Here is a 72,089-nt window from a genome sequence, read left to right as displayed (position 1 = left end):
GTGGCAGGAGGAACAAGACTTCTGGTCACGTGAACATAGCGTGATGGTTGTCGTTGTGGTCTTCAGTCCTGAGATTGGTTTGATGCAGCTCTCCCTGCTACTCTATCCTGTGCAAGCTTCTTCATCTCCCAGTACCTACTTCAACCTACATCCTTCTGAATCTGCTTAGTGTATTCATCTCTTGGTCTCCCTCTACGATTTTTACCCACCCCGCTGCCCTCCAATACTAAATTGGTGATCCCTCGATGTCTCAGGACATGTCCTACCAACCGATCCCTTCTTCTAGTCAAGTTGTCCCACAAGCTCCTGTTCTCCCCAATTCTATTCAATACCTCCTCATTAGTTATGTGATCTACCCATCTAATCTTCAGCATTCTTCTGTAGCACCACATTTCGAAGGCTTCTATTCTCTTCTTGTCTAAACTATTTATCGTCCACGTTTCACTTCCATACATGGCTACACTCCATACAAATACTTTCAGAAACGTCCTCCTGACATTTAAATGTATACTCGATGTTAACAAATTTCTTTTCTTCAGAAACTCTTTCCTTGCCATTGCCAGTCTACATTTTATATCCTCTCTACTTCGACCTTCATCAGTTATTTTGCTCCCCAAATAGCAAAACTCATTTACTGCTTTAAGTGTCTCATTTCCTAATCTAATTCCCTCAGCATCACCCGACTTAATTCGACTACATTCCATTATCCTCGTTTTGCTTTTGTTGATGTTCATCTTATACCCTCTATTCAAGACACTGTCCATTCCATTCAACTGCTCTTCCAAGTCCTTTGCTGTCTCTGACGGAATTACAATGTCATCGGCGAACCTCAAAGTTTTTACTTTTTCTCCATGGATTTTAATACCTACTCCGAACTTTTGTTTCCTTTATTGGTTGCTCAATATACAGACTGAATAACATCGGGGATAGGCTACAACCCTGTCTCACTCCCTTCCCAACCACTGCTTCCCATTCATACCCCTCGACTCATAACTGCCATCTGCTTTCTGTACAAATTGTAAATAGCCTTTCGCTCCCTGTATTTTACCCCTGCCACCTTCAGAATTTGAAAGAGTATTCCAATTAACATTGTCAAAAGCTTTCTCTAAGTCTACAAAAGCTAGAAACGTAGGTTTGTCTTTCCTTAATCTTTCTTCTAAGATAAGTCGTAGGGTCAGTATTCCCTCACGTGTTCCAACATTTCTACGGAATCCAAATTGATCTTCCCCGAGGTTGGCTTCTATCAGTTTTTCCATTCGTCGGTAAAGAATTCACGTTAGTATTTTGCAGCTGTGGCTTATTAAACTGATAGTTCGGTAATTTTCACATCTGTCGACACCTGCTTTCTTTGGGATTGGAAATATATTCTTCTTGTAGTCTGAGGGTATTTCGCCTGTCTCGTACATCTTGCTCACCAGTTGGTAGAGTTTTGTCAGGACTGGCTCTCCCAAGGCTGTCAGTAGTTCTATGGAATGTTGTCTACTCCGGGGGCCTTGTTTCGACTCAGGTCTTTCAGTGCTCTGTCAAACTCTTCACGCAGTATCATATCTCCCATTTCATCTTCATCTACATCCTCTTCCATTTACACGATATTGTCCTTAAGTACATCGCCCTTGTATAGACCCTCTATATACTCCTTCCACCTTTCTGCTTTCCCTTCTTTGCTTAGAACTGGGTTTCCATCAAAGCTCTTGATATTCATGCAAGTGGTTCTCCTTTCTCCAAAGGTCTCTTATTTTCCGGTAGGCAGTATCTGTCTTACCCCTAGTGAGATAAGCCTCTACATCCTTACATTTGTCCTCTAGCCATCCCTGCTTAGCCATTTTGCACTTCCTGTCGATCTTATTTTTGAGACGTTTGTATTCCTTTTTGCCTGCTTTATTTACTGCGTTTTTGTAATTTCTCCTTTCATCAATTAAATTCAATATTTATTCCGTTACCCAAGGATTTCTACTAGCCCTCGTCTTTTTACCTACTTGATCCTCTGCTGCCTTCACTACTTCATCCCTCAGAGCTACCCATTCTTCTTATACTGTATTTCTTTCCCCCACTCCTATCAATTGTTCCCTTATGCTCTCCGTGAAACTCTGTACAACATCTGGTTCTTTCAGTTTATCCAAGTCCCACCTCCTTAAATTCCCACCTTTTTGTGGTTTCTTCAGTTTTAATCTACAGTTCATAACCAATACATTGTGGTCAGAGTCCACATCTGCCCCTGGAAATGTCTTACAATTTAAAACCTGGTTCCTAAATCTCTGTCTTACCATTATATAATCTATCTGATACCTATTAGTAACTCCAGGGTTCTTCCATGTATACCACCTTCTTTCATGATTCTTGAACCAAGTGTTAGCTATGATTGAGTTATGCTCTGCACAAAATTCTACCAGGCGGCTTCCTCTTTCATTTCTCTCCCCCAACCCATATTGACCCATGTTTCCTCCTCTCCCTTTTCCTACTCTCTAATTCCAGTCACCCATGACCATTAAATTTTCGTCTCCTTTCACTACCTGAATAATTTCTTTTATCTCATCATACATTTCATCAATTTCTTCATCATCCGCAGAGCTAGTTGGCATATAAACGTGTACTACTGTAGTAGGCGTGGGCTTCGTGTCTGTCTTTGCCACAATAATGCGTTCACTATGCTGTTTGTAGTTGCTTACCCGTACGCCTATTTTTTTTATTCATTATTAAACCTACTCCTGCATTACCCCTATTTGATTTTGTATTTATAACCCTGTGTTCACCTTACCAAAAGTCTTGTTCCTCCTGCCACCGAACTTCACTAATTCCCACTATATCTAACTTTAACCAATCCATTTCCCGTTTTAGATTTTCTTACCTACCTGACCGATTAAGGGATCTGACATTCCACGCTCCGATCCGTGGAACACCAGTTTTCTTTCTCCTGATAACGACGTCCTCCTGAGTAGTCCCCGCCCGGAGATCCGAATGGGGGACTATTTGATCTCCGAAATATTTTACCCAAGAGGATGCCATCATTTAATCATACAGTAAAGCTGCATGCCCTCGGGAAAAATTACGGTTGTAGTTTCCCCTAGCGTCCAGCCGTTCGCAGTACCAGAACAGCAAGGCCATTTTGGTTAGTGTTACAAGGCCAGATCAGTCAATCATCCAGACTGTTGCCCCTGCAACTACTGAAAAGGCTGCTGCCCCTCTTCAGGAACCACACGTTTGTCTGGTCTCTCAACAGATACCCCTCCGCTGTGGTTGCACCTACGGTACGGCTATCTGTATCGTTGAGGCACGCAAGCCTCCCCACCAACGACAAGGTCCATGGTTTATGGGGGGAGGAATACAGGGTTATAAATACAAAATCAAATCTGGGTATTGCAGTAGGTTTAATAATGAATAAAAACAATAGGAACGCGGATAAGCTACTACGAAGAGCAGAGTGAACCTATTATTGTAGCCGAGATGAACATGAAGCCCACACCTACCACAGTACAAGTTTATATGCCAACTACCACTGCAGATGATTAAGAGCCTGAAGAAATGTCTAATGCGATAAAACCAATTATTCAACTAATCAAGGGGACGAAAATTTAATAGTCATTTGGGAAAGGAATTCGTTAGTAGGAAATGGAAGGAAAAGCAGTCGGTGAATGTGGATTGGGGGTCACGAATGAAAGGGGAAGCCGCCTGGCAGAATCTTGCACAAAGCATAACTTGATCATAGGTAACACTTGGTTCAAGAATCATGAAAGAAGCTGGTATACACGGAAGAGGCCTGGAGACACTGGAAGATTTCATATAGATTATAAAATCGTACGACAGTGATTCTGGAACCAAATTTTAAATTTTAAGACAATTCCAGGGGCAGATGTGGTCTATGACCACAATATATTGGTTTTGAACTGTAGATAAAAATTGAAGAAACTGCAAAAAGGTAGGAATTTACGGAGATGGAACCAGCATAAACTGAACGAGACAGAGGTTATAGAGTGTTTCAGAGAGAGTATTAGTGAGCGATTGACAAGAACAGGGAAAAGAAATACAGTGGAAGAAGAATGAGTAGCTTTAAAAGAAGGAATAGTGAAGGCACCAGGTGATTAAGTAGGTAAAAAGGCGAGGGCTAGTAGAAATTCTTGGATAACAAAAGATATTGAATTTAATTGACGATAGGATAAAATACAAAAATGCAGTAAATGAAGCAGGCCAAAAGGAATACAAACGTCTCAAAAGTGAGATCGACAGGAAGTGCAAAATGGCTAAGCAAGGATGGCTAGACGACAAATGTAAGAAGCATGTAGAAGCATGCATCACTATGAGTAAGATAGATACTGCCAACTGGAAAATTAAGGAGACTTTTTAGGAAAGAGAACCACCTGTAGGATTATCATGATTCCTGAGATGGAAAACCCATCCTAAGCAAAGAAGGGAGAACATAAACGAGGAAGGAGTATATAGAGGGTCTTCAAAGGGGCGGTGTACTTGACGGTATTATGGAAACAAAAGATGACGTAGATGAAGATGAAATGAGAGATATGATACTGCGTGAAGAATTTGACAGAGCACTAAAAGACCTAAATCGAAACAAGGCCCCTACTGATAGCCTTGGGGAGGACCAGCCATGATAAAAACTTATCAACAAGGGTTGGAACTTTAATAGTGGCAACTATTTATTTACAGCTCGTAGAAAATATATACGTATTTCAAAGTTTTACTGACCTTCAAAGTAGCCACCAGCATTGTGTATAACCCGTTGCCAGCGATGTGGAAATCTTAGGATACTCTTAGCAGTGCCAGTTGTGTTGACAGAGCGGAGCGGTCTATTGCTGGACGAATTTGTAGCAGTTCTGAAGCGAATGCCATGAAGTGTTTCCTTCAATTTAGAAATCGAATTGAACTCACAAGGGCTTAAATTAGGGGTGTGCAGTAGGTGGTATAGCACTTAGCAGCCCCATCAGTCAAACGAATCAGTAACATCTTGCACTGTACATGCGTGAGCATTGTCCTGCAGGCAGGAAGTGTCATCGCTTCTGTCACTATGCTGTTCAATTTGGAACACAACTTACAACCAGCTTAGAGACAGAAGCGATGACACTTTCTGCCTGCAGGACAATGCTCAAGCATGTACAGTGCAAGATGTTACTGATTTGTTTGACTGATGGGGCTGCTAAATGCTATACCACCTACTGCACTCCCCTGATTTAAGCCCTTGTGAGTTCAACTCGATTTCTAAATTCAAGGAAACACTTCACGGCATTCGCTTCAGAACTGCTACAAATTCGTTCAGCAACAGACCGCGCCGCTCGAACTGTCAACACAACTGGCATTGCTAAGAGTATCCTAAGACTTCCACATCGCTGGCAACGGGTTATACACAATCCTGGTGACTACTATCAAGGTCAGTTAAACTTTGAAACACGTATCTATTTTGTACGAACTATAAATAACTAGTTGCCACTATTAAAGTTGAGTGTGTGCTTTAGTTTTCTTAGGTCTGTCCACATTCGTTCCTTTTAATGTGTGTCAGGGCACTGATGACCTCGATGTTGAGCGCCCATAAGCCCCAACACACCACCACACCACCACTATTAAAGTTCCAACCCTCGTATTTGGTGAGCAAGATGTAAGAGACAGGCGAAATACCCTCAGACTCCAAGAAGAATGTAATAATTTCAATCACAAAGAAAGCAGGTTTTGACAGGTGTGAAAATTACCAATCTATCAGTTTAATAAGCCACAGTTGCAAAATACTAACACGAATTCTTCACAGACGAATGGAAAAACTGGTAGAGGCCGACCTCGGTGTGCATCAGTTTGGATTCTGTAGTAATGTTAGAACACGTGGGGCAATACTGACCCTACGACTTCTCTTAGAACAAAGATTAAGGAAAGGGAAACCTACGTTTCTAGCATTTGTAGACTTAGAGAAAGCTTTTGACAATATTGACTGGAACACTCTTTCAAATTTTGAAGGTGGCACCGGTTAACAACTTTTTACTCGAGTACCATTGCAGGAATCGTTGTTGCTCATTACCGAGAAGCTGGATGGGGAACTTTCAGACTTATTCCAACATGTGCTCACCTTGACTTACTTTTTATTTAATGGACAATACTTTGAACATACTGACGGCGTCGCAATGGGTAGTCCCCTGTCACCCATTGTGGCTAATCTTTTCATGGAAGACTTCGAGGAGAGAGCCCTCCAGACGTCGGATTTGAAACCTACGTGTTTTTGGCGATATGTGGACGACACCTTTGTTACCTGGCCTCACGGCATTGTATCGTTGAACGTTTTTCTTGAGCATCATAACTCTTCATCCCGCATCAAGTTCACGATGGAGATGGAGAAAAACGGCGAACTTCCATTCCTGGACGTGTTGGTACGGAGAAAAGAAGATGGCACATTAGGTCACGCAGTGTACCGTAAACCAACGCACACGGACTTATACTTACAGGCCACCAGCTGTCACCATCCTTCGCAACGAAGTGGCGTACCGAGGACGTTGGTCCACAGAGCACGAGCCTTATCAGACTCGGACAGCTTATCCAATGAGCTACTCCATCTGCGTACCATTTTCCAACAAAATGGATACTCCGAACGGGAGATTCGCCGTGCCTTACAACCGAAGCGGGTTACCCAACGTGAAGAAGTGGAACAAGGCGAAGAACAAAGGGGAATGGTCATCTTGCCATACATCGGCGGTCTCTCTTCAAAAATAGGAAGATTATTGAAGAGGCATAACGTTAAATGTGTCTTTCGTCCGCCGGCAAAACTCAGAGCTCTCTTGCGCTCATCTAAGGACAGCCTTGGCCTAAGACGACCCGGTGTTTACGAGATTCCTTGTAGATGCGGCATGCCGTACATCGGACAAACTTGTCGCACTGTAGAAGATAGATGTAAACACCGACGCTACATTCGTCTGGAGCAACCAGGAAAGTCTGCAGTGGCCGATCATTGTCTCAGTACAGGCCATTCTATGAATTATCAACATACAAAAATTCTCGCATCGACGAGTTCGTACTGGGACAGTGTTATTAAGGAAGCAGTGGAAATACGTAGCTCGACGAATCTTGTAAACAGAAACACGGGCTTTGAGCTTAGTACAACTTGGGATCCATCACTGGCCATATTGAAGTCTCTTCGAGCAGAGAGGAGTACCATTGGTCATAAGACGAATGACGATTCGCCACCAACATAAATTTTTCTGTTCACAACGGGAGGATAATCAAGGCGCCTACGTGGACGCGCATTTTTGCCTGCGGCTTCCGACAGAGGTCGCTGGGGCGGCCGATGGCAGCGCAGAGCAGCGGCGGCAGCCTCCGCGCGTGCGCCGAAGTCTTTGGTTCTTCATCCTGTAGGTGGCGTTGCTGTCCTTCCAGCTATTGGCCATCGAATTTGGCGCCTCCACGTCTGCGCACTTACTGCCCAAGACTGGCATAAACAGGGAGCTCTGGTCCTGCCTCAGAAGTGTGCTCGTCGCACCTGAAGATGTCGGCCAGTTGCGCTGACGAAATATTGTGGAGTTTTCACTATGACATCCGACGTCTCGCCTGAGAACCATATATACAACATGTCCGTCGGGAAAGTCTGAAGCAACACAGGGTATATCTATCACCGATGTTATTGAATCTGTATATTCAGCAAGCGTAAAGGAAACAAAAGATAAATTTGAAGTAAGAATTAAAACCCATAGAGAAGAAACAAAAACTCAGATTTGCCAACGACATTGTAATTCTGTCAGGGACAGCAAAGGACTTGGAAGAGCAGCTGAACGGAATGGACAGTGCCTTGAAAAAGAGGATATAAGATGAACTTCAACAGAAGTAAAAAGAGGATACTGGAATGCAGTCTAATTAAATCACGTGATGCTGAGAGAATTAGATTAGGAAATGAGACAAAGCAGTAGATGAGTTTTGCTATTTGAGAGGCAAAATAACTGATGATGGTCGAAGTAGAGAGGATGAAAATTTAGACTGGCTTTGGCAAGGAAAGCGTTTCTGAAGAAGGGACATTTGTTAACATCGGGTATAGATTTAAGTGTCAGGAAGTCGTTTCCGAAAGTATCAGTATAGAGTGTAGCCATGTATGCAAGTGAAACATGGACGATAAACAGTTTAGACAAGAAGAGAATAGAACCTTTCGAAATGTGATGCTACAGAAGAATGCTGAAGATTAGATGGGTAGATCACATAACTAATGAGGTATTAAATAGAATTAGGGAGAATAGAAATTTGTGGCACACCTTGACCAGAGTAAGGGATTGGTCGGTAGGACATGTTCTGAGTCATCAAGGTATCACCAGTTTAGTAATGGAGGGAAGCGTGGAGCAAAAACTCGTAGAGGGAGACCAAGAGATGAATACGCTTAAGAGACTCAGAGGGATGTAGGTTGAAGTTATTCGGAGATGATGAGGCTTGCACATGATAGAGAAGCATGGAGAGCTGCATCAAAACAGTCTCTGAACTGAAGACCACAACGGCAGCAACCACAGTAACACTCATACAGGATTCAGAAGTTGCAGCAGCTGAAACCTCACGATCCACAGCAACGTTCTGAATTTGTTCTTGGGTTTCTGGCACAGATCGAAGTTGATATGACATGTGGCCAGACAATATTCAGTGGAATGACGAAGCACATTTTACTTTACAGGGAGCAATGAATAAACAGAACTGCTGAATTTGGGGCAATGTTAAAACGTGTGTTGTGTACGTAGAGCCGCAGCACTCGTCGTATGTGACTGGATGGTGTGGTTTCTTGACCCGTCCTTCTTTTCAAGAGAGTAAACCAAGAGGGCCTTTTCCGGTGTACTATGGCGTCTGCACGTTATCGAAACCTGCTGGTAGACAGAGCGTGTCATTCGTGCTGTGGAAGAGCGCACCTTGTGTGGAAACCACTGTTTTCATGCAAGATGGAATAATCTCATGTCGCTCGCCCAGTGAAAGATCTGCTTAATGCAACATTCCAATAACGTGTTATTTTCACAGGTTTTCCAGATAAATGGCCTGCAAGATCACCTGATCTGAATCCGTATGACTTTCTGCTCTGGGGGTTACCCAAAAGAACGCCCTTACGAGTTGGAAATAGGGTTTCTACATAATAAGGAGGCCATTACACAGGAACACATGGCTTAGATTCCACCAGGACTGCTGCGAGCACCTGATGTTCAAGTTATATTATGGATGTCGCCTCTCTTCGTCCTCTCCAGTGGTCATATTGAACAAATTGTGTAAGCAGCAGTTAAGAAGATCAACATTATGGCTTCCTCACTTGTTTGACCTCGTCTGCCCACATTCCGTTCCTAATCCATTACACTTCTATTCGTATTTCTTGCAGATTTGCACCTATGGGTAAAACTGGAATTAATGCCTTTCCGTTGTAAACCGGCTCCGCATTAACGCATTGGAATATCTATCAAATTCCACCGCCATATGACAATTACAGCCCACACTGGACGTCTGTGAGCAGCTGCACTTTAATTATACCCAAACAGTACCTGACAAGTTTGGTGCATTGATCTCAACAGTTCCTTATGTCCAATCCTTATCTGTCAAGAAAGTGGAGTACCGCGTCAGCCAGCTCCTCGCCACCATGTCGTGAATCGGGTATCAACTGAGCAATACGCTCTACTGCTAACCTTAGTTATTTGATATAGCATCACAGCTTAACTAATCATTGTGCGCAATATGAAGACTGGGGTCAACAATAACAATGTAATATTTAGCTGCAAAAATTACTGTCACTATTTGTTCAGCTACTCTTCCTCTTATGTAGTGAAAGTCAAGTATGGCGTTTTTTTCCTTCCCAGAATCTTTTGTGACAGATGCCTGGCAAGAAATAATCCAAATTCAGCAATACGTTCCACGCCCATTAAGAAGCTGCCCTTCTGAACACTTTCACGTTCATCATCATCACGACGGAAAGGCAGAATTCGAGTACAAAGTTTGTTAACAACAGTAGTAACTCCTTGTAACATACGTTTTTATTTTAACGAATCATTCTCTTTATTTTGTTTTATCTCGTTCATAGCAATGTAGTTCCATATTTTTCAGATTTAAAAAAAAAAAACAAAAAACAAACAAAAAGAAGGAAAAGTATCAGCACCGTGAAACGTTCCTCGACAATGCTGGGCGGTCCATTTTCCAATTACGTATGGTGAAAATGTAGTGTTCATCTTTAGTGTGTTTCCCCCTGGTCTTCTACAATTTCACTTGGAGAGTGCGTTTATTGTCTACCTGAATTCTTTCAGGATTTTATAAAAACGTCGAGAAAATATCTTCAATGCTTACTTTCTTTTCCTTTTGCTGGAGATCAATACTGAGCCCCACTTACTCGTTTCTTCAGTGATTACCAAAATATTGTAAAGCAGCACCCATTAACCCTGCCACCCTGGGCAGTTGCCCAGTTTGCACCACCCACCTCATCCCCTAAACACGACCGTGACCATGTGCATTCGCAGGTTGACGGTTGCCAGGTGCATTAGAAGAAAGGAAGAGAGTGGTAACCTGAAAATGCGACATCATTCTGGAGCAGCAGCTCACGACCGGTGGATATTTTCTTTCAGTGATTAGCCCTCCATTCTTCAACGCACGACATATTCAGCAAGTTTTAAGCTTCACTGTTATCAGCAGGACAGTCATTCGTCTTCTAAGGAAAGCAGAACTGAGAGCAAGAAACACTGTTCTCAAAGAGACATTGTCTACTTGCTACAGAGAAGCCTGCCCAGCTTTTGCTCCTGTTAATAGCGACACAACCCTCCACTTTTGGAGACGAGTGGTTTTCACTGGCGAAAACTTTCCTTTATGGCATCGACGGGAAAAGTACTTCTTTACCAGCCAAAAGGTGCTAATTATGATCCAAAATATATACTATAAGACAGAAAAAGACGCATCACGAAGTGGTTATCGGAATAGGACAGAAATCGGCAGATGTGTCGTACAAGTACAGACAAACAAATGAGTACCGTTTCAGAAAACTTGGATAATATAATCAAGAGAAAGAGCTTCACGAACTGAGAAAGTCAGTAATGCGTTGGTCTACGTCTGGCCCTTATGCAAGCAGTTATTCGGCTTGCCACTGATTGACAGACTTTCTAGATGTCATCCTGAAGCACATGGTGTCAAATTCTGTCACACTGACACGGTAGATCGTCAAAATCCCGAGCTGGTTGGAGGGCCCTGCGTGTAATGCTGTGAACGTTCTCAGCTGACGAGACATCTGACGACCTTGCTGGCCAATGTACGGTTCGGAAGGCGCGAAGACAGGCCGTAGAAACTCTCCCCCTATGAGGGCGGGCATTATCTTGCTGAAATGTAAACCCAGAGTGGCATGCCAGGAAGGGGAACAAAACAGAGCACGCAGTGTGGTCGGCGCACCGCTGTGCCGTAAGGGTGTCACGGTTGACAACCGAAGGGGTTCTGTTGTGAAGTGAAGTGAAGTGCCACCCAGACCACCACTTCTGGTTGGTAGGCCGTGTGGCGGGCGGCAGTCAAGCTGGTATCCCATCACTGTCCAGGGCGTCGCCAGACACGTCTTCGCTGTTCATTCGGGCCTGGAACCTCATTGACCGGAGTAGAATTGTCTTCAGTGAGGAGTCCCACTTCGAACTAAGTCCCGATGGCCAGTGAGTACACATCTTGAGACACCCTGGAGTGTAGTCGTATATCGACCTGTCTTCCACACTCCGTACAGTCTGACACAGTGATAGCCTGGGATGACGTTTAATTTCGTAGCAGGAGCCCTTTCGTTGTCACCTGTGACACCCTTACAGCACAATGGCACGTCGACTATATTCTATGCCCCTTTCTTCTGACCTTCGTGGCAAGCTATTCTGTACTTTCATTTCAGCAAAATGACCTGCATGCAGGTAGAGTCTCTGTTACTTGTATCGTGCTTGCCAAACCCTACCTGGGCCAGCAAGGTCGCCAGATCTCTCCCCAGTGGAGAAAGTTTGGAGTATTATGGGCAGCGCCTTCCTAGCAGCTCGGTATTTTGACGATCTAACGCATAATTGGAAAGAATTTGGCTCGATATTCCTCAGGAGGACTCTATCGTTCCATGCCACGCTGAATAACTGTTCGCATAACGGCCAGAGGTGTACTAACGCGTTACTGACTTGCTCAGTTTGCGAAACTCTTTCTCTCCAATAAATTACGGAATTTTTCTGAATTTGTAATTATTAGTTTGTCTGTAGACGGCGTAACTCTATAGTCATCACGTGACAAAAATGGCAGGGACCCTCTCTCAGCCAATGGGAGCCCCAATCGACCAATGTGGATCAAGCACCTTTCCCCATTATCATCTGTCATAACTATCTCAACTGCCCATATCCCTTTTCATTCGAGGTCTGAGCATCACGTGATAGAGGTGCAGGTTTGTTGTAAGCAATATCAGATTATCAATAGTAATTCTTTCTCTATAGGTACAGCTGAACTGCATGAGCCCAGTCAGTTGTACTCTGTAGTGAAAGGGTTTCTAATTCATAACATTCTTCCGCAATTTTTCTTAATTTCCCATATTTTTGGTATCTTCCCCAATTTCACGGATTTTTCGCCCATTTTCGTAATTTTTTCGGGCTTCCCTAAATTATAGTTATTGTGTCGAATCACACAAGATACACCCCACTGTTCCGACGTCGGGTTAATGTCTTGATGCCCTCAGGCAATCACAACGAAGCATAGGTCTTATTTATTTATCATTGCTAAGTCACCACTCCATCACTAGTGTGTGTGTGCGCGCGCGCGCGCGCGCGTATGTGCGTGCTTGTGTGTGCGCGCGCGTGTGTGTGTGTGCGCGTGTGCGCGCGCTATTGGGACGTCATGGTGTATGTCAATTTCTATAACCGCTACAGATGTCTAACCAAATATGTAACATAAGAAATACCACACTCCAATAGACAAACCCCTGCCAAACCACCACTACATTAGTATATTGTGTGACGACACAATAAAATACCGATGCCTCCAATGGAAGATACTGTTTCAGACGCTGTACAGCGCTATCAAATACGTACCTAGAGATACAACCGTCCAATAACTGAAACCACCTCAGCGAACATCAGTTCGCTGACGGTAGCCTTCCCCTTCGACTGCAGACTGTGGATGGATAGCCGCGGAAACTGCTGCTTGGAATATGACCGCGGACATGCGGAGCAACTGCTGAGAACGTTGGGGTGTAGTCATCTACAGCCTGGTGGCTCACACTGCTGCCGTATCAGTTTTGGCCGAAAAGTCTCCTGCCCGCTGTAATATAAAAGCAAACAGATCCCAACATGTCGTCGTAAATTCAAAGAACGCTACAAATACACACCTGGATGACGAGGATCTCCTCCCCTGTGTTCACTGGATAATGCCAGCAGAGTACCAAACTCCCTGTGTGGTCGCGGCCACAGAGTCGCGAATGGGAGAGCACTGCATGTCTGCCTAACACTACACCAGACCGTCTCCCCAGGTGTGGTGGAGAAATTTGCGTTAGTTAAACAATACGTATACGTGCACACGCAAGAGACCTAGTGGTTGCCACAAATAGCACTCAGTCATTGGGGGAGAGGACAGTCCGCCACAGCAAACCCGTCGTATTGCACCGACGCCCTACCAGATAAATGATGCTAACAAATTTAGCGCCGAGTACTCCCATTCCCAACCCCTTTTCTCTAGACCAATCAGAAACAGGCTTGCTCTGCTACCGCCTACCATCATTCTTTTAAAACCTCTGTGGGCTACTGCAATTGTTGTGTCCATTTTCCATTTTATATGGCTTTATGACAGATGGATTACATATACAGGTTCTTTTACACAATCTGGTGATGCTACAAAAGGGTGAAATGCATCGTCGATGTTAAATAATTTCGCAATCCAGTTTGTTGTTATGCTGACATTGCATGGGTGACTCAATTTTCAGCAAGGTGGACTCCCATGTTGAGTGAAGATATGTGATTACGGTGTCTAAACAAAGTAAACCCTGCAATATTGTTTGTATATGCGGCGGAAAACCAGAGTTTGATCATTGCTACTAACATTATTTGACTGATCCATAGAAATACAAAGACACACGCTGGACAGCTAGTACATTGTAGTATTTAAACATTTCTACAAAAATTTATCTGTGCATGAATAAAATGAGTTGTATTCTCCAACAGTTTATTGAACGTAACTTCTTCTACAATACAATAGCTGGCTGTACAATAGATGTACATCGATCTAGTCAGATGTGGTTACTCTCAGTCGACTGGTACTTCGATCGGCGGTGCAGCACAGCGGCTTCGGTGATACCTTCTCGGTGACTCTGCTATAGCGGTTGCCATTAGCAGCGGACGAAGACTGGTCTTCCTTCGACTGGCCGGGCCTATATAGTGAGCTGGAGCCAATAGAAACCCAGTGTAGGAATCCGTGGCTGGCTATCTCGCGGTGACCTCTGCAAGGAAAGGTTCCTATTAATCGACTGGAATCTTTGGCGTGTTTACCTGATGTCTTCGGCTGTTGGTTTGTTTCCCTCATAGCGTGACTGTTATGCGGTCCTGCCTCCCATTTAGGGGAACCCGATGACAGACAGTACTCACCTCCCTCCCTACGGGGTGGGTGGGGGGAGAGGAGGGGGGAGAGGAGGGCGACGTCGTCCTGCGGCCTCGTGGAGGAGGCGGTGAAAACTCGCCCCTGCAGAGTAGGGCGCGGCGTTTTTTTTTTTTTTTTGGTTTTGGTTTTAGGGCGCAAAACTGCTATGGTCATTAGCGCCCGGTCCGTGACTGAGGAAATAATAAAAACTGAAAATGGAAAACAGCAAAAATGGGAACGAAACTCAAAAAAGTGGAGAAACTAAAAGCAGAAAGAAGGCTTAAAATTCCACTAGAGAGGGGTTGGTGGTCCCCGAAAAAACTTCAAATGACTGACGTCATTTCACTGTCACAAATAAACTGGAGAACGCGGTCGGCTGAGCGCGTGTCATCTGCTAAAATCGACGATAGATCAGGCGATAGCTGGAGACGGGAGCGTAACGGATTAAAATAGGGGCATTCAATTAAAAGGTGTCATACCGTCCACAGCTGAGAGCAGTGGGGACAGAGTGGGGGAGGATCGCCGCTTAAAAGATGTCGATGGCTAAAAAGACAGTGCCCTATCCGGAGTCTAGCTAAAATTACCTCGTCCCGACGACGCGTTCGGGAGGAAGAGGTCCAAGCGCAAGGAAGGGCTTTCACTTCCCGCAATTTATTACGGGCAAGTGTTGACCAATGTGCATGCCATAAATGAGCAACTTTGCGACATAAACCGCTCCGTAGATCGGTGAAGGGAAGCGACTGAATAGCTGGCCGAGGAAGAGAGACTGCAGCCTTGGCCGCTATATCGGCCGCCTCATTCCCAGAGATACCAGCGTGTCCCGGGAGCCACAGGAACGCCACCGAGACGACCCCCAGGTGGAGCAAGCGCAGACAGTCCTGAATCCGGTGGACCAGAGGGTGCACAGGGTAAAGAGCTTGGAGACTGAGGAGAGAGCTGAGAGAATCTGAGCAGATTACGTACTGTATCCGCTGATGGCGGCGGATGTAGTGGACAGCCTGGAGAACAGCGTAAAGCTCCGCAGTATAAACCGAACACTGGTCGGGAAGCCGAAAGTGATTTGGGGTGTCGCCAACAATATAGGCACTCCCTACACCTAACGATGTTTTCGAGCCGTCGGTGTAAATAAATGTGGCGTCCGTCATTTGTGCACATAGAGCAGCAAATGCCCGACGATAAACAAGTGAAGGGGTACCATCCTTGTGAAATCGACAAAGGTCACGGAGCAGGCAAATCCGGGGACGGAGCCAAGGCGGTACTGTACCCCAAGTTGTCAAGAAGGTTTTAGGAAAGCGGAAGGAAAGAGAATGGAGCAGTTGACGGAAGCGGACTCCCGGGGGTAGTAGGGAGGAGGAGCGGCCTGCATACCCTACAAAAAGGGCATGGGCTGGATTAGCAGGCATGGAAGACAGATGGCTAGCGTAACGACTCAGAAGGAGTGCTCGCCGATTGGACAGCGGAGGTTCAGCAGTCTCAGCATAAAGGCTTTCCACAGGGCTAGTGTAAAAAGCTCCAGACACTAAACGTAATCCACTGTGGTGGATAGAGTCGTGACGCCGAAGAATAGACGGCCGAGCAGAGGAGTAGACTATGCTTCCATAATCCAATTTCTAGCGCACTAAGGCGCGATAGAGGCGGAGAAGGACCACTCGGTCCGCTCCCCAGGAGATACCATTCAGGACACGGAGGGTGTTGAGCGATCGCAGACAGCGTGCCGAAAGATAGGAAACGTGGGAGGACCAGCACAGTTTTCTGTCAAACATAAGACCCAAGAATTTAGTGACGTCTGAAAACGGAAGGTTGACAGGACCTAGATGTAAGGAGGGCGGAAGAAACTCCTTACGTCGCCAAAAATTAATACAAACGGTCTTACTGGGAGAAAAACGGAAGCCGGTTTCGATGCTCCAAGAGTGGGGGCGATCGAGACATCCTTGAAGACGTTCAAGAAGGCTGGTCCGTTGAGAGCTGTAGTAGATCGCAAAATCGTCCACAAAGAGGGAGCCCGAGACATCAGGAAGGAGACAATCCATAATTGGATTTATAGCGATGGCAAACAGTACAACACTCAGCACGGAGCCCTGGGGTACCCCGTTTTCTTGGGAAAAAGTACGGGAGAGAGTAGTGTTCACCCGCACCCTAAATGTGCGCTCTGCCATAAATTCGCGAAGAAAAAGGGGCAGCCGGCCTCGAAAGCGCCAAGAGAACAGTGTGCGGAGGATGCCTGTCCTCCAACAGGTATCGTATGCTCTCTCCAGATCAAAAAATATTGCTACCGTTTGGCGTTTCCGGAGAAAATTGTTCATGATATAAGTGGAGAGAGCAACAAGATGGTCAACTGCAGAACGATGCTTTCGGAATCCGCATTGGGCAGGTGTTAAAAGACTGCGTGATTCCAGCCACCAAGCTAAACGGTAATTCACCATACGCTCCAAAATCTTACAGACACTAATCGTGAGAGAAATGGGGCGATAGCTAGAGGGGAGATGTTTGTCCTTTCCAGGTTTCGGAATGGGAACGACGATAGCTTCCCGCCATCGTCTGGGAAAAGTACTGTCGGTCCAAATTCGATTATAAAGGCGACGGAGGTAACGCAGACTATGGGTTGATAAATGCAGCAACATTTGGACATGGATACCATCCGGTCCTGGGGCGCAGGAGCAAGAAGAAGAGAGGGCACGTTGGAGTTCCCGCATGGAAACAACAGTATTGTAGGTTTCGTGATTTTGAGAGGAGAAAGCAAGATGTCGCACTTCCGCTGCATGTTTCTTCGGGAGAAACGCTGGCGGGTAATTTGAAGAGCTCGAAATCTCAGCAAAGTGCTGACCCAACGAGTTAGAAATTGCGACGGGGTCCACTAAGGTACCATGCGCGACAGTGAGCCCAGAGACCGGGGAGAAACTAGGCGCGCCTGAGAACCGTCGAAGCCGACTCCAAACTTCCGAGGAGGGAGTGAAGGTGTTAAATGAGCTAATAAAGAATTTCCACCTTGCCTTCTTGCTATCGCGGATGACGCGACGGCATCGCGCACGGAGCTGCTTATTGCGGATACAGTTGGCCAAAGTAGGATGGTGACGGAAAATGCGAAGAGCACGTCGCCGCTCACGTATTGCGTCAGGGCATGCCTCGTTCCACCAAGGACCTGGGGAGGCCGGGGCAATTCGGAGGTGCGTGGTATTGAACGTTCCGCAGCTGTAAGAATAACGTCGGTAATATGTGTGACCTCATCGTCGACGCTGGAAATGCGACGGTCATCGAATGTCGCTAGAGACGAAAAGTGTCCAGTCGGCTTGGGCAAACTTCCAGCGTCGCGGGCGCATATATGGCAGTTGAAGCTGCAGCCTATGGACACATGGAAAGTGGTCACTCGAGTGTGTATCATCAAGGACGAACGATTCGAAGCGCCGAGCTATCGGAACAGTACCGATCGCAAGGTCCAAATGAGATAAATCTGTCGTGGAGGCAGACAAAAATGTGGGGACCCCAGTGTTGAGGCAAACTAGATCCGCGTGGTGGAAGACGTCTAGCAATAGGGAGCCACGTGGACAAGGATGTGGAGATCCCCAAAGCGGATGGTGGGCATTGAAGTCCCCAACCAGCAAATAGGGGGGTGGAAGCTGACCAAGAAGATGAAGGAGATCAGCTCGTGCCATTGGTGTGGACGATGGAATGTATACAGTACAAAGAGAGAACGTGTATCCAGAAAGGGAAAGACGGACGGCGACAGCTTGGAAGGAACTGTTTAAGGGGATTGGATGATAATGGAGAGTATCATGGAAAAGGATCATGAGTCCTCTATGGGCTGGAGTGCTTTCCACAGAGGGGAGGTCATATCGGACAGACTGAAAATGAGGGAGAACAATGCGGTCATTAGGACGCAGCATTGTTTCCTGAAGACAGAAGATGACCGGCCAGTAGGATCGTAAGAGGATCAACAATTCATCCCGATTGGCTCGAATGCCGCGGATATTCCAGTGGATAATGGACATAGGGTGAACAGAAAATGGAGGATTGTGACCAAGGGTGCTGTCAACTCAACGACTGCTCAGAGCTTGCGAATGACAGCATGGAATGGCATTCAGCCAAAGGCGGGCGCATATATCCTGATCCATAGGTTGGTCAGGAGCAGCTCCTGCCACCAGCGATCGGCCGGTTGACCGGCCATCAGCAGTGCGCCTCGGCGACACAGAAGACGGCCGAGGGCGATTTCCGCCAGGTGGCGCTGTGGATGGGACACGCCTTGGCGGAGAAGGAGAGGAACTGGGTTTCTTTGTAGCCTTCTTGGAAGTATGATGTTTAGATGAAGGAGGAACCGATGGTTGTGAAGTTGCGGTACGTAAAAACTCTTCACGAGTATCCTCTTTTTTCGAAGACTTGGTGTCTGACTTTTGGGCTCGAGATTCAGCAGAACCCGACGAAGGGTAAGCCATAGAGTGGGCAGGCGAAAGTGGTGAGGTTGAACGGGCGATCTTTGCGCTGGCCGATCTGACGACCGTGGCACTAAAGGTGAGGTCGCAAGTCTGCGTGGCCGGCTCCTTTGTTGGCCGAGGAGAAGCAAGGACAGTGCTGTATTTTTCTGTCTGAGGCACGGTGGGCTGTCGACTGGCGAATAATTTTCGAGCAGCAAAGGTCGACACCTTTTCCTTCACTCTTATTTCCTGGATGAGCTTTTCGTCCTTAAAAACGGGGTAATCTCGAGAGGAAGCAGCCTGGTCACCCATACAGTTGATGCAGCGAGGGGATGGAGGTGGACAAGCACCCTCATGGGCATCCTTGCCACACGTAACATTTGGCAAGTTTGGAACAGGACTGGCTGGTGTGAGTGAACCGCTGGCACCCATAGCAACGCGTAGGGTTTGGGATGTAAGGGTGAACTGAAATTATCTAATAGCCTGCTTTGACTTTCGATGGGAGTTGAACTTTGTCAAATGTCAAGAAGACAGTGCGGGTTGGAATGATGTTTGTGTCAACCCTTTTCGTAACTCTATGAACAGCCGTTACGCCCTGGTCAGACAGGTAGTGCTGAATTTCTTCGTCAGACAATCCATCGAGGGAGCGTGTATAAACGACTCCACGCAAGGAATTTAAGGTACGGTGCGGTTCCACCCAGACAGGGAAGGTGTGGAGCAGAGAAGCACGCAGCAATTTTTGTGCCTGGAGGGCACTGTTTCTTTTTAACAACAGGGTGCCATTCCGTAATCTGGAACAAGACTTTACAGGACCTGCAATTGCGTCGACACCTTTCTGAATAATGAAAGGGTTGACCGTGGAGAAGTCGTGACCGTCAGACCGAGAAACAACAAGGAACTGTGGCAACGATGGAAGAACTGTCTGTGGCTGAGACTCAGTGAACTTACGTTTGTGAGCAGACATAGTAGAAGGTGAGGAAACCATTGAGGAAGAATCCCCCATGATTACCGGCGTCTCCGATGGCGCGCTCCTCCCTTGTGGGGTCCCTCACTGAGGGCACTCCCGCCTTAGGTGATTGTTCACACCTCAGGTCACCCCTCCCGACAAACGAACGGAGGGACCAATCGGCACTTTCGGAAGGTATCAGCTCGGGTAATCACCCCTCCCTGGGCCTGGCCGTTACCAGGGGTACGTACGCGTCCTACCTGTCTACCCAGGGCGGGGAATTACGCGTTACCCCGTCACCGGCTACGCATGGGAGTGCGTGGGTCGGCCTTCAGACGCGCACAGGGAGGAAAAAAAGGGAAAGGAAAGAAGAGGGGTCTCAAACGCCGCAGCGGAGAAAAGGGCAAAGAGAAGAGGGAAGGAAAAGAAAAGGACAGAGGAAGGACAGAGGAAGGATGAAGGCTTGCAAGTGTAGAAAACAAGGAATTTTTAACAGTTTCGAGCGTCCGTCTCCGGACGTAGGCACAAACCATACTCCCAGAGGGGGAGAAAGGGAAGGAAAGAGCCAGAGGTGGGGGGGGGGGGCGAAGATGGGGAACGGGGAAGGATGCGGAAAGGGAAGGTATGCAGCCCGGAAAGGAAGGAGGGCCACATTAGCTCGGGGTCCCGTGCTCGCTACGCACGTGTCCACAAAAGAGTTGTGGACCGCCTGGGGGGAGGGAGCGGCGTGGCGGGCCAAACGGGTGGAGCTGCGTTCCGGAAGAGACGGGGAAGCCTGCCGTGATGGTGCCACGGGCATAGGTTCGTCGACGTCCGCGGGATGCTTCCCGGAAAGTGGATTGCGCTGGCGTCGCTGGCTAGGCTGCGACACCGGCGGCGGCGGTGCCAAGGGCACGGGGGCATCGTCAACGATGGTGGATGGCGCAGCCGGTCGGGCCGGCGGAGGGGCCGGTGGAGCCAGCAGCCGCTGTGGAGACGACGGCTGTTGCTGCTGGACGGATTCTGGCACCCCTGCACGCCGACCACGGGTGGAAGGGAGCGCATCTGGGCGGCTGGAAGAAGGCGGCGGAGCTGTCTGCTGGGAAGAAGAGGCGGTCGGAAAACACTGATACCAGCGCCTGAGTGGGTTGCGGTGCCAGCGGATCACTTTGTCGGCGATGCAGACGTCAAAGAGCTGATGGCCTTGCGGCCGGACGATCACCCCCTGAATCCATCCAGCTCTCAGGCCGGAACCTCGCGCCCAGATAAGGGATCCAGGAACAAAGGGAGCCTGTGCAGTCGGAACCTATTGTTTGGGTCCAGGCCGGAGGAGGTGCAAAAGGGTATGAGGTTGCCGGCCGTGCAAAAGTTCCACTGGACTACGGGAGCCGATGGGCGTCGACTGATAGAAACTGAGGAACAACGTGCGCGACTCGTCCAAAGTATGGGCGGAGGCATAATTTGTCATTTGGGTCTTAAATATCCGGACGAGGCGTTCGGCCTCGCCGTTCGATTGCGGGTGAAAGGGCGGAGTGAGGACGTGTTGGATGCCATTGGCTGAACGTCGCGAATTCCTGGCTCCGGAATTTAGGGCTGTTATCGGTAACAATTGTTAGCGACAACCCTTCCGAGGAAAAAACTTTCTGGAGAGCAGCGAGGGTCACGTCCGAAGTGGTGCTGGTACAACGGATAACGAACGGAAAATGTGAAAAAGCCTTAGTGACGAGAAGCCATTGGTAGCGGGGAAAGGGTCCGGCGAAGTCCAAATAAATGCGATCCCAGGGACCCGCCGGCTTAGGTCAAGAGAGGAAGGTTTGAGGGGGCTGGGACGGCTGTTGGGCGCAAGTGGAGCAATTCTGAACCGTTTGAGTGACGTCCCTGGTAAACCCGAACCAAAAGACGTGACGGTGGGCCAACGCCTTGGTGCGAGGGATTCCCCAATGGCCTCGATGTAAGAGACGCAAGACTTCGGTCCGTAGATGCTGGGGAACGACCACACGCGGCGTGGACGTAGGGACTACCCACAATAGGACACCATCCACCGCCGACAGCTGATGGTGGATAGAAAAAAAGAAGTGAAGGTGCTGCTGGTTGCGGGTGGGGGCACTGCTGGGCCACCCGCGCTGAACATAGGAGCAGACACGGCGCAACAATGGGTCACGCATGGTCGCAATTGGCACCATGGAGGCCGTGATGGGAAACCCGCAAAGGTTGTCGTGGATCGCTTCATCAACTTCGGACACGAGGACGTCTGAAGAGTCAAACGCAGGGTCGGGACCAAGAGGAAGGCGTGGAAGAGCATCCACATTGGCGTGCTGGGAGGTGGACTTAAAATGCAAGGTGTAACGGAATTGCGAGAGGAACAGGGCCCATCGTTGAAGCCTCTGAGACGTCTTCGTAGGAAGCCAGGCCTCCGGGGAAAACAGGGAGAGGAGGGGCTTGTGGTCAGTGACAATATGAAAGGCCTGTCCATATAAGAAAGGCATGAGTTTGGAACAGGCGAATACGATAGCCAATGCCTCCTTTTCGATCTGAGAGTACTTCAGCTGGGTGGCAGTTAGGGCCTCGGATAGAAAAGCCACTGGACGTTGTCCCATCCGGAAGCTTGTGGGAGAGGACAGCCCTGAGCCCATAATCAGACGCGTCCGTGGCCAGGAGCAACGGCAGCGACAGATCATATGGCATCAGGCGGGAGGCTGATTGCAACTGGCGTTTGAGGGTGGAAAAGGCCGTCTCAGAGGCAGGGGACGAACTGAAGGGGACATTTTTGCGGCATACGTGATACAAGGGGGCCGCCACCTGAGCGGCCAATGGAAGGAACTACCGGTAATACGATATTCTTCCAAGGAAGGATTTCAGCTGATGGATGTCCCATGGGGGACGCAGGCGACGTATGGTGTCCTCATAGGAAAATGATGGAGAGATGCCTTTAAGTGAAATAACATGTCCTAAATAGGAAATAGAAGGTTGAAAGAAGGAACACGTCACCTTATTGCATTTTAGCCCAGCCTGGCAGAGGCAAAGAAACAGCTGACGGAAATCGGTAAAATGGGCTGCAGCAGTAGGGCCCGTAACGACAATGTTGTCAAGGTAATTAATGCAGCTGGGAATGTCCTGCAGAAGTTGTTCCAAGAAGCATTGGAAAATGGCTGGGGCGCTAGCCAGGCCAAACGTGAGGCTGGCGGGCATATTCAGAACGGTGAGGGCTTGAGAAGCTTTATCCAAAGGAACCTGGAGGTACGCCTCAGCAAGTCAATTTTGGTAAAGTAACGACCACCAGCCAATCTATGGAGGAGATCATCAGACCAAGGGAGCGGAAAGTCGTCCACCTGGAGCTGGGGGTTGAGGGTCGCGAAAAGTCCCCACAGAGACACAGACACCTGACTGGCTTCTGGACGATGACGAGAGGTGTGGCCCAGGGGCTGAACTGAACAGGCTGTAGCACCCTTTCCTTTTGCAGACGGTCCTATTCGTCGTGCAGTGGCTGCTGGAGAGCGACGGGGATCTGCCTAACCTGGAAGTATAGAGGTCAGGCTGACGGCCTGAGGTGGAGGGTCGCTGCAAACCCCTTGGCGCACCCAATGCCGGGGGAGAAGCGATCCTGGAATTCGGTGCAGAGGGACTCAACTTCGGGAAACGGCACCTGTGGAGAAACCAGATGTCCATGATCATCGATTGTGAACCCGTACATTTGGAAAGCATCCAACCCAAACAGATCGGTAGCATTGGAATTGTTGACTACCAGAAAAGAAATCGTATGACTGACAGATTTGTAAGAAACCACCGTCGTGAACTGCCCCAACAAGGCGATTTCCTGCCTGTTGTATGTAAGGAGGCGTCGAGGGGCCGGATGAAGGCTTGGCGCTCCTAAAACGGTCTAGGTAGTGTAATTGAGCAGGGATACCACAGCCCCTGTATCGACCTGCAGTCTAACTGGCTTACCCAATATGGTGACAATATACAGTTTGGGGGACGCTGAAGACAACTTGGTTGATGTCCATGGACGCCTCGGTGTCGTAGCGCCTGGAGATTGGCGCCGTGGCAGAGCGACAGACAGATGCATGGTGCTCGTCCCGACTGCAACGGCGATACGTCGCCCAGCAGTAAGGACAATCCTCCCGTTCATGCTGGGAGTAGCATCCTGGACAAGATGGAAGGCACAGGGGTTCCCTGCGGCGGCGTTGCTGGCCCCGTGAGAGCTGCTGGTTGTCTTCCTGAAGCGACAGTCTTTTTTTCTTTTCCGTACGCCGAGAAGATGCCAGGCTGTTGTAGTGGGGAGTGAGGCGTGAAGGTGCGTATATGGCCGCGACGTCCTCCTGGAAGTCGGAAGTCTCTTCTCGGATGTTTGCGACGTCGGCCCACGTTTCCAATCTGCGGTCAGCTGCAGTGTAAACTTCAAACTTGAATGCAAGGTCTATGGTTTGATCTAGCGACGGGTCCTCCAACTTTAAGGCGTCGTGGCAGAAAGCCGCATCTGGGGCTGCTTGGATCAGGTTATCCCAGACCATGTCATCTGCGTAAGATTCCCGGGATATGCGGGTGACAAAGTTGCACTTCCGAGCGAGAGCTTTGAGTTCAGCAGCCCATTGTCGGTACGTCTGGTCGGGTTTCTTTCGACTCTGGTGAAATTCCACTCTTGCTGCCATGACGTGATATCTGCGGCGATAGTAGGAGGTGAGACACTCACATATGGCGGTGAAGGTAAGACTGTCAGGATCATGTGGCTTGAGTTTCGTCAGGAGCTCGTACATACGGGAGACATTCCAAGAAAGAAAATAGGCTCTCTGATCGATTTCCTGGGATACCTGATGAATCCGGAAATGTTGACGAATCCTCTTTTCATATGTTTCCCAATCTTCAGCGTCTTCATCGAATGCCGGTAACGCTGGAGGTGTCGGTGGACGGTGAAGACTTTGAATTTCGGCAATCAGTTGCTGCTGCAGTATTGCGAACTGTCGAAAAAGTTGATTCAGTACCTGCTGCACTGATAGATTCTGCTGTTGCAGTTGTGGTTGTGCTTGTTGTTGTTGTTGTGGTTCCATCTTTTTTGGGTTGTCGAATCCTTACTCGTCGCCACTGTTGTATTCTCCAACAGTTTATTGAACGTAACTTCTTCTACAATACAGTAGCTGGCTGTACAATAGATGTAGACTTCCGTCGATCTAGCCGGAGATGTGGTTCCTCTCGGTCGACTGGTACTTCGATCGGCGGTACAGTACAGCGGCTTCGGTGATACCTTCTCGGAGACTCTGCTACAGCGGTTGCCATTAGCAGCGGACGAAGACTGGTCTGCCTTTGACCGGTCGGGCCTATATAGTGAGCTGGAGCCAATAGAAACGCGGCGTAGGAATCCGTGGCCGGATATGTCGCGGTGACCTCTGCAAGGAAAGGTTCCTATTAATCAACTGGAATCTTCGGCGTGTTTACCTGATGTCTTCGGCTGTTGGTTTGTTTCCCTCATAGCGTGGCTGTTATGCGGTGCTGCCTGCCATTTAGGGGAACCCAATGGCAGCACATGAGTGTCCTTCAGTTGTGAGCAGGATCAGTGCAGCTGACGTATTACCCCACTACACGTAAACCATACCGGGTATATCGGGAGAAAATTAAGCGACAAAATATAGTCCTGGAATGACGTTGACGGTGGGCTGTATCTTCCCGTGTTCCCAGAAAGAATGTAAAAACATGTAACTCTCACAATATTACATCGCTATGTCGCAGTAAGACTCATGAACAGATGCGGAACTACTCCGAAGTAAACACGTCCTCACCACACACAAACGAAACTGAGTAAAGACCACAGTGTAGGAAAAAGAAACTATTTACGTACGCGAAGTCATATACTTACAGAGTCACGGTACAATAAATTGCGAGCTTAGAGAGTTGCAGAGATTGAGGACCGTTTGTCGATAACACTGTTCTCCAAAGACTGTGTGGATTCAAACAGCGCACAACACACGCACAATGAGCTCTGTAGAAACAGGCTGCACATACCCGATAACACTGCAATCAGCACCATATTTGTGATGAAATGCTGTTCCTATCTGCAGGCGCTACTGATGCAGCAGTGAACCATGAGGTTTCACGTCGCCATTGCGAGCCTGTGGTCAGCCGTGGGAATACTGAAGGCGGCAGCCATTCGTCACATCTCCGTATATGTTGCCGCTAGTTCTAAGCTGGCTGAGAGAAAGTGTTGGAAGCGGCCTACGCAAAGCCGGAAAATTGGGGGGACTCCGCGACCTGTGTGCGTCATTAGGAGTAACGGACAAGAAATTTCATCTCCACCTGTGTCAGAAGACTATGGCTCCAAGGCGGTCGTTAAGGAGCCATTTCTGAACACCACCCACACACACTAGCGACGAGCTCCAATCGCAGGAGGATGTTCCGATAAGGCTGCCAGCGTGGCACCTGCCAAAAGTACAGAGAATTCTTTATCAATAAAAACGCACTGAAATTAATGATGCACTAAAACTACACCCTTTTACAACATTACACATCCATCTCAAAGTATCAGATGTATTCCAGTTTTACGAATCATAACAATAAAACGACGTCACAGTCAACAACATCTAATCGAGTATTACTGCCCCAGTAGACAAAGTGCAAGACGATCTTTGGGCTACGTGTCTTTATATGAAAGCTTTAATGGGTAATGGCCTAAGTCTCCTCGACCAACAATTCCAACGTAACCTATCAGGAAGGTATAATTTGGTCTATATCGTAACCAGTAATGCAGCCACGAATTATCGTTGCGTTATCAGAATTATTTTCTAAATTCTTTTTCCATATTCATCTACATCTACAGGATTACTCTGCTATTCATAATAACGGGCCTGGCAGAGGGTCCAATGAACCTCCTTCAAGCTGTCTTTACCGGTCCACTCTCGAACGGCGAGCGGGAAAAACGAGTACAATTTTTTTTTGTGCGAGCCCTGATTTCTCTTATTATATCGTGATGACCATGTCTCCCTATGTAGGTGGGTGCCAACCGAATCTTTTCACAATTGGAGGAGAAAACTGTGGTGTCACCGCCAGACACCACACTTGCTAGGTGGTAGCCTTTAAATCGGCCGCGGTCCGTTAGTATACGTCGGACCCGCGTGTCGCCACTATCAGTGATTGCAGACCGAGCGCCGCCACACGGCAGGTCTAGAGAGACTTCCTAGCACTCGCCCCAGTTGTACATCCGACTTTGCTAGCGATGGTTCACTGACAAAATACGCTCTCATTTGCCGAGACGATAGTTAGCATAGCCTTCAGCCACGTCATTTGCTACGACCTAGCAAGACGCCATTACCAGTTACTATTGATACTGAATCATGTACAGTCAAGAGCGACGCTCCTCATTAATGGATTAAAGTTAAGTATTCCACCAGCAACGTCCGTTTTTCTAAAGTCTAATTTCATTGTCCTGTTCCAGACCTCACGCCAGCCTGCGTGAGCTAAAACGCGTGCCTTTCGGCTTCCACTAATAACACGGTGTTGGCTCTCCTGCCAACCCACAACAAAAACTTGTGATTAAAATTTCATGAGAAGATCCCGCGCAACGAAAAACGCCTATGTTTTAATGATTGCCACTCCAATGTATGTGGTACTATCTTCTCTATTTCGCGATAATACAAAATGAACTGCCCTTCTTTGAACTTTTTCGATGTCAACGGTCTGTCCCACCTGATGCGGATACCACACCGCATAGCAGTACTCCAGGATAGGGCGGAGAAGTGTGGTGTAAGCAGTCACTTTAATAGACCTGCTACACCTTGTAAGTGTTCTGCCAATAAATCGCAGCCGGCCGGAGTGGCCGAGCGGTTCTTGGCGCTACAGTCTGGAACCGTGCGACCGCTACGGTCGCTGGTTCGAATCCTGCCTCGGGCATGGATGTGTGTGATGTCCTTCGGTTAGTTACGTTCAATTAGTTCTAAGTACTAGGGGACTGATGGCCTCAGAAGTTAAGCCCCACAGTGCTCAGAACCATTTGAGCCAATAAATCGCAGTCTTTGATTTCCTCTATCCACAACATTTTCTATGTGATCGTTCCAATGTAGGTTATTTGAAATTGCAATCTCGAAGTATTTAGTTGAAGTTACAGCCTTCAGATTTGTGCGACTTTTGGCGCAATCGAAATTCAGCGGATTTTGAGAGCTCGTTTCTCAGGATGGGGCAGGATAAGGTTACGATTGTGGATGGGGCCGTAATCAGTCACTCTCGGTTGCGCAACAAATACGTAAACTTTATTTAAACAAATTATAATTTTAAAACAATCTCTCAAAGTCACAATTGACTATGATAGCACAGAAAAAAATTCCACAATTTTAGCGCCGAAGGCCACCAACAATAACCTCATACAACAAACGGCTGAAGGCCTGAATTAAAAGTCTGAAGAACAATTCTAAATAGCACTTTTAAAATAAATAGCTTGCTTTTAAAACAGATTTGCTTAAAAAACTTACTGTAACAGGGCTGAAGGCCTTATCACCAAAGAAGTGAAATTATTGCTCGGCTGAAGGTCATATCAATAATAAGAGAATTACAAATATCTTTAAAACAAACATCACAATCTAAGGAATCAAGACAAGCGGTTCTCAGCAAGTGTTCCAAGGGCCTGGGAAGGTAAATCAAACGTAAGGTAGGGAGAGACAGGCAGCCAAGAGTTGTACTCACGTAACAGGATGACAACTAAAACTACTGAAACTAGGGGCAGATACGCGCCGACCGACCGACTAACCAGTCTGCCCAACGTCCAATCACCGGTACAACGATGGAATATTTTTAGGCAAGGGCGAAGAGACAGACAGCAGTACGTCTTCAGAAAACACCCAAGGCCGAAGGAAACACCAGCAGGACCGACGTAGTAGACCTCCGCCCCCCCCCCCCCCACACACACACACACACACACACACACAAATATGCACAGTACAATACAAGAGGTTGTCAAACTACACGCCGTGTCGGACAGCATCAACACGACGAGGAAAGGCACACCACCTCCAGGGCAGGTAACTGGGGCGTTAGCGGCCACAAGGCAGAAAATACCACTGGTTGTACTTCACTAACAAGAATAATACTAAATTCAGTGATGAATAACAAATAGAGAAGGACGGCTGCAATATTTCACCGCCTCTAAACACTTCACTTGTTGGCGCCAGGGTCAGCGGCCCTGGAAGCAACAACCCGCCTGCAAAAGTCGAGATCTCAGAATAGTCAAGGTTGCATTAGCAGTTAACTCTTCACTCAAACGTCCAGGGTTCGGTGTGCAACGAAGTCGTCGCTCTCACACCTACCCCTCCTCGATCCGGCAGTGGCAGCACGCCGCCAGCAACCCCGGCTTGCCCCTCGCGCTGCACGGACCTGCTCGCTGCTGCGCCCCCAAACGACCTCATGTCCGTTCACCCTCCCACTCACACCAAATCCAGTACGCAGACAGCATTAAAATAACTGCTCATTCAAAACAACAAGACACACATGGAGCCCGGGAAACAATTACGACAACAACTCACAATACTAAAACGAGTCACTATGAAACAATTACAAGTCGGCACAAACACAGAGAAGCCAGAAGCGGTCGGAAGAAAAAATGTACGTCGTCCGCTGCGACGACCGACCGAACGACCAACCAACGGTCGTCTCCACTCAAGTCAGGCACAGGAAAGATCCCAGTATAAATCATCGACTGACAACTTATTTCCATGAGATCACTTCGACGGCCACACACACACACACACACACACACACACACACACACACACACACACACACACGTTGCATTACTCAAATATCACGGTCCATTGAACTATACCTCGCTGGATCCGGTCCTTGACGTGGCCGTGCACTCTCGCGACCACATCCTTCCGCCGGACAGTGGATGTGTGTCGCGGGCGGTCGGGCGAGTACTGGCTGTCCGGTCCTCACTGCTCCTCTGTCCCAACTCCTCTTGTTCGACACGCGACGACCCGGAAATACTACAGGCTGCTCCAAAGATTGTATCACAGTAAGCGCTATCGATAAGCGCTGCTGCTGCCACTCACGGACAGACAACGCGAGCAAACGTAGCGGCGCCAGTGAACACACTAAGAAAACGAGGCGCCACTATCGCTATTACAAGATGCCAAACTTATGATCCTGATCAGTTACCTCTTAGCAGCCAGCTATTGCTGCTCGAACACCAGATTAGCGAAGCTGTTACTTCACGTCATCAAGAGAAGCAAGAATATTCATATCTTCAGTATCATTGTCGTCCAATTGTTTTGATTGTGATTATTGCTTCTGCTGACTCATCAAGTAAATATAGTATTCGTTGTGATGGGAGTACAATAAAAATTAAGGTAATTGCGGGTAATGCTGTTCAGATAGTTTATATTAAATGTCCATGATGTATATTTCGGTTTGTATAGCTCTCTGTGGATGGGAGTGTGGAAACAGATCCCTTAATCTGGCAGGTAGGTTAGAAAATTTAAAAAAGGAAATGGACAGGTTGAAGATATAGCAGAAATTAGAGAGGTTTGGTGGCAGGAGGATGAGGGCTTCTGGTCCGGCGAATAAAGCGTTATAAATACAAAGTCAAATATGGGTAATGCATAAATGGTTTAGTAACGAATAAGATGGGTGGTTGTTTGAGGTTTAAGGGACCAAACAGCAAGGTCATCAGTCCCTTGTTTCAAATATGCACCATTCCGCTAATGGGACATCTCAGGAAAGTCAGAACAATAAAACGGAAAAGGTAAAAACGTAAAAGGGCAGACATGTTGTCATTGGTAATAACAAAATGAGGGAAGTCGGCAAGAGAACGAACCCAACGCTATGCTGAAGCAGCATAGGCAAGACCACCTGTGACTTAAAAGGTGCAACCGCTAGAATGTAGAAATACGTATGGGAAAAGGAGACTAACCAATTCTTAAAAAAACAAAGAGGTAAAAACAGAGTAAAATGGGATGGAAAGGGGATCTCGGTCAGGAAGGTGAATCGGGAATCTCCAAACACGGCTTAAAGTGGGAGACACCCAAACACTCACCGCCCTGCCCCAACACCAGAGAGAGATTAAAAACCTTAAAACTGAGAATAAGAACCACTTTCCCGGAGGAAACCGAGAACCAGAGAGATCATCTGGGAATCGTCAGCCAACATCAAAGGTAAAGTGTGGGGGAGTCTGTACTTAGCACGCAGAGCCAAAAGAAGGGGGCATTCAATCAAAATGTGCGCTACCGACTGGAATGCTCCACAACCACGAAGTGGGGGTGTTTTATCACGCAAAAGAAAACCATGGGTCAGCCTGTTCTGGCCAATGCGGGGACGACACAGTGTGGTCGAGTCCTTTCGGGAGAGGCGAATGGAAGAACGCTACGGGCCTGGTGTCACCTGAATCGCACGAAGTTTATTAGACAGGGGAGTAGCCTCCCAAGAATTGGCCCATGACTGTGCGAAGTGGGATTTGATGTGAAGCCGTAAATCCGCTGCAGGAGGCGTTACAGAAAACTGGGGGTAAGTGACTGCTCCCCCAGCCAAACGATCAGTGAGCTCATTACCCGGGATACCCACATGGCCAGGGACCCAAAGGGAGTCAATGGAACAAGCAGCAAGGTGAATAGCAGCGAGATGGTCATGGATGGCAGAGACCAAGGGATGACGCGAAAAACACCGGTCAATAGCAAGAAGGCCACTCATCGAGTCCATACATAACAAAACGCGGTTGTGTTGGACTGCTTAATAAAGCTAAGGGCCTGGGAAATTGCCATCAATTCCGCAGTAAACACCCCACATGTAGGTGGCAGCAGATGATTTTCCGTTCCAACAGAGGACGTGAAGGCATACCCAACATGATCAGTAGATTTAGAGCCATCAGTGTAAAAAACAACACCATCCCGAAACTCCCATAAAATTTGGCGGAAAAAGGAACGGAACACCACCGCGGGGATGGAATCTTTCGCACCTCTGTGGAGATCCATCCGAATTCGAGGCCGAGGAACTAACCAAGGAGGGGTGGAGGGGAGGGAGCGAGGAAGACAGGAAAAAGAAGGAAGCTGAAAATCACGGCAAAGAGACGCAAGGCGAAGCCCAACCGGTAAACCCGCCCAAGGGCGGGAGTCGGGTGAGCGACGCCCATGGTCTGGGAACAGGATAGAATAGGAAGGATGAGTGGAGAGGAACGGATAGTGAGTGCATAAGACACCAAAAGCTGGAACCGCCGAACAGAAAGGTGGGGGGGATCCCAGCTTCAACCAGGAGACTATCAACAGGGCTAGTAGGGAAGGCACCGGTGGCCAAACACACACCACGATGGTGGACTGGATCCAGCACGTGCAGTGTGGAAGGAGCAGCTGAACGATAAACTTGACAACCACAGTCCAAGCGAGACAGAACTAGAGCATGATAAAGACGGAGAAGGAGGGAACGGTCCGCACCCCAAGAGGAGTGGGCAAGGAAGCGAAGGACATTTAGTTTACAGAAACATCCTACCATCAGGAGTCTGATATAGGGCAGCCAAGTGAGCTTGTTGTCGAAAAGAAGACCCAGGAAACGAAATTGTGGGACCACAGGCAATCGCTGTGCAGCGAGATAGAGCTCTGGATCAGGGTGGATCGTAGTACGGCGACAGAAGTGGACCACCCGCGATTTTAAAGGAGAGAATTGAAACCTGTGTGACAGGGTCCATGCAGAGGCACGCCGTATAGCTACCTGGAGCTGCCGTTCTGCAGATGCCATCGAGGAGGAACTAACTCAAACGCAGAAATCATCCACATACAGGGCAGGGGCGACCAAGGGACCGACAGATGCCACAAGTCCATCGATAGCAATGAGGAAAAGGACACACATAACAGAACCCTGTGGGATGCCCATCTCCAGGGTCGATGGAGAACTAAAAGCAGTACCAACCCGAACTCTGAATGACCAATGGATCAGGAACTGGCGGATAAAAATCGGGAGTGGGCCCCGAAGACCCCACTGATGAAGGGAAGTAAGATGTGATGGCGCCAAGCCGTGTCATAGGCCTTGCGAAGGTCAAAAAACACTGCCACCAAATGGCGGCGCTGGGAAAAAGCCTGCCGAACTGCGGATTCCAAGCGAAGTAAATGATGGATTGGAGACCGTCCCTCTCGAGAGCCACACTGGTAAGAGGACAATAGATCCCGAGATTCGAGGACCCAATTGAGCCGACGGGCTACCATCCATTCAAGTAACTTACAAAGAACATTGGTCAAACTAATTGGCCGATAGCTGTCAACAGGCTTAAGGACAGGAACCACAAAGTTAACACCCGAAGAAGATGTTGCCGTTGTGGAGCACAGAGATGTTGAAGCAGTTGGTTATGAATGGAAGCTGGGCCAGGGGCCGTATCATGAGAAGAAGATAGAGCAGAAAGAAATTCCCATTCAGCAAAAGGTTCGTTGCAAGATTCTGACTCACAAGGGGTGAAACGTAAGGTGGAAGCTTCAGCCCGCTGTTTTTGGTGAAGGAAAGCAGCTGGATAGGAGGCTGACGCTGATGCCACTGCAAAATGGGTCGCAAGATGTTCTGCAAGAACTAATGGGTCCGTACAAATGCCATCTGGGAGGTGAAGGCCTGGGAGGGTGGACTGCCGATGGCAACCTTGGAGAGAGCGAAGTGTAGCCCATACCCATGACAGAGGAACAGTAGAACCAAGGGAAGAAACGAATCGTTCCCAACGTATCTGCTTGCTCTGTTTGATTAAATAATGGGCTTTAGCGCGGAGGCGTTTAAATTTAGTAAGGTTGGCTATGGATGGGTGCCTCTTAAAGTGTTGCAAAGCTCGACGGAGATCACGGATGGCAATGGCAATGGCCGTACTCCACCATGGGACTTGCCGGCGACGAAATGGTCCAGATGAGCGCGGGACAGCAAGGCTAGCAGCGCGAACAATTGCGTCAGACACGTCACGTAGGACATCAATACGACCCGAAAGAGAGGGAGAAAACACGACCTGTGCAGTGTATAGAGGCCAATCGGCGCGTCGGAAAGACCAACGAGGTAACCTGTCCATCGGGGAGCGGGAAGGGATAATCAACGGTAAATGGTCACTATCACAAAGGTCGTCGTGTGGCGACCAGTGTAATGAAGGGAGGAGAGAGGGAGAAGGAAGACAAAGAAAGATCAATGGCAGAAAAGGTACCATGACCGGCACTGAAATGAATAGGGGAGCCATTATTAAGAAGGCACAGGTCGTGGTCTGCAATAAATTGGTCTATAAGAAGACCTCGTCTAGATGGAAGGCACTGCCCCACAAGGAATGATGAGCATTAAAATCCCCAAGGAGGAGGAAGGGAGGAGGAAGTTGCTGAAGAAGGGCAGTTAAGGCAGTAGGTGTAAGAGTGCTGTCAGGAGGGAGATAAAGATTGCAAACTGTGACCGCAGAGTCTAAGTGGACCCTAACAGCAACCGCTTCCAATATAGTTTGAAGAGGAATCCACGTGCTAACAATGTCTGTACGGACCAATGTACAAACGCCACCAGAAGCCCGCAGGGGTCCGACCCGATTTCGACAGAAAACACAGAACCCACGGAGTGTCGGTGAGTGAGCATCAGTAAAATGAGATTCCTGGAGAACCACACAAGCTGCAGAGTAGGACGAAAGAAGGGATTTCAATTCCGGAAGGTGACGATAGTATCCATTACAACTGCATTGGAGAACAACAGAACGCTGGTTTAAATGGGGGCTGAACATGCTAAATCCAGTCATACCGCCGGGTCCCCACCAGTCACCGGCAAGGAGGGGGCGACATCCATGAACGACAGGTCAGAATCCGGTTGTGAAGTCGGGGAAGGGACCTCCGGTGACACCAGAGGCTCTTTGTCCCGGGACTTATGCTTCTTTTCAGGCTGAGATCGAGGAGGGCTGTGTGGCATAAAGGAGCCAGCTGCAGCAAGATCAGAAACAGAGACCGGGCGACCTGGGGGCCGACAGACCGCGGCACTCGCGGTCGTCGCGCGGCAGCAGACCTTTGGCCTGGAGGGTGCCGGGAAGGGGCATCCTGGGAGAGGTGCCCTTGACCGGCAGACGCCGAAGGAGTGGGACACTTCTCCGGCTGGGGAGGGGGAGCAGCGCCCAGAGGAGAAGGTGTGGGAGCTGCAGGGGAGGGGGGAGGAGAGGGGTCCGCGATGGAGGTAAGGAAGGGGGAGGAAGGGTTGTAGATGTAACCAAGGCGTAACTAGATGTCATGGACACAGGGTTTCTTACAGACCTCTGTGTAAGTTAAACGATCGAGGGACTTATACTCCTGTATCTTGTTTTTCGTTCTTATATACTGGGCAATCTGGTGAATGTGTAGAATGACTACCATGACAATTTACACACACAGGAGGGGGAACACAGGGACTCACCTCATGGAGTGGACGTCCACAGTCACCACAGAGAGGGGCCTGTGAACAGCGGGACGACGTGTCCAAAATGCAAGCACTTAAAACACCTCATAGGAGGTGGGATGTACAGCTTCACATGACAACGATAGACCATAATCTTTTCTCAGGGAGGGTATCCCCTTCAAAAGCCAGGATAAAGGCACCAGTATCAATACGATAGTCTTTAGGACCCTTCTGACCACGCCAAACAAAGTGAACACCCCGCCGTCCGAGATTGTCCCGAAGTTCATCAGTTTGAAGGATGAGGTCCCTGTGGAAAAACACACGTTGTACCATATTTAGAGACTGGTGGGGGGTAATGGACACAGGAATTGTGCCAAGATGGGTACAGGCACGATGGGCCGCAGATTCGGCAGCTGAAGCAGTTTTTATCAGCAACGAACCCGACCGCATCTTGCTCAGGGAGTCCACTTCGCCAAACTTGTCTTCAATGTGTTCCACAAAGAATAAAGGTTTGGTATTGGTGAAAGTATCTCCATCAGTCCTGGTGGAAACTAGATAACAGGGGAAAGGTTTTGCCCCTAGCCGACGGGCCTGTCACTCTTCCCTGGGGGTATCCATCGAAGGGACGGCCGAAGGGGCAAGAGAAGCAGCACTTTAAGAATCAGTACCACGCAGAGAGACGGCCGCAGAAGAACGGCCAGAGTTCTGGACCCGTATGCGTTTCATTTGCATAGCGTCCGCCCACTCTGATCAGGGGCTCTCCTCACGGGCGGCACCCAGCCACAGCAAGGGCCGTCTGGCACGCCGGCCATTGCCGGGAGTTCCGATGCTCCAGGATGACGAGCAACCACTCCAAGGCATGCATGAGGAGGTCACAGCTCAGGTATCAGAAGTGTGATCCCTGTGTGTTCAGGGGGCTCAACCAAAAGGGTACATAGCGACCCCACCACACGGGCTGGCTACCGTGCTGGCTATGCATCCTAGTATAGGACAACGACGTGAAAGAAAAGGTGGAATGTACTAGGAGGGCGCACGTTGCAGACACTAGGTAAGGTGCTCTTCCCAAATGGCTCACACTATGGAGGAGAAAATTTGTAATGGAGGTCAAACCCCAGAGGGAGACCAAGGAATGCCAAAAGGAGGAGATGATTATGCAACAAAGTCGAATTGGAAAACCAACAGAACCAGGAGGATGGCGGCGGCCAACATAAGCAAGGAAACCAAGAGAGGGAGAGGAGGTAAGGGGGGAGACGAGGAGGAGGAGGTGTGGGGGGGACAGGGTGGACGGGGGGGAGGGGGTGGACGGGGGGGAGGGGGTGGACGGGGGGGAGGGGGTGGACGGGGGGGAGGGGGTGGACGGGGGGGAGGGGGTGGACGGGGGGGAGGGGGTGGACGGGGGGGAGGGGGTGGACGGGGGGGAGAGGGTGGACGGGGGGGAGAGGTGGACGGGGGGGAGAGGTGGACGGGGGGGAGAGGTGGACGGGGGGGAGAGGTGGACGGGGGGGAGAGGTGGACGGGGGGGAGAGGTGGACGGGGGGGAGAGGTGGACGGGGGGGAGAGGTGGACGGGGGGGAGAGGTGGACGGGGGGGAGAGGTGGACGGGGGGGAGAGGTGGACGGGGGGGAGAGGTGGACGGGGGGGAGAGGTGGACGGGGGGGAGGGGTGGACGGGGGGGAGGGGTGGACGGGGGGGAGGGGTGGACGGGGGGGAGGGGTGGACGGGGGGGAGGGGTGGACGGGGGGGAGGGGTGGACGGGGGGGAGGGGTGGACGGGGGGGAGGGGTGGACGGGGGAGAGGGGTGGACGGGGGAGAGGGGTGGACGGGGGAGAGGGGTGGACGGGGGAGAGGGGTGGACGGGGGAGAGGGGTGGACGGGGGAGAGGGGTGGACGGGGGAGAGGGGTGGACGGGGGAGAGGGGTGGACGGGGGAGAGGGGTGGACGGGGGAGAGGGGTGGACGGGGGAGAGGGGTGGACGGGGGAGAGGGGTGGACGGGGGAGAGGGGTGGACGGGGGAGAGGGGTGGACGGGGGAGAGGGGTGGACGGGGGAGAGGGGTGGACGGGGGAGAGGGTGGACGGGGGAGAGGGGTGGACGGGGGAGAGGGGTGGACGGGGGAGAGGGGTGGACGGGGGAGAGGGGTGGACGGGGGAGAGGGGTGGACGGGGGAGAGGGGTGGACGGGGGAGAGGGGTGGACGGGGGAGAGGGGTGGACGGGGGAGAGGGGTGGACGGGGGAGAGGGGTGGACGGGGGAGAGGGGTGGACGGGGGAGAGGGGTGGACGGGGGAGAGGGGTGGACGGGGGAGAGGGGTGGACGGGGGAGAGGGGTGGACGGGGGAGAGGGGTGGACGGGGGAGAGGGGTGGACGGGGGAGAGGGGTGGACGGGGGAGAGGGGTGGACGGGGGAGAGGGGTGGACGGGGGAGAGGGGTGGACGGGGGAGAGGGGTGGACGGGGGAGAGGGGTGGACGGGGGAGAGGGGTGGACGGGGGAGAGGGGTGGACGGGGGAGAGGGGTGGACGGGGGAGAGGGGTGGACGGGGGAGAGGGGTGGACGGGGGAGAGGGGTGGACGGGGGAGAGGGGTGGACGGGGGAGAGGGGTGGACGGGGGAGAGGGGTGGACGGGGGAGAGGGGTGGACGGGGGAGAGGGGTGGACGGGGGAGAGGGGTGGACGGGGGAGAGGGGTGGACGGGGGAGAGGGGTGGACGGGGGAGAGGGGTGGACGGGGGAGAGGGGTGGACGGGGGAGAGGGGTGGACGGGGGAGAGGGGTGGACGGGGGAGAGGGGTGGACGGGGGAGAGGGGTGGACGGGGGAGAGGGGTGGACGGGGGAGAGGGGTGGACGGGGGAGAGGGGTGGACGGGGGAGAGGGGTGGACGGGGGAGAGGGGTGGACGGGGGAGAGGGGTGGACGGGGGAGAGGGGTGGACGGGGGAGAGGGGTGGACGGGGGAGAGGGGTGGACGGGGGAGAGGGGTGGACGGGGGAGAGGGGTGGACGGGGGAGAGGGGTGGACGGGGGAGAGGGGTGGACGGGGGAGAGGGGTGGACGGGGGAGAGGGGTGGACGGGGGAGAGGGGTGGACGGGGGAGAGGGGTGGACGGGGGAGAGGGGTGGACGGGGGAGAGGGGTGGACGGGGGAGAGGGGTGGACGGGGGAGAGGGGTGGACGGGGGAGAGGGGTGGACGGGGGAGAGGGGTGGACGGGGGAGAGGGGTGGACGGGGGAGAGGGGTGGACGGGGGAGAGGGGTGGACGGGGGAGAGGGGTGGACGGGGGAGAGGGGTGGACGGGGGAGAGGGGTGGACGGGGGAGAGGGGTGGACGGGGGAGAGGGGTGGACGGGGGAGAGGGGTGGACGGGGGAGAGGGGTGGACGGGGGAGAGGGGTGGACGGGGGAGAGGGGTGGACGGGGGAGAGGGGTGGACGGGGGAGAGGGGTGGACGGGGGAGAGGGGTGGACGGGGGAGAGGGGTGGACGGGGGAGAGGGGTGGACGGGGGAGAGGGGTGGACGGGGGAGAGGGGTGGACGGGGGAGAGGGGTGGACGGGGGAGAGGGGTGGACGGGGGAGAGGGGTGGACGGGGGAGAGGGGTGGACGGGGGAGAGGGGTGGACGGGGGAGAGGGGTGGACGGGGGAGAGGGGTGGACGGGGGAGAGGGGTGGACGGGGGAGAGGGGTGGACGGGGGAGAGGGGTGGACGGGGGAGAGGGTGGACGGGGGAGAGGTGGACGGGGGAGAGGTGGACGGGGGAGAGGTGGACGGGGGAGAGGTGGACGGGGGAGAGGTGGACGGGGGAGAGGTGGACGGGGGAGAGGTGGACGGGGGAGAGGTGGACGGGGGAGAGGTGGACGGGGGAGAGGTGGACGGGGGAGAGGTGGACGGGGGAGAGGTGGACGGGGGAGAGGTGGACGGGGGAGAGGTGGACGGGGGAGAGGTGGACGGGGGAGAGGTGGACGGGGGAGAGGTGGACGGGGGAGAGGTGGACGGGGGAGAGGTGGACGGGGGAGAGGTGGACGGGGGAGAGGTGGACGGGGGAGAGGTGGACGGGGGAGAGGTGGACGGGGGAGAGGTGGACGGGGGAGAGGTGGACGGGGGAGAGGTGGACGGGGGAGAGGTGGACGGGGGAGAGGTGGACGGGGGAGAGGTGGACGGGGGAGAGGTGGACGGGGGAGAGGTGGACGGGGGAGAGGTGGACGGGGGAGAGGTGGACGGGGGAGAGGTGGACGGGGGAGAGGTGGACGGGGGAGAGGTGGACGGGGGAGAGGTGGACGGGGGAGAGGTGGACGGGGGAGAGGTGGACGGGGGAGAGGTGGACGGGGGAGAGGTGGACGGGGGAGAGGTGGACGGGGGAGAGGTGGACGGGGGAGAGGTGGACGGGGGAGAGGTGGACGGGGGAGAGGTGGACGGGGGAGAGGTGGACGGGGGAGAGGTGGACGGGGGAGAGGTGGACGGGGGAGAGGTGGACGGGGGAGAGGTGGACGGGGGAGAGGTGGACGGGGGAGAGGTGGACGGGGGAGAGGTGGACGGGGGAGAGGTGGACGGGGGAGAGGTGGACGGGGGAGAGGTGGACGGGGGAGAGGTGGACGGGGGAGAGGTGGACGGGGGAGAGGTGGACGGGGGAGAGGTGGACGGGGGAGAGGTGGACGGGGGAGAGGTGGACGGGGGAGAGGTGGACGGGGGAGAGGTGGACGGGGGAGAGGTGGACGGGGGAGAGGTGGACGGGGGAGAGGTGGACGGGGGAGAGGTGGACGGGGGAGAGGTGGACGGGGGAGAGGTGGACGGGGGAGAGGTGGACGGGGGAGAGGTGGACGGGGGAGAGGTGGACGGGGGAGAGGTGGACGGGGGAGAGGTGGACGGGGGAGAGGTGGACGGGGGAGAGGTGGACGGGGGAGAGGTGGACGGGGGAGAGGTGGACGGGGGAGAGGTGGACGGGGGAGAGGTGGACGGGGGAGAGGTGGACGGGGGAGAGGTGGACGGGGGAGAGGTGGACGGGGGAGAGGTGGACGGGGGAGAGGTATGGGGGAGAGGTATGGGGGAGAGGTATGGGGGAGAGGTATGGGGGAGAGGTATGGGGGAGAGGTATGGGGGAGAGGTATGGGGGAGAGGTATGGGGAGAGGAGGGGAGAGGAAATGCAGCCCTGGGGTGAAAGAAGGTTGCAATGGCTCGGGGCCCCGTGCTCGCCACGCACGTATCCACAAAAGAGTTGTGGACCCCCTGGGGGGTAACGAATAAGAAAATAGTAATGCGGGTACACTACAGTGAAAAGCATAATAATGCATTGCCATTGATAAGGTACATTGAGGTAAAAAAATCATGGATAGCAATACGAACATAAAGAGGTGGATGTAGTATCGCGTACATGAAGTATAAAAGGACAGTGCATCGATGGAGCTGTTACTTGTAGCCAGGTGATACATGTGAAAATGTTTCCGATTTCATAATGGTCACACGACGGGAATTAACTGACACTGAACCGTAATTTGAGCTAGGCGCTTGGGAAATCCATTCCGGAAAGCGTTAGGAAATTCAGTATTCCGCGATCCATGGTGTCAAGAGTGTGCCGAGAACACCACATTTCAGGCATTACCTCTCATCACGCACAATGCAATGGCGACAGCCTTCACATAACGACAGAGAGCAGCACTATTTGCGTACAGTTGTCAGTGCTAACAGAAATCAACATTGCGTGAAATAAGCGCGGAAATCAGTGTGGGACGTACGACGAATGTATCCGCTAGACACAGTGCGGAGAAATTTGGAGTTAATTGTTTACAGCAGCAGACGACCGATGCGGGTGCCTTTTCTGACAGCACAACATCGCCTGCAGCGCCTTTCCTGGACTCGTGATCATTTGAGTTGGATTCTAAATGACTGGACAACTGTGTCGTGGTCGGATGAGTCCCAATTTCAGTTGATAAGAGCTGATGGTAGGATTCGACTATGGCACAGGCCCCACAGACCCAAGTTGTGAACAAGGCGTTGTGCAAGCTGGTGTAATGGTGCAGGCTGTGTTTACATGGGACGGACTGGGTCCTTAGGACCAACTGAACCTATCAGTGACTGGAAATGGACATGTTTGGCTACTTGCACATCAGCAGCCGCTGACTGACTTCGAGGTCCCAAATAACGGTCAAATTTCTATGGATTACAATGCGCCACGTTATTGGGCCACAACTATTCGTGACTCATTTGAAGAACATTCTGGACAATTCGATCGAATGATTCGATTGCCCAGATCGCATGACACGAATCCCATTTAGGGGACATATAGACAGATCACTTCGTGCGTAAAATCCTGCACTGGCAACACTCCCGCAATTATGGGCGTCTATAGAGGCAGCATGGCTAATTATTCCTGCAGGGGACTTCGAACATCGTGTTCAGTCCATGTCACATCCAATAGCTGCATTACGTCAGGCGGAAGGAGATCGACACAATATTAGGAGGTATCCCATGACTTTTGCGACCTCCGAGTAGTGACGAAGCCCACACCTCTCCCTCTGAATTTATAGTGAATGAGAATATCCTGGGAGAAAACTGGTAAGCATAGTTTTCCCAGTATGTCACGGTAAGAAACTTATTGGCTGTTGTACCCGTCCGCGTCGGGCGCGAGGAAACGATAGACGACAAACGTAAGCAAAAAATATGAGAAAATGAAATTAATTACACTACTGGCCATTAAAATTGCTACACCACAAAAATGACGTGCTACAGACGCGCAATTTAACCGACAGATGCTGTGATATGCAAATGATTAGCTTTTCAGAGCATTCACACAAAGCTGGTGCCGGTGGCGACACCTACCACGTGCTGACATGAGGAAAGTTTCCAACCGATTTCTCATACACAACAGTCAACCAGCGTTTCCTGGTGAGACGTTGTTGTGATGCCTCGTCTCAGGAGGAGAAATGCGTACCATCACATTTCCGACTTTGATAAAGGTCAGACTGTAGCCTGTAGCGATTGCGGTTTATCGTATCGCGACATTGCTGCTCGCGTTGGTCGAGATTCAATGGCTGTTAGCAGAATATGGAATCGGTGGGCTCAGGAGGGTAATACAGAACGCCGTGCTGGATCCCAACGGCCTCGTATCACTAGCAGTCGAGATGACAGGCAGCTTACCCGCATGACTGTAACGGATGGTGCAGCCACGTCTCGATCCCTGAGTCAATCGATGGGGACGTTTGCAAGACAACAACCATCTGCACGAACAGTTTGACGACGTTTGCAGCAGCATGGACTATCAGCTCGGAGACCATGGCTGCGGTTATCCCTGACGCTGCATCACAGACAGGAGCGCCTGCGATGGTGTGCTCAACGACGAACCTGGGTGCACGAATGGCAAAAAGTCATTTTTTCGGGTGGATCCAGGTTCTGTTTACAGCATCATGATGGCCGCATCCGTGTTTGGCGACATCGCAGTGAACGCACATTGGAAGCATGTATTCGTCGTCGCCATACTGGCGTATCACCCGGCATGATGGTATGGGGTGCCATTGGTTACACGCCTCTGTCACCTATTGTTCGCATTGACGGCACTTTGAACAGTGGACGTTACATTTCAGACGTGTTACCACCCGTGGCTCTACCCTACGATCCCTACGAAACCCTACATTTCAGCATTATAATGCACGACAGCTTGTTGCAGGTCCTGTACGGGCGTTTCTGGGTACAGAAAATGTTCGACTGCTGCCCGGCCAGAACATTCTCCAGATCTCTCAGCGATTGAAAACGTCTGGTCAATGGTGGCCGAGCAACTGGCTCGCCACAATACGCCAGTCACTGCTCTTGATGAACTGTGGTATCGTGTTGAAGCTACATGGGCAGCTGTACCTGTACACGCCATCCAAGCTCTGTTTGACTCAATGCCCAGGCGTATCAAGGCCATTGTTACGGCCAGAGGTGGTTGTTCTGGGTACTGATTTCTCAGGATCTATGCACCCAAATTGCGTGAAAATGTAGTCACATGTCAGATCTAGTATAATATATTTGTCCAATGAATACCCGTTTATCATCTGCATTTCTTCTTGGTTTCCACGTTAATGGACCGATCAGCTTAATACTATTCTTATGTAAAGATACACGCAACAAATGAAAAGAAATGATCGGTAACTTGATCTCCGAGTGGTTCGACCTGGAGATATTCAAGTAAGTAACGAAAGACACGTAATATATCGGGTGGTTCTACCCTCGAACAATTCTTCAGTTATATTTTCTTTACTGGCTGCGAACAGTGACAGAAATATTCGTACATAATCCTAGTTGTTATCACAGGACTCAAGAGGTGTGCTTTTTCTAAATAAACTCGATTCACACATTTCCCTTAATATCGTATGTTTAACTAAATACAAAGGACCACAGGAGCAGATGCTTACCCTCTGCAGTATCCGACAGAGAAAACGCCACCATCAGGCGAGGATAGATGAAGTACGTAAGGATCGCTTATTTCTTCACCGTCACTATGTATGTTGCATTTGCCGCTTCGCTCACTTAGCAAGTGTCTATCCAAACGATTTTAATTACAAAACATTTCTTTGTATAAAAAAATGGAAAACATTTTTCGGTACTATAAATTGCAGTATTAATAGACTTCTATAAATACGTTTTTGAAATCACTTTGGGGGCAAGGCATAAACGTCTTTCACAGATAATGAGGATATATAATGTGTTGTAAGCCCAATGAATGAATGAATGAATGAATGAATGAATGAATGAATGAATGAAGTTATATGATGAACAGAAAATACTTTATGCATTCAATCAGTAACAGCTAGTACTTAATTGTTCGTTTGAATATTTTTCAAAAGAATTTTACTCTTTTTTTAATGTATTGGTTATGTATGATTTTCTGATGGCAAATTATTTTCAGAAATATTCTCATTTGCTTTAGTTGTATAATAACCAAATAAAGTTTACTTGCGCACTGATCAATAAACTGTCATTATTATAAGGCTTAGTTTTCAGGATTGGATGATAACATTTTTCAATATTTACATTTGACTGAGGCAACAGTGAATAGTTGTGTTTACGTGGCATTATACTTTGTTTCCATTCCTCCCAACGGGAAAAAACTCAGCGAGGGATAAAATTTCCATCCAGTTTTGTTTAACATAAAGTTTGCTTCATATTTACAACCGCTACGTAATAGAATTACACCCAAAATTGTTTTGCTTTAATTATGTTATCAATATTATTGTACTGATTGTTTTCAAGTCCGAGCTATTTTTGGCTCAACAGTTTACAAACTGTAGTAAAGTTCTTAAACTTTACATTAGTGATACACGTCAGCGTTGAAGTCTTAATTGTAATTTTCATTTGATACGACTCTTTATGTAATTGATACGGAGTTCACATCACACGGTCGGCGGCTCCTATCATCTGTTCTGTTGGGGCTCTGCCGCTACACCAACTGCTTCATAGGAACAAATGCCTGCTGCTGGTACGAAGGTTAGCACGATGTGTCGCGGGCTGCGCTTCTGCTTTTCACCTCAGCGTCGTTTATACGAAACAAATTAAGTGCAGCATCACAGAGACAAAATATTTGTTATCCACTATACGGCACTGAAAAGAGATTTGCTTAGTATATTTGTCTGGTCAGTTGTTTAATGTAGTTTATACGCAGTTACTACTGTTCGTTCATTTCAAAGTGAGAACACGTTTCCTTGTTTTACGTTGGCAACACTCACCGGTCAGAGCGCCGCATAACATCCACTACAGAATTACTGTTAGCCTGTTGCACGTAGTTCAGCTCTTAGCGAATCATAAAACTGTCTACGACAAACAGTAGTTTAGCGTTCTTGTAGGGCACAGGTTATTTATTCAGTCTTTAAAGTTTTTGTACTTTAAACGCGCATAACCATACGTGACAATAGTGGACTTGTTAAGCACTGTTACTGAATACCACAACGGCAGACATCAGTTCGCTTTGTTAGTTCCACGTTTATCAGACGCGTTTATTTGTGGTTCGGTGCGAGAACATTTATGAAGATCCACTTGGTTAAAAGCGTTCGTGCATACTTCATCCGATTACCTCCATAATCCGACGCAGCAGAGGTGAGTACAGATTCACGTACTACTATGGGCTTTCACATGTTTTATTTGCTTATGCTTGCGTAGCCTTTCAGTATCACTTAAGTGTGCTGAGTTCCACAGTGGGTTTTAAACTGCACTATCTACAGAATCATTGTGTCTTTTCTCAGGAGCTTCTGTGTACGTTGACAAATAGTTGCTGTGCAAGTATTTTGTTCTCATGCAAGGTGAAGCTTAATACAACACTAGAATTATTTGTATATTAATATCTCTCTTTTGTGATTTTAGCAGTGGAGCTATGTAACAAGATTTATATGTTCTCATAGTATTCGGTCATGTACTTTTTTTTGTTTTGGTTTTTAGGGGGCAGAACTGCTATGGTCATTAGCGCCCGGTCCGTGACTTAGGAAACAGTAAAAAACCGAAATTGAAAACCAGCAGCAATAGGAACGAAAGTCATAAAATTGGAGAAACTAAAAACAGAAGGAAGGCTTAAAAATTCACCACAGAAAGGGGTTGGTTGTCCCAAAAAAAAAAAAAAAGCTTGAAATGACTGACGTCATTTCACTGGCACTAATAAACTTGAGCGCGTGTCATCTGCTAAAATCGACGATAGATCAGGCGATAGCTGTAGACGGGAGCGTAACGGATTAAAATAGGGGCACTCAATTAAAAGGTGTCTTACCGTCCACAGCTGAAAGCAGTGGGAACAGAGTGGGGGAGGATCGCCGCTTAAAAGATGTCGACGGCTAAAAAGACAGTGCCCTATCCGGAGTCTAGTTAAAATTACCTCCTCCCGACGACGCGTTCGGGAGGAAGAGGTCCAAGCACAAGGAAGAGCTTTCACGTCCCGCAATTTATTATGGGGAAGTGTCGACCAATGTGCGTGCCATAAAAAAACAACACGACGACATAAAACGCTCCGTAGATCTGCGAAGGGAATTGATTTAATAGCTGGCCGAAGAAGAGAGACTGCAGCCTTCGCTGCAATATCGGCCGCCTCATTTCCATAGATACCAACGTGTCCCGGGAGCCAGAGGAACGCCACCGAGACGCCCCCCAGGTGGAGCAAGCGCAGACAGTCCTGAATTCGGTGGACCAGAGGGTGCACAGGATAAAGATCTTGGAGACTGAGGAGAGAGCTGAGAGAATCTGAGCAGATAACGTACCGTATCCGCTGATGGCGGCGGATGTAGTGGACAGCCTGGAGAACAGCGTAAAGCTCCGCATTATACACCGAACACTGGTCGGGAAGCCGAAAGTGATTTGGTGTGTCGCCAACAATATAGGCACTCCCTACACCTAACGATGTTTTCGAGCCGACGGTGTAAATAAATGTGGCGTCCGTCATTTGTGCACATAGAGCAGCAAATGCCCGACGATAAACAAGTGAAGGGGTACCATCTTTGTGAAATCGACAAAGGTCACGGAGCAGGCAAATCCGGGGGCGGAGCCAAGGCGGTACTGTACCCCAAGTTGTCAAGAATGTTTTAGGAAAGCGGAAGGAAAGAGAATGGAGCAGTTGACGGAAGCGGACTCCCGGTGGTAGTAGGGAGGAGGGGCGGCCTGCATACCCTACATCAAAGGAGGCGTAAAAAAAAAAAAAGGTCATGGGCTAGATTAGCAGGCATGGATGACAGATGGCTAGCATAACGACTCAGAAGGAGTGCTCGCCGATTGGACAGCGGAGGTTCAGCAGTCTCAGCATAAAGGCTTTCCACAGGGCTAGTGTAAAAAGCTCCAGACACTAAACGTAATCCTCGGTGGTGGATAGAGTCGAGACGCCGAAGAATAGACTGCCGAGCAGAGGAGTAGACTATGCTTCCATAGTCCAATTTCGAGCGCACTAAGGCGCGATAGAGGCGGAGAAGGACCACTCGGTCCGCTCCCCAGGAGGTACCATTCAGGACACGGAGGGTGTTAAGGGATCGCAGACAGCGAGCCGAAAGATAGGAAACGTGGGACGACCAGCACAGTTTTCTGTCAAACATAAGACCCAAGAATTTAGCGACGTCTGAAAACGGAAGGGTGCCTCGACCTAGATGTGAGGAGGGCGGAAGAAACTCCTTACGTCGCCAAAAATTAACACAAACGGTCTTACTGGGAGAAAAACGGAAGCCGGTATCGATGCTCCAAGAGTAGAGGCGGTCGAGACATCCTTGAAGACGGCGTTCAAGAAGGCTGGTCCGTTGAGAGCTGTAGTGCATCGCAAAATCGTCCACAAAGAGGGAGCCCGAGACATCAGGAAGGAGACAATCCATAATTGGATTGATGGCAATGGCAAACAGTACAACAGTCAGCACGGAGCCCTGGGGTACCCCGTTTTCTTGGGAGAAAGTACGGGAGAGAGTAGTGTTCACCCACACCCTAAATGTGCGCTCTGCCATAAATTCGCGAAGAAAAAGGGGCAGCCGGCCTCGAAAGCGCCAAGTGAACAGTGTGCGGAGGATGCCTGTCCTCCAACAGGTATCGTATGCTCTCTCCAGATCAAAAAATATTGCTACCGTTTTGCGTTTCCGGAGAAAATTGTTCATGATATAAGTGGAGAGAGCAACAAGATGGTCAACTGCAGAACGATGCTTTCGGAATCCGCATTGGGCAGGTGTGAGACTGCGGGATTCCAGCCACCACGCTAAACGGTAATCCACCATACGCTCCAAAACCTTACAGACACTACTCCTGAGAGAAATGGGGCGATAGCTAGAGGGGAGATGTTTGTCCTTTCCAGGTTTCGGAATGGGAACGACGATAGCTTCTCGCCATCGTCTGGGTTCAAATGGTTCAAATGGCTCTGAGCACTATGGGACTCAACTGCTGAGGTCATTAGTCCCCTAGAACTTAGAACTAGTTAAACCTAACTAACCTAAGGACATCACAAACATCCATGCCCGAGGCAGCATTCGAACCTGCGACCGTAGCGGTCTTGCGGTTCCAGACTGCAGAGCTTTAACCGCACGGCCACTTCGGCCGGCCATCGTCTGGGAAAAGTACTGTCGGTCCAAATTCGAAGGCGAAGGAGGTAACGCAGACTATGGGTTGATAAATGCAGCAACATTTGGACGTGCATACCATCCGGTCCTGGGGCGGAGGAGCGAGAAGAAGAGAGTGCGTGTTGGAGTTCCCGCATGGAGAAAACAGTATTGTAGCTTTCGCGATTTTGAGAGGAGAAAGTAAGAGGTCGCACTTCCGCTGCACGTTTCTTCGGGAGAAACTCTGGCGGGTAATTTGAAGAGCTCGAAATCTCAGCAAAGTGCTGACCCAACGAGTAAGAAATTGCGACGGGGTCCACTAATGTGTCATGCGCAACAGTGAGCCCAGAGACCGGGGAGAAACTAGGCGCGCCTGAGAACCGTCGAAGCCGACTCCAAACTTCCGAGGAGGGAGTGAAGGTGTTAAATGAGCTAATAAAGAATTTCTAGCTTGCATTCTTGCTATCGCGGATGACACGACGGCATCGCGCTCGGAACTGCTTATAGCGGATACAGTTGGCCAAAGTAGGATGGTGGCGGAAAACGCGGAGAGCACGTCGCCGCTCACGTATTGCATCACGGCATGCCTCGTTCCACCAAGGAACTGGGGGGCGCCGGCGCAATTCGGAGGTGCGTGGTACTGAATGTTCCGCAGCTGTAAGAATAACGTCTGTAATATGTGTGACCTCATCGTCGACGCTGGGAAAGTGACGGTCATCGAATGTCGCTAGAGACGAAAAAAGTGTCCAATCAGCTTGGGCAAACTTCCAGCGTCGCGGGCGCATGTATGGCAGTTGAGGCTGCAGTCTAAGGACGCATGGGAAGTGGTCACTCGAGTGTGTATCATCAAGGGCGGACCATTCGAAGCGCCGAGCTAGTGGAACAGTACCGACCGCTAGGTCCAAATGAGATAAATTTGTCGTGGAGGCAGACAAATGCAGGGACCCCAGTGTTGAGGCAAACTAGATCCGCTTGGTGGAAGACGTCTAGCAATAGTGAGTCACGTGGACAAGGATGTGGAGATCCCCAAAGCGGGTGGTGGGCATTGAAGTCCCCAACCAGCAAATAGGGGGGTGGAAGCTGATCAAGAAGATGAAGGAGATCTGCTCGTGCCATTGGTGTGGACGATGGAATGTATACAGTACAAAGAGAGAACGTGTATCCAGAAAGGGAAAGACTGACGGCGACAGCTTGGAAGGAAGTGTTTAAATGGATTGGGTGATAATGGAGAGTTTCATGGAGAAGAATCCTGAGTCCTCCATGGGCTGGAGTGCCTTCAACAGAGGGGAGATCATATCGGACGGACTGTAAATGAGGGAGAACAAAGTGGTCATGGGGATACAGCTTTGTTTCCTGAAGACAGAAGATGACCGGCCAGTAGGATCGCAAGAGGATCGACAATTCATCCCGATTGGCTCGAATGCCGCGGATATTCCAGTGGATAATGGACATAGGGTGAACAGAAAATGGAGGAATGTGACCAAGGTCGCTGTCAACGACTGCTCAGAGCTTGCGACCGACAGCATGGAATGGCATTCAGCCGAAGGCAGAAGATCCTGATCCATGGGTTGTTCAGGAGCAGCTCCCTGCCACCAGCGATCGGCCGGTTGTTCGGCCGCCAGCAGTGCGCCTCGGCGACACAGAAGACGGCCGAGGGCGATTTCCGCCAGGTGGTGCTGTAGATGGGACACGCCTTGGCGGAGAAGGAGAGGAACTAGGTTTCTTTGTAGCCTTCTTGGAAGTATGATGTTTAGATGAAGGAGGAACCGATGGTTGTGAGGTTGTGGTACGTAAAATCTCTTCACGAGTATGCTCTTTTTTCGAAGTCTTGGTGTCTGACTTTTGGGCTCTAGATTTAGCAGAACCCGACGAAGGGTGAGCCAGTGAGTGGGCAGGTGAAAGTGGTGAGGTTGAACGGCCGATCTTTGCGCTGGCCGATCTGACGACCGTGGTACTAAAGGTGAGGTCGCAAGTCTGTGTGGCCGCCTCCTTTGTTGGCCGAGCAGAAGCAAGGACAGTGCTGTATTTTGCTGTCTGAGGCACGGTGGGCTGTCGACAGGCGAATAATTTTCGAGCAGCAAAGGTCGACACCTTCTCCTTCACTCTTATTTCCTGGATGAGCTTTTCGTCCTTAAGAACGGGGCAATCTCGAGAGGAAGCAGCCTGGTCACCCATACAGTTGATGCAGCGAGGGGATGGAGGTGGACAAGCACCCTCCTGGGCATCCTTGCCACACGTAACATTTGGCCAGTTTGGAACAGGACTGGCTGGTGTGAGTGAACCGCTGACACCCATAGCAACGCGTAGGGTTTGGGCTGTAAGGGTGAACTGAAATTATCTCATAGCGTGCTTTTCGATGGGAGTTGAACTTTGTCAAATGTCAAGAAGACAGTGCGGGTTGGAATGATGTTCGTGTCAACCCTTTTCATAACCCTATGAACAGCCGTTACGCCCTGGTCAGATAGGTAGTGCTGAATTTCTTCGTCAGACAATCCATCGAGGGAGCGTGTATAAACGACTCCACGCGAGGAATTTAAAGTGCGGTGCGGTTGCACCCGGACAGGGAAGGTGTGTAGTAGTGAGGTACGCAGCAATTTTGGTGCCTGGAGGGCACTGACTGTTTCTAACAACAAGGTGCCATTCCGTAATCTGGAACAAGACTTTACAGGACCTGCAGTTGCGTCGATACCTTTCTGAATAATGAAAGGGTTGACCGTGGAGAAGTCGTGACCTTCGTCAGACCGAGAAACAACAAGGAACTGTGGCAACGATGGAAGAACTGACTGTGGCTGAGACTCAGTGAACTTACGCTTGTGAGCAGACATAGTGGAAGGTGAGGAAACCATTGCGGAAGAATCCCCCATGATTACCGGCGTCTCCGATGGCGCGCTCCTCCCTTGTGGGGGCCCTCTCTGAGGGCACTCCCGCCTTAGGTGATTGTTCACACCTCAGGTCACACCTCCCGACAAACGGACGGAGGGACCAATCGGCACTTTCGGAAGGTATCAGCTCGGGTAATCACCCCTCCCTGGGCCTGGCCGTTACCAGGGGTACGTACGTGTCCTACCTGTCTACCCGGGGCGGGGAATTACGCGTTACCCCGTCACCGGCTACGCATGGAAGTGCGTGGGTCGGCCTTCAGACACGCACAGGGAGGAAAAAAGAGAAAGGGAAAGGAAAGAAGAGGGGTCTCAAACGCCGCAGCGGAGAAAAGTGCAAAGAGAAGATTGAAGGAAAAAAGGACAGAGGAAGGACGAAGACTTGCAGTATAGAAAGCAAGGAATTTGTAACAGTTTCGAGCGTCCGTCTCCGGACGTAGGCACAAACCATACTCCCAGAGGGGGAGAAAGGGAAGGAAAGAGCCAGAGGTGAGGGGGGGGGGAGAAGATGGGGGACAGGGAAGGATGCGGAAAGGGAGGGTATGCAGCCCGGAAAGGAAGGAGGGCCACATTAGCTCGGGGTCCCGTGCTCACTACGCACGTATCCACAAAACAGTTGTGGACCCCTGGGGGGGGGGGTCATGTACTTAGTTACTTGGTTTAGTGGCCGGATGTTTACATGTGAAATATATTTCATAAAAGAAAAATTTTTTTTCTTTTCATACAGGGCATCGCTATACGACCTTTACTTCCATAGAAATTACGGTGTCTACAAAATAAGCGAAAATTACCAGAGGAAAAAATGGGTAAATAAACCGTCCGCCGCGTGCGCGAATCAAACATGGGCATCCAGACACACACAAAGAGAAATTTTGTGTAACTACGAGATTGACAAGATTCAATAAGCAACTTATTTCCTAGATTTTTCTATTAGTACTATGTGCTTACTTTATTTATGTAGAAAAATTCACAAGAAAAATAATTACTGGCTCCTGCCAAAACTTAGCAACTACGTTTGTAAAAATAAGCTAAACATAAGCCATACACAATTACTGATTTGTGCCTTGCTTGCATAGCTAAAGATTTTTATTTCTTTTGCTTGCTGGTATATCCTACCCATACTGGCTGTGCTTACAGTAAAAGTGTGATTTTATGATGTACATTTTAATATTCATTCCCATACCATGTATCTGTCATAAATTAGTACTTTCCCAAATTATTTTGAATTAACTATTGTACTGTTCAGAACATATTTAAAATTCCTAGCTTTACACGCCACTGTGGTTAGTCCATGAAACAAAGCGTACTTCTACTGCTTCAAAGCTTGTGTCCAAATCTTGATCGGTTGTTATACAAATATATTTGCATATATACATTAGTCCATGAGATTAGTACAGCCGATCATCTGTCTGAGACTGTCATGAATTAAACAGAAATATTTAAGATCTATAATTACAAGAAGTTCACTTAACTTTGAAGGATCATGCTTTAAAATTAGAAAAGTTTTTTTTTTTCATTTTTGGAAGAGAAATTTTTAGAAGCTAAATTCAATAGAAATTGCACCGCTTCTCCTTAGGCCCAGGGAAAGCAATACGTCACATGACAGTACTGTGTGTGCAGACGAAGTTGGTAGTCGGCGCATGACTGGTGTGAATGACCTGAAGGCATTTCGCATTTACAGTTGCCACTGCGCGCGGTGTCAACTTAGTTTGCGCCTATGATACATCTGATAAGGGACTCCCTGCGCATGATATTCGTACCCCTTGATACCAGGCTTATGTGGTAAGACATTTGAATATTTATTCAGCAAATCAGCTAGTTCAGCCTTTTGTTGTTCTGTTAAATGCCCTGATTCGCCTATTTTCGTTTGAATGTGGGATAAAATATCCATGGCATCTCCTGTATTCTGACATTCTAGTGCATTATGAACACAGTACCGCCAACCACTAGTGGACAGAGCCTTAGTTTTTATCAGTTTGAGACTTTGGCCTTCACTTTTTCGCAATACCTACCATGACATGATGTTTTCCTTAAGAAACTTACAACTTGTTCCGTTCAGAAGGTCGAACTTTGCGTCCCCTCCTCGTAGAAATCCCATGCCTACCAGACAGGAAACAGACAAATTCTTGACAGTGAGAAACGTTGAGCCCGGGCCGAATAACGCTGCGCGAACGGCTGGGCACGTTTGGGGACAGTGGTGGTGGTGGTGGGGGTGGGGGTTACGGGCACGCCCTGTAGAGGAACTTGAGACCGCTGGAGGTGTAGTGCGTTCTAAACTGAAGCGTACGCTCAAAATTTTCGTTTAGTATTAAGTGGAGCCCTCACTTGTCTGGTGACCATTCGAAAAGCTCTGCCACCTCTGCTTTCGTTAATATCAAAAAAGAATTCCGCTGAATTGGTTTTCGCCTGGTTTATTAACCATTTGTAATTTTCAGAGAAGCATCATGAGTGCCGAATTTTAATAATACCTGTACTTTTAACTTGTTGCCCTGTTAAAACTTGCTTCTTTTGCCAGAGCACAGCAGAGTTTACAGTTTCACCTCACAAACATGTTGTGCAGAGACAATTCCGAAACAGTGGCTCATGAAGTTTAAGTAAGGAACTGAGGAAAAGTAAGATCGGTAGCTTATGAAAAAGCACACCCGCGGTATAAATATAAACGTGTACTGTCTAATATTGTTCCGCAACCTATAGCATGTGCTTCCTTCGAGAAAGTCTGTAGTTCGTGGAATAACACAGTAAATTAATTTCTGCTTAATAAACATCAGGAAAAATAGTCTCTTTGCGTTTTATCATTTGCCAAAATCTCATTTCGATATCTCAAACAGTTGAGGAAATGTAAGAGGTGATGTAGATATTACACTGTGGCTTCATTGATACGTCAGAGCAGTTTTTTCGAGATCGATGACAGACACCAAGTCCCAAATCTAAACAAAAATTCAGTATGTTAGCTAAATTTAATACACTGCTATAATATAATGTAGTATGCACCGAACGTTATCATAGCGACTCTTGTTTTTCAATGCAAACTTTTTTGAAATTCGTGCAGCGCCTTACTTCCATGCAAATATTCAACTATGACTATTAAGGAAATTATGTGCACACATTATCATGTAGATGATACTACTGTTCGGACCTCACATTCCACAGTCACCTAACTAATTGTCCCTTGGCGCCAGTAGCACCGGAGACTACACAGTTTTGGAATGGCATTATCGGTACACGAGTTTTACTAGTTACACTTTTGAAAATTTCACGTCACGGACGTTAGTACCTGCTCCTCTGTCCAGTACAACTGTCGTGGGTATGCTTTCCACTACAGCATTAACGGCTGCCTTAACTAGTTCTTTAAGTTTCATGCACGATTTAAAATCTCCTCACAGTTCTTCTCGAATATCTGTATCCTCTTTATATCGTAGCATACGAATCTTTTCATCAAGTTTCCTCGTAGGTATATGTTCTGGGTGTTCACAAATTTTTAAAGTCAGATAAATACGCGAGTGTGAAATTAATAGCATCTACTGTAAAACAGTTATGCTTATCAAGATATTTGTACAACTTCCGCCGCTGTCTATAATAATAATAATAATAATTTTCAACTTGTCTGAAAAAAGTTGTGTGTGTGGAATTTTGTTATTTTGTATATTATTTAGTGCAGTTGATGGCAAGAATGAAACAATGTTTAGGCTTTCACTACTCTCCATTTCATATTTTTGTGTAAGTGTCAGTTTTCGCTCCTTTTTTAGTTTTTCGGAAAAATGTACAAGATCATGTATGTACAATTCATGTATGTACAATTCATGTATTAGTTAATGAATTTATTTCCAGGCCGATAATCGGGAATTATTACGATGCACGCACACAGCTTACGCGTATTATACACTTCTTTGTTGAATGTTCGCTTCTAGTCACGCTTATTTGATTTCCTCACTTTCTCAAACAACGAATGTCGTCTGAGAGGCCCTGCTTCCTTTCCCTGGTGATTCTGTTTTCTGTTAGCGTTTAATACAGGTTCAAGGGGCCCAGGTTGGATTCCCAGCTGGAGAAGAAGATTTTTCTCCATTTGGGGACTGGGTTTTGTGTCACCATCATTTAGCCCAATGTGGCGTCGAATGTAGTAAGTACTTGCCCTCGGCTGCCGAACTTCCCCAAATGGGGGACTCCCGGCTCACAATGCTGTACGCTCATTACGACAGGTTCAACAGAACTGATGTTGACACTGCACAAGAAAGCCGATTCCTGCGCAGTAAACAGCCAACTCCAAACACACACTGCCTTTCATGGCAATTATTAAATTCAGCTAGTGCTATCTACCAACGAGGTCACTTGACCAGAACACGAACAAGGCGCTGAGAGCCACGAGGGCCAAAAGCACACTGTCCTTGACCCCCATGTTTAAGTGAATATCAGAGAAACCAGTGAGACAGCTTTTCTTGAATGTTCAGATATACATGTAATGTGGGCCTACAGTGCCGATAAACCTGACCCACCGAAAGGTCAACAGATTTCAGAAGCATTGAATAAATGCTCCACAGTCACAATTGACAATGACGTGACTTATGGTTCTGAGTGCCTCAAATTGATTACTGTAGGATAAAATCCAGAACTTAATGTACTGTATCTCATTCAGAATCTCACAAAATAGGTGTTTTTTGCCAGTATATCTATAAAATACACCAATGTCCGATCTAATGTTACCATATAGCGGGTGAATTGGCGTATCTGTGCAGTGTGCCAACTGCCTAGTGGGATTTATGCCAAGCAAACGACTGCTGCAGTGCGCTGTCACCTGGTGGCATTGATGTAAACTTGTAGATGAGTGCTGTGAACCGTGCACATTGCTTATCAAATCCGTATGTATTTGGCCCGTGAATGTGCGCCCGTTATCTTGATCCAAAGTTTCAGTTTCACTGAGTCAGGGGAACAATGTAGCGCAGCGCGGTAGGTGTCATTTATTTCGGGTTACCCCATCTACATTATGTTTAAAGCGTTCAAAGAAAAATAACCAATAAATCAGCAAGGTGTCAAATGGTACGGTGTTCATGTGCTCTTGTGCTCTTACCCAACAGCTGCCACTGCTCTTCATGCCGTCTATCACTTCCACTCGCCCCCCTTTCTGACGGTCGTAGCGAGTAGGATGGGGGCGGTTTTAGTATGACCCACCAGCGTTGCTTGAGGACCATTCCTGGGACACTTCTAAAGTGCTCACGGTATGATTTTGCGGGGGTGGCGTCCAGTTAGGCGCAGGCCCCGTGTTTTGTCCCGATATACTGCGTCCATTATTTCTGTCATTGTTATTCAGCGACAGTTTCCTAGAATGTGATTGCAACCTATGAATTGTGTTCCGAGAGCAGTTATACCCTGGAGTAAATCAATGTCCAATATTTTGGTTACGATGTCCGCTGTCTGCATGCGACGGTTAGTGCATATGTTATCTGTTGTGGCATTCATTCGCGTGATACGGCACTGCGCCGTTGCCACACACCCTAACAAACAGTATTTACAATTAGTCCAGTAGAATTAGCATTCCAATCGGAAATAATTGCTACAAAAATTTTATTGTTTTAATGGATTCGTTTGTGTCCCAGTATGACTATCCTAGGTTTTCCCCCACAGCCGAGTTGTGGAAAGTGCGGGGGGGGGGGGGGGGGGGGGGGGCAAAAATGTACCCGAGAAAGTGGTATTTTTCGGTTTCGAGATTATATCTCGTAAATGACTCACAAATCGAAAACATAGTGCAATTAAAAATTGTAGGTCATGAAATTCTGCATTGAACGAGAGCATCCGTATATTTCTTGGACCACCCGTTTCCATACTGGTGTTCTTCAAAATTGGACCAATTTCACATGTTCATAAAAAATTTTCGTTTTAACCTCTTTTTTGGTATTATCGTAGAAACTAACCCACCTATCAATAATGTCGTTCAGAAAAAAGATATGGAGAGAGAAATTTGGCATTCGATGAAACCAAAAGTGAATTTATTGAACCACCCATTTGTGTACTGCTCCTCATTAAATTTGGACCATTTCTCATCAATTTCAAATGTAGTTCTTCAGTAATTCGTATGTACAGTTACTAAAATTTTGTAACATTTGAAAAATATTAAAGTTTTTCATATGTCGAGGGTTAAGAACTGAGACCTCGTATCTGACAGATGTCAGAGAAAGTTCTGACCCAAAAAACTTGCAAGTGGAAAAAATACATGTTATAACAAAATGATACAAAAAATACAATGCACAACCCGTGAGTAATAAGTGATTATCTCTAAATAAAAAATCAAAACAATGAAAATTTTTATTAAAGGTTATTTTTTAGCTCCCCTGTGAAATTTGTCTTGTCAGGTACGTGGTATCCGTTCATAACCCTCAATATAATATAGTGATACCCATTCAACTGATATGAACGACGCAGGAAGAGACAATCCTTGAAATTAAGTAGTGATTATTATATTTCGTAATTACAGAATTTTACGTGACTGTATGAGATGAAAAGGTAAAAGTAGGTATGTACACAAATTTCACATACGTCAACGTTTGACTGTCTTGTTGAGAGAAGAGACTGTGGAGCTGGTTCTTTGGAGATGGTTCTTTGGAGGTAGGAATGAGGCCATGACAAACTCTGAAGCCTGCCATCCCCAGAGGAGCGGATCCATCTGGTGTCCTATCCAAATTTGTACTTGTAAGTAGGTCCACAAGCAATGCTGGCGATCTGCTTCCGACGATGGTGCTAGGGATGCTAGGGTGAATCTGAATTTCATAATCGCTTTGGAAAACAGGTCGAATCGCAAGTTGTCTGAAGTATCTCCTGCCATACCTCCGTAAATCGGAGGTCAGCTTCGACAATAGCTTCAGCTTGAGTGTCACGCTCTAAGAAAGGTTTGATATCTTCCAGAAGACATTTATTTTTTACCAGTAGATTCACCACCTTCTTGCCCTGACCGAAGGGTGCTGAAGTTGTGTCACATCCACTTATGGGGTAAAGAAATATGAATGACCTGATCTTTGCCAGTTTAAAACTGTTAGAATCAAATACTTTTGATGAGGACTTTCCTCTTCCAGGTTTCAAGAAATATATACACTCCTGGAAATTGAAATAAGAACACCGTGAATTCATTGTCCCAGGAAGGGGAAACTTTATTGACACATTCCTGGGGTCAGATACATCACATGATCACACTGACAGAACCACAGGCACATAGACACAGGCAACAGAGCATGCATAATGTCGGCACTAGTACAGTGTATATCCACCTTTCGCAGCAATGCAGGCTGCTATTCTCCCATGGAGACGATCGTAGAGATGCTGGATGTAGTCCTGTGGAACGGCTTGCCATGCCATTTCCACCTGGCGCCTCAGTTGGACCAGCGTTCGTGCTGGACGTGCAGACCGCGTGAGACGACGCTTCATCCAGTCCCAAACATGCTCAATGGGGGACAGATCCGGAGATCTTGCTGGCCAGGGTAGTTGACTTACACCTTCTAGAGCACGTTGGGTGGCACGGGATACATGCGGACGTGCATTGTCCTGTTGGAACAGCAAGTTCCCTTGCCGGTCTAGGAATGGTAGAACGATGGGTTCGATGACGGTTTGGATGTACCGTGCACTATTCAGTGTCCCCTCGACGATCACCAGTGGTGTACGGCCAGTGTAGGAGATCGCTCCCCACACCATGATGCCGGGTGTTGGCCCTGTGTGCCTCGGTCGTATGCAGTCCTGATTGTGGCGCTCACCTGCACGGCGCCAAACACGCATACGACCATCATTGGCACCAAGGCAGAAGCGACTCTCATCGCTGAAGACGACACGTCTCCATTCGTCCCTCCATTCACGCCTGTCGCGACACCACTGGAGGCGGGCTGCACGATGTTGGGGCGTGAGCGGAAGACGGCCTAACGGTGTGCGGGACCGTAGCCCAGCTTCATGGAGACGGTTGCGAATGGTCCTCGCCGATACCCCAGGAGCAACAGTGTCCCTAATTTGCTGGGAAGTGGCGGTGCGGTCCCCTACGGCACTGCGTAGGATCCTACGGTCTTGGCGTGCATCCGTACGTCGCTGCGGTCCGGTCCCAGGTCGACGGGCACGTGCACCTTCCGCCGACCACTGGCGACAACATCGATGTACTGTGGAGACCTCACGCCCCACGTGTTGAGCAATTCGGCGGTACGTCCACCCGGCCTCCCGCATGCCCACTATACGCCCTCGCTCAAAGTCCGTCAACTGCACATACGGTTCACGTCCACGCTGTCGCGGCATGCTACCAGTGTTAAAGACTGCGATGGAGCTCCGTATGCCACGGCAAACTGGCTGACACTGACGGCGGCGGTGCACAAATGCTGCGCAGCTAGCGCCATTCGACGGCCAACACCGCAGTTCCTGGTGTGTCCGCTGTGCTGCGAAAGGTGGATATACACTGTACTAGTGCCGACATTATGCATGCTCTGTTGCCTGTGTCTATGTGCCTGTGGTTCTGTCAGTGTGATCATGTGATGTATCTGACCCCAGGAATGTGTCAAAGTTTCCCCTTCCTGGGACAATGAATTCACGGTGTTCTTATTTCAATTTTTTAGGAGTGTATTTTCGAAATACTGTACTTCTATTGCACCATTTGAAAAAGAATGAACTTATTGTTTTCCATGCTGATCATAATTTTATGGCTCGAGTAAATATATATATTTATAATATTACATTTCTCTTTGTCTTTTTCATCTCTCTAGACAAAAATGTCACAATTGTTAATGCACGTTAGTACACCTTTATGTACGTTAATGTATGTGACAGACTTCCCTTTAAATACACCATGTGGAATTCATTCTGTCGTGTACCCGTTTCAGTTCAGTTGGTAAGGTGATTGCACTATAGTGCCCACAGACACACACACACACACACACACAGACAGACAGACAGACAGACAGACAGAGACACACACACACACACACACACACACACACACACACACACACACACACACACACTATCATATAAAAGCCTATTGCACGCCAGTACATAGCACAATAGGTATCATGGCAGGCTGGGTGATGCACATTTGCTGCAAGGACTTTGTTGTTGGTGACTGGTCCTGTGATGATCAAGACCAAGTAGTACTAGTAGTAGTAGTAGTAGTAGTAGTAGAAGAAGAAGAAGAATGGAGCACTCCTTCGCAACAGCATACGAGCTATAATTGTAGGTCCTTCCAACTGTGGTTAGACAAATGTCTTGATGGCTCTGTTAACACACAGACTGAGTCCGCTTCAAGCACATTTTCGTCTACTCTGAAACACTGCTTAAACCCAAGTACCAGTTACTGCAGAAAATATTAGATGGGGTAGACTTTTTTTTGTGGTTTTAGGGCGCACAACTTAAATGGTCATTAGCGCCCAGACTACGTTAGAAATGCACCGCGAGGCACAAGTTTAAAACAGCAACTAAAATGGAAAACATGATAAAAGACAAGTTGATAAAACGAAGAACGCGAGCAGCTGCTTCTGTGTCATCCGCTAAAATGGCATTTAGACTACATGGCAGGCCAAGATCAAGATGCAGTGTATTAAAATCCGGACAGGACGTTAAAATGTGGCGGACCGTCAGCAATTGCCCACATGGGCAGAACGGCGCCGGCGCAGCCGTCAGCAGATGGCGATGGCTGAACCGGCAGTGTCCAATTCGTAACCGGGCCAAAACTACCTCCTCCCACCGAGAAGGGCGTGAGGAGGACGTCCACGCCGCGGGAAGAGGTTTCAAGGCCCAAAGCTTGTTGTCCGTAAGTGCAGCCCAATCGGCATGCCACAGCGATAAAATGCGCCGACAAATGACCCTGCTACAACCTGATGAAGGGACACTACAAGAAGCTGTCCGAGGCTGGAGGACCGCACCCTTGGCCGCGGCATCTGCAGCTTCGTTTCTAGGGATACAGACATGGCCAGGAACCCACATAAAGCTAACTGGAGAACCGTCGTCCACCAGCTGCTGAAGAGAGCGTTGGAACCGGTGCACGAAAGGGTGAACCGGATACGGATCACTGAGGCTCTGGATGGCGCTCAGGGGAATCAGAGCAGATGACATAAGCAGAATGTCGGTGGCGGCAGATGTAAAGAACAGCCTGGTCGAGGGCAAAGAGCTCAGCTGTGAAGACCGAACAATGGCCATGGAGCCGGTATTTGAAACTTTGTGCCCCGACAATAAAAGAACACCCAACCCCGTCATTGGTCTTAGAGCCATCTGTATAAATGAAGGTCATATTAATGAACTTCGAACGAAGTTCGACAAAATGGGAGTGGTATACCGAACCGGGGGTAACCACCTCTAGGAGCGAGCTGCGGTCAAGGTGAACGCGAACCTGAGCCTGGAGCCAAGGTGCTGTGTGGCTCTCGCCCACTCTGAAGGTTGCAGGGAAGTGAACAATCAAGGTGTTGGAGACGACGAAAGCAAACTCCAGTGGGTAGCAGGGCAGAGACATACAACCCGTATTGACGGTCGAGAGAGTCGTCAAAAAAGGAACGATAAGACGGGTGGTTGGGCATTGACAGTAGCCGACAGGCATACTGACAAAGCAGTATATCGCGCCGGTAGGTGAGTGGCAATTCACCGGCTTCAGCATGAAGACTCTCGACGGGACTAGTATAAAACGCTCCGATCTCAAGACGTAAACCCAGATGTTGTATGGAGTTGAGGCGGTGTGAGATGGACGGCTGTGCAGAGGAGTATACGAAGCTCCCATAATCCAGCTTGGAGCGGACAATCGACCGATATAGGCGAAGTAGGACGGTTCGATCCGCTCCCCACGACATACCACACATTTAGAGAACGGGTACAACGGGCAGCCAAATAAGGCATGTGGACACCAGCTAAGTTTCCTGTCAAATGTAACACCTAAAAATTTTGTTGTCTCCACGAATGGGACAGCAACGGGACCGAGTCGTAAGGACGGTGGCAGAAACTAGCGCCAGAAGTTAATACAGACCGTCTTCTTGGCAGAAAAACGGAAGCCATTGGCGACACTCCAGGAGTAAAGATGGTCAAGAGAACGCTGAAGACAGCGCTCCAGGAAACATGTACACTGCGCGCTGCAATAGATGGTAAAATCGTCCACGAAAAGAGAGCCTGATACATCAGCTGGGAGGCAATCCATTATTGGATTGATCGCTATGGCGAACAGAGCGACGCTCAAAACTGAGCCCTGTGGCATCCCATTCTCGTGGCGAAAGGTGTCGGACAGGACAGAACCCACACGTACCCTGAACTGTCGATCCATTAAAAAGGAACGAATAAAAAGAGGGAGGCGACCGCGAAGGCCCCATGTATGCATGGTGCGGAGAATACCCGCCCTCCAACAGGTGTCGTAAGCCTTCTCCAAATCAAAGAACACAGCCGCGGTTGGGCGCTTCCGCAAGAAGTTATTCATAATGAAAGTCGACAAGGTAACCAGATGATCAAAAGCAGACCAGCGCCTACGAAATCCACATTGTACATTGGTAAGAAGGCGTCGAGATTCAAGAAGCCAAACCAAACGAGAGTTAACCTTACAGAGACAGCTGGCAAGCGAGATCGGTCGATAACTGGAAGGCAAGTGCTTGTCCTTCTCCAGCTTAGGAATTGGTACAACAATAGACTCGCGCCAGCATGCGGGAACATGTCCCTCTATCCAGATGCGATTATAAGTACGAAGAAGGAAACCCTTACCCGCAGGAGAAAGGTTCTTCAGCATCTGAATATGAATAGAATCAGGCCCTGGAACGAAGGACCGTGACCGGGCAAGTGCATTTTCGAGTTCCCGCATGGTGAAAGGGGCATTAGAACTTTCATGATTCGAGGAGCGGCAGTTAGGTGGCCTAGCCTCCTCTGCCTGTTTTCGGGGGAGTAAGGCAGGGTGGTAATGAGAGGAGCTCGAAACCTCTGCGAAAAAGCAGCCGAAGGCATTGGAGACATCCTCAGGGGCCGCAAGGACGTCATTCGCGACTGTCAAGCCAGAAACTGGTGAGTTTTTTTTTTTTTTGTGGTTTTAGGGCGCAAAACTGCTATGGTCATTAGCGCCCGGTCCGTGACTGAGGAAATAATAAAAACTGAAAATGGAAAACAGCAAAAATGGGAACGAAACTCAAATAATTGGAGACACTAAAAGCAGAAACAAGGCTTAAAAGTCCACTACAGAGAGGGGTTGATGGTCCCCGATAAAACTTCAAATGACTGACGTCATTTCACTGTCACTAATAAACTGGAGAATGCGGTCGGCTGAGCGCGTGTCATCTGCTAAAATCGACGATAGATCAGGCGATAGCTGGAGACGGGAGCGTAACGGATTAAAATAGGGGCACTCAATTAAAAGGTGTCTTACCGTCCACAGCTGAGAGCAGTGGGGACAGAGTGGGGGAGGATCGCCGCTTAAAAGATGTCGATGGCTAAAAAGACAGTGCCCTATCCGGAGTCTAGCTAAAATCACCTCCTCCCGACGACGCGTTCGGGAGGAAGAGGTCCAAGCGCAAGGAAGGGCTTTCACTTCCCGCAATTTATTTCGGGGAAGTGTTGACCAATGTTCAAGCCATAATTGAGCAACTTTGCGACATAAACCGCTCTGTAGATCGGTGAAGGGAAGCGACTGAATAGCTGGCCGGGGAAGAGAGACTGCAGCCTTGGCCGCTATATCGGCCGCCTCATTCCCACAGATACCAGCGTGTCCCGGGAGCCAGAGGAACGCCACCGAGACGCCCCCCAGGTGGAGCGAGCGCAGACAGTCCTGAATCCGGTGGACCAGAGGGTGCACAGGATAAAGAGCTTGGAGACTGAGGAGAGAGCTGAGAGAATCCGAGCAGATTACGTACTGTATACACTGATGGCGGCGGATGTAGTGGACAGCCTGGAGAACAGCGAAAAGCTCCGCAGTATAAACCGAACACTGGTCGGGAAGCCGAAAGTGATTTGGGGCGTCGCCAACAATATAGGCACTCCCTACACCCAACGATGTTTTCGAGCCGTCGGTGTAAATAAAGGTGGCGTCCGTCATTTGTGCACATAGAGCAGCAAATGCCCGACGATAAACAAGTGAAGGTGTACCTTCCTTGGGAAATTGACAAAGATCACGGAGCAGACAGATCCGGGGACGGCGCCAAGGCGGTGCTGTGCCCCAAGTTGTCAAGAAGGTTTTAGGAAAGCGGAAGGAAAGAGAATGGAGCAGCTGACGGAAGCGGACTCCCGGGGGTAGTAGGGAGGAGGAGCGGCCTGCATACCCTACATCAAAGGAGGCGTCGAAAGAAGGGTCATGGGCTGGATTAGCAGGCATGGAAGACAGATGGCTAGCATAACGGCTCAGAAGGACCGCTCGCCGATTGGACAGCGGAGGTTCAGCAGTCTCAGCATAAAGGCTTTCCACAGGGCTAGTGTAAAAAGCTCCAGACGCTAAACGTAATCCACGGTGGTGGATACAGTCGAGACGCCGAAGAATAGACGGCCGAGCAGAGGAGTACACTATGCTTCCGTAGTCCAATTTCGAGCGCACTAAGGCGCGATAGAGGCGGAGAAGGACCACTCGGTCCGCTCCCCAGGAGGTACCATTCAGGACACGGAGGGTGTTGAGCGTTCGCAGACAGCGAGCCGAAAGATAGGAAACGTGGGAGGACCAGCACAGTTTTCTGTCAAACATAAGACCCAAGAATTTAGTGACGTCTGAAAACGGAAGGTTCACAGGACCTAGATGTAAGGAGGGCGGAAGAAACTCCTTACGTCGCCAAAAATTAATACAAACGGTCTTACTGGGAGAAAAACGGAAGCCGGTTTCGAGGCTCCAAGAGTGGAGGCGATCGAGACATCCTTGAAGACGGCGTTCAAGAAGGCTGGTCCGTTGAGAGCTGTAGTAGATCGCAAAATCGTCCACAAAGAGGGAGCCCGAGACGTCAGGAAGGAGACAATCCATAATTGGATTTATAGCGATGGCAAACAGTACAACACTCAGCACGGAGCCCTGGGGTACCCCGTTTTCTTGAGAGAAAGTACGGGAGAGAGTAGTGTTCACCCGCACCCTAAATGTTCGCTCTGCCATAAATTCGCGAAGAAAAAGGGGCAGCCGGCCTCGAAAGCCCCAAGAGAACATTGTGCGGAGGATGCCTGTCCTCCAACAGGTATCGTATGCTCTCTCCAGATCAAAAAATATTGCTACCGTTTGGCGTTTCCGGAGAAAATTGTTCATGATATAAGTGGAGAGAGCAACAAGATGGTCAACTGCAGAACGATGCTTTCGGAATCCGCATTGGGCAGGTGTTAAAAGACTGCGTGATTCCAGCCACCAAGCTAAACGGTAATTCACCATACGCTCCAAAATCTTACAGACACTACTCGTGAGAGAAATGGGGCGATAGCTAGAGGGGAGATGTTTGTCCTTTCCAGGTTTCGGAATGGGAACGACGATAGCTTCCCGCCATCGTCTGGGAAAGGTACTGTCGGTCCAAATTCGATTATAAAGGCGAAGGAGGTAACGCAGACTATAGGTTGATAAATGCAGCAACATTTGGACATGGATACCATCCGATCCAGGGGCGGAGGAGCGAGAAGAAGAGAGGGCATGTTGGAGTTCCCGCATGGAGAAAACAGTATTGTAGCTTTCGCGATTTTGAGAGGAGAAAGCAAGATGTCGCACTTCCGCTGCACGTTTCTTCGGGAGAAACGCTGGCGGGTAATGTGAAGAGCTCGAAATCTCAGCAAAGTGCTGACCCAATGAGTTAGAAATTGCGACGGGGTCCACTAAGGTATCATGCGCGACAGTGAGCCCAGAGACCGGGGAGAAACTAGGCGCGCCTGAGAACCGTCGAAGCCGACTCCAAACTTCCGAGGAGGGAGTGAAGGTGTTAAAGGAGCTAATAAAGAATTGCCAGCTTGCCTTCTTGCTATCGCGGATGACGCGACGGCATCGCGCACGGAGTTGCTTATAGCGGATACAGTTTGCCAAAGTAGGATGGTGACGGAAAATGCGAAGAGCACGTCGCCGCTCACGGATTGCGTCACGGCATGCCTCGGTCCACCAAGGAACTGGGGGGCGCCGGGGCAATTCGGAGGTGCGTGGTATTGAACGTTCCGCAGCTGTAAGAATAACGTCGGTAAAATGTGTGACCTCATCGTCGACGCTGCGAAATCGACGGTCATCGAATGTCGCTAGAGACGAAAAAAGTGTCCAATCGGCTTGGGCAAACTTCCAGCGTCGCGGGCGCATATATGGCAGTTGAGGCTGCAGCCTAAGGACACATGGAAAGTGGTCACTCGAGTGTGTATCATCAAGGGCGAACCATTCGAAGCGCCGAGCAAGCGGAACAGTACCGATCGCAAGGTCCAAATGAGATAAAGTTGTCGTGGAGGCAGACAAAAACGTGGGGACCCCAGTGTTGAGGCAAACTAGATCCGCTTGGTGGAAGACGTCTAGCAATAGGGAGCCACGTAGACAAGGATGTGGAGATCCCCAAAGCGGGTGGTGGGCATTGAAGTCCCCAACCAGCAAATAGGGGGGTGGAAGCTGACCGAGAAGATGAAGGAGATCAGCTCGTGCCATCGGTGTGGATGATGGAATGTATACAGTACAAAGAGAGAACGTGTATCCAGAAAGGGAAAGACGGACGGCGACAGCTTGGAAGGAACTGTCTAAGGGGATTGGATGATAATGGAGAGTATCATGGAGAAGAATCATGAGTCCTCCATGGGCTGGAGTGCCTTCCACAGAGGGGAGGTCATATCGGACGGACTGAAAATGAGGGAGAACAAAGCGGTCATTAGGACGCAGCTTTGTTTCCTGAAGACAGAAGATGACCGGCGAGTAGGATCGTAAGAGGATCGACAATTCATCCCGATTGGCTCGAATGCCGCGGATATTCCAGTGGATAATGGACATAGGGTGAACAGAAAATGGAGTAATGTGACCAAGGGTGCTGTCAACTCAACGACTGCTCAGAGCTTGTGACCGACAGCATGGAATGGCATTCAGCCGAAGGCAGAAGATCCTGATCCATAGGTTGGTCAGGAGCAGCTCCTGCCACCAGCGATCGGCCGGTTGACCGGCCACCAGCAGTGCGCCTCGGCGACACAGAAGACGGCCGAGGGCGATTTCCGCCAGGTGGCGCTGTGGATGGGACACGCCTTGGCGGAGAAGGAGAGGAACTGGGTTTCTTTGTAGCCTTCTTGGAAGTATGAGGTTTAGAGGAAGGAGGAACCGATGGTTGGGAAGTTGCCGTACGTAAAAACTCTTCACGAGTATGCTCTTTCTTCGAAGACTTGGTGTCTGACTTTTGGGCTCGAGATTTAGCAGAACCCGACGAAGGGTGAGCCAAAGAGTGGGCAGGCGAAAGTGGTGAAGTTGAACGGGCGATCTTTGCGCTGGCCGATCGGACGACCGTGGCACTAAAGGTGAGGTCGCAAGTCTGCGTGGCCGCCTCCTTTGTTGGCCGAGGAGAAGCAAGGACAGTGCTGTATTTGCCTGTCTGAGGCACGGTGGGCTGTCGACTGGCGAATAATTTCCGAGCAGCAAAGGTCGACACCTTTTCCTTCACTCTTATTTCCTGGATGAGCTTTTCGTCCTTAAAAACTGGGCAATCTCTAGAGGAAGCAGCGTGGTCACCCATACAGTTGATGCAGCGAGGGGATGGAGGTGGACAAGCACCCTCATGGGCATCCCTGCCACACGTAACACATTTGGCCGGATTAGAACAGGACTGGCTGGTGTGATTGAATCGCTGGCACCGATAGCAACGCGTAGGGTTTGGGACCTAAGGACGAACGGAAATTATCTCATAGCCTGCTTTGATTTTCGATGGGAGTTGCACTTTGTCAAATGTCAAAAAGACAGTGCGGGTTGGAATGATCTTCGTGTCAACCCTTTTCATAACCCTATGAACAGCCGTTACGCCCTGGTCTGACAGGTAGTGCTGAATTTCTTCGTCAGACAGTCCATCGAGGGAGCGTGTATAAACGACTCCACGCGAGGAATTTAAGGTACGGTGCGGTTCCACCCGGACAGGGAAAGTGTGTAGTAGTAAGGTACGCAGCAATTTTTGTGCCTGGAGGGCACTGTGTGTTTCTAACAACAGGGTGCCATTCCGTAATCTGGAACAAGACTTTACAGGACCAGCAATTGCGTCGACACCTTTCTGAATAATGAAAGGGTTGACTGTGGAGAAGTCGTGACCTTCGTCAGACCGAGAAACAACAAGGAACTGTGGCATCGATGGAAGAACTGACTGTGGTTGAGACTCAGTGAACTTACGTTTGTGAGCAGACATAGTGGAAGGTGAGGAAACCATTGCGGAAGAATCCCCCATGATTACCGGCGTCTCCGATGGCGCGCTCCTCCCTTGTGGGGGCCCTCTCTGAGGGCACTCCCGCCTTAGGTGATTGTTCACACCTCAGGTCACACCTCCCGACAAACGGACGGAGGGACCAATCGGCACTTTCGGAAGGTATCAGCTCGGGTAATCACCCCTCCCTGGGCCTGGCCGTTACCAGGGGTACGTACGTGTCCTACCTGTCTACCCGGGACGGGGAATTACGCGTTACCCCGTCACCGGCTACGCATGGAAGTGCGTGGGTCGGCCTTCAGACACGCACAGGGAGGAAAAAAGAGAAAGGGAAAGGAAAGAAGAGGGGTCTCAAACGCCGCAGCGGAGAAAAGGGTAGAGAGAAGAGGTAAGGAAAAGAGAAGGACAAAGGAAGAACGAAGACTTACAAGTAAGGAAGGCGAAGAATGTGGTACATTTACAAGCGTCCGTCTCCGGACGTAGGCACAAACCATTCCCCCAGAGGGGGAGAAAAGGAAGGAAAGAGCCAGAGGTGAGGGGGGGGCGAAGATGGGGGATGGGGAAGGATGTGGAAAGGGAAGGTATGCAGCCCGGAAAGGAAGGAAGGCCACATCAGCTCGGGGTCCCGTGCTCGCTACGCACGTATCCACGAAAGAGTTGTGGATCCCCTGGGGGGAAACTGGTGAGTGGACCTTAGTGCCAGATAGCCGGCGCAGGCTACCCCGGACAACAGAAGAAGGAGTAAAACTGTTGAAGGTGCTTGTGAAAGCAGCTCAGCTGGCTTTCTTGCTTTCTTTAATAATACGACGACACTGTGCACGTAATCGTTTATAATTGATACAATTCGCCACTGTAGGGTGGCGTTTAAAGGTGCATAAAGCACGTCGACGAGCACGTATAGCGTCCCTACATGCTGCGGTCCACCAGGGGACCGGTACGTGACGTGGAGAAGAAGTAGTGTGAGGGATGGAATATTCAGCAGCAGTGAGAATGACTTCCGTGAGGTGTGCGACCTGACTATTGCAGCTTGTGAAGGTCTGATCCTGAAAGGTCGCCCTGGAAGAGAAGAGCCCCCAGTCTGCTTTGGAGATGTTCCAACTAGATGAGCACGGAGAGGGGGTATGATGCAGGAGATGGATAACACACGGGAAGTTGTCACTCGAGTATGTATCAGAAAGTGCATACCACTCAAACCGGCGTGCAAGTTGGGTAGTACATATAGAGAGGTCTAAATGGGAATAGGTGTGAGATGTGTCCGGAAGAAAAGTAGGGGCGCCAGTATTGAGGCAGACAAGATTGAGCTGGTTGAAAAGGTCTGCTAACAGGGAGCCCCTTGGGCAGGATGCTGGTGAGCCCCAAAGGGGATGGTGGGCATTGAAGTCTCCAGTCAACAAAAATGGTGCAGGTAGCTGAGCAATAATTTGCATCATGTCTGCCCTGGTAACGGCAGACGACGATGGAGTGTAAACGGTACAAATGGAAAATGTAAAAGTAGGGAGAGTAATTCGGACGGCAACTGCCTGCAGGCCGGTGTGCAATGTGATGGGATCGTAGTAAATATCATCCCGGACCAGCAACATAACCCCTCCATGAGCTGGGATACCTACCACAGGGGGTAGGTCAAAATGCACAGAGCTGTAGTGTGCCAAGGCAATTTGATCGCATGGGTGTAGCTTCGTTTCTTGGAGGGCTGTGACGAGCGGACGGTGCAAGCGGAGCAGCAACTTCAAGTCGTCTCGGTTGGAGCGAATGCTGCGAATATTCCAGTGAATAAGTGCCATCGTGAGAAGAAAAGGAAGATGAAAGAAGAGATCACATCGAAGGCCGCTGAGGGCCTGGCTTCGGGCGAGCACTGCCGCCGCTATCAGTAGGCGGACAGTCATCGTCCATTGGTTCATCGGCCATCTTGTTAAGATGGCCGGGAGGGGGAGCTTCCTCTGCAGGTGAACGGCCAGATATTCGGCTACCAGTGGTGCGGCCAGGCGAAATGGATTACGGCCTGGGGCGGCAAACGCTGGGTGGCGCATGAGAAGAAATGTGCCGTGGTGGAGAAGGAGAACTGTGCTTCCTATGAGCCTTCTTGGAAGGTCGTTTAGTGGAAGTACTGGTCGACGGCTGGGAGTTCAAGGTACGTAGGAAGTCTGCACGAGACGGTTCCTTCTTGAAGGCCCGTGCATCTGACTTCTGGGTCTTCGTCTTGGCAGAAGCTGATGAAGGTGCTTGTGTCTGAGGGGTGACGGGAGGAAGAGGAGACGTCGACCGAGCGATCTTAGCACTTGCCGAACGGACGACCGTGGTGCTGAAGGTCAGATCGCATGTCTGCGTCGCCGCCTCCCTGGTAGTCCGAGGAGAGGCGAGGGCAGTACTGTATTTTCACGCTGGGAGCAGCGTGGGCTTCCTACTAGCAAATAGCTTGCGAGCAGCCGAGGTGGACACTTTCTCTTTGACCCAAATTTCTTGGATAAGGCGTTCTTCCTTGTATATGGGACAGTCGCGGGAGGACGCTGCATGGTCACCCTGACAGTTCACACAACGAGGAGACGGAGGTGGACACTCACCCTCATGTGCATCCCTGCCATAAGTGACATTTAGCCACATTGGAACAAGACTGGCGGGTGTGATTAAAATACTGACACTGGTAGTAGCGCGTAGGTGTCGGGACATAGGGGCCAACAGAAATAACCTCGTAGCCCGCTTTGATACGCGACCGCTGCTGAACACTATCAAAGGTCAAGGAAAGTGTCTAGGTCGGTACAAGGTCATTGTTGACCTTTTTCATGACCCTATGGACAGCTGTCATGCCCTGCTCAGTGAGGAAAGACAGTCTCCTCGTCAGTCAATCCGTCGAGTGATCGAGTATATACCACACCACGAGACGAATTCGAAGTGCGGTGAGCCTCCACCCGGACAGGGAACGTGTACAGGAGTGTGGCCTGAAGCAATTTTTTGTGCCTGAAAGGCGCTCTCAGTTTCTAGTAACAAGGTACCATTATGCAACCTGGTACACGACTTGACAGATCCAGCTATGGCATCTACGCCCTTCTGGATAACGAAAGGGTTGACAGAGGAAAAATCCTTTCCGTCCTCAGATCGAGAAACTACGAGGAACTGTGGGGCAGGCGGTAGTACTTTTGTTACTGGTGGCTGGTCAAGTTTCCGTTTATGGGCAGAAGGCGAGAGAGAACAAGAAGTGAAATCCATTGCGGAGGAATCCCCCATGATTGCCAGCATCTCCAATGGCGCCCACCTTAGGTGAATGTTTACACCTCTGGTCACACCTCCCGAGAAACAGACGGAGGGACCAATCGGCATGGTCAGAAGGTATCAGCTCAGGCAATCACCCCTCCCTGGGCCTGACCTTTACCAGGGGGTACGTGCATGCCTTACTTGGGGGTACGTGCATGCCTTACTTGTCTACCCAGGGCAGGGAATTACGCGTTACCCCGTCACCGGCTACGCGAGCGAACGCGTGGGTCGGTCTTCAGGCGCGCACAGGGAGGAAGGAGGAAGAGGAAAAAAGAAGAGAGAGGGGGAGAGAGAGAGGGAGGGAGAGGGAGAGAGAGGAGGGAGAGGGAGAGAGAGGGAGAGAGAGGGAGAGAGAGGGAGAGAGAGTGAGAGAGAGTGAGAGAGAGTGAGAGAGAGTGAGAGAGAGTGAGAGAGAGTGAGAGAGAGTGAGAGAGAGTGAGAGAGAGTGAGAGAGAGTGAGAGAGAGTGAGAGAGAGTGAGAGAGAGTGAGAGAGAGTGAGAGAGAGTGAGAGAGAGTGAGAGAGAGTGAGAGAGAGTGAGAGAGAGTGAGAGA

General features: G+C 49.7%; 1 protein-coding gene across 1 annotated transcript; it reads left to right on the top strand.

Moving 5' to 3' along the window:
* Positions 1-20,695: 20,695 nt before the first annotated feature.
* Positions 20,696-45,380, top strand: LOC126251443 (uncharacterized protein DDB_G0290685-like). The gene is made up of 3 exons (XM_049951870.1): positions 20,696-21,197; positions 38,844-40,181; positions 45,355-45,380. Exons 1-3 carry the CDS (start codon positions 20,696-20,698, stop codon positions 45,378-45,380), a joined length of 1,866 nt encoding a protein of 621 aa, XP_049807827.1.
* Positions 45,381-72,089: the final 26,709 nt, after the last annotated feature.

This window comes from Schistocerca nitens, chromosome 4 (assembly GCF_023898315.1).
Source record: "Schistocerca nitens isolate TAMUIC-IGC-003100 chromosome 4, iqSchNite1.1, whole genome shotgun sequence".
Lineage (NCBI taxonomy): Eukaryota > Metazoa > Arthropoda > Insecta > Orthoptera > Acrididae > Schistocerca > Schistocerca nitens.
The sequence above is the reverse complement of the archived record's forward strand: the minus strand, read 5'-3'. Positions and strand labels throughout refer to the sequence as shown.

Excerpts from the sequence above, each read along its gene's own strand:
- LOC126251443 (XM_049951870.1), top strand. The coding sequence starts at position 20,696 with ATGCTTCCCGGAAAGTGGATTGCGCTGGCGTCGCTGGCTAGGCTGCGA. Across the intron at positions 21,198-38,843 it reads GCCGGAGGAGGTGCAAAAGG|AGGGGTGGACGGGGGAGAGG; the intron begins GTATGAGGTTGC and ends TGGACGGGGGAG. Across the intron at positions 40,182-45,354 it reads GGGAGAGGTATGGGGGAGAG|GAGCTTCTGTGTACGTTGAC; the intron begins GTATGGGGGAGA and ends GTCTTTTCTCAG.